The 71,410-nt window shown below is 44.1% G+C and overlaps 2 protein-coding genes and 1 long non-coding RNA gene across 11 annotated transcripts in view; 2 read left to right on the top strand and 1 right to left on the bottom strand.

The window, feature by feature from the left end:
• The window catches only part of Stk32c (serine/threonine kinase 32C), a 94,180-nt gene extending 80,547 nt beyond the window's left edge, over positions 1–13,633 (bottom strand). The window contains exon 1 of one of the 4 annotated variants that reach the window (XM_021253251.2): positions 13,181–13,633. In XM_021253251.2, coding sequence (XP_021108910.1) covers positions 13,181–13,445 — 265 coding nt within the window. In that variant the 5' untranslated portion in view covers positions 13,446–13,633. The other 3 variants (XM_004838712.3, XM_021253252.2, XM_087185597.1) reach the window with 3 other exon arrangements.
• Positions 13,634–13,702: 69 nt separating this feature from the next.
• Positions 13,703–19,742, top strand: LOC110347802 (uncharacterized). The gene is made up of 2 exons (XR_002392639.2): positions 13,703–15,341; positions 19,421–19,742. It is a non-coding gene; the product is annotated as an uncharacterized LOC110347802 (long non-coding RNA).
• Positions 19,743–37,465: 17,723 nt separating this feature from the next.
• On the top strand, positions 37,466–70,925 carry Lrrc27 (leucine rich repeat containing 27). 6 transcript variants are annotated; one of them, XM_087185607.1, is made up of 8 exons: positions 37,468–38,608; positions 39,900–40,157; positions 43,520–43,650; positions 47,525–47,583; positions 52,344–52,496; positions 58,367–58,463; positions 64,344–64,462; positions 69,918–70,925. In XM_087185607.1, the coding sequence occupies exons 2-6, from the start codon at positions 39,948–39,950 to the stop codon at positions 58,411–58,413; spliced, it is 600 nt and encodes a 199-aa protein (XP_087041733.1). In that variant the 5' UTR covers positions 37,468–38,608; positions 39,900–39,947; the 3' UTR covers positions 58,414–58,463; positions 64,344–64,462; positions 69,918–70,925. The 6 variants fall into 6 exon arrangements, with proteins under 6 accessions (XP_087041734.1, XP_087041733.1, XP_087041731.1 ...); XM_087185605.1 differs by lacking the exons at positions 64,344–64,462; positions 69,918–70,925 and adding exons at positions 55,895–56,059; positions 56,918–57,526 and having other exon boundaries at positions 37,473–38,608; positions 58,367–58,503; XM_087185608.1 differs by lacking the exon at positions 69,918–70,925 and having other exon boundaries at positions 37,466–38,608; positions 58,367–58,576.
• The last annotated feature ends 485 nt before the right edge of the window (positions 70,926–71,410 follow it).

Below are 71,410 nucleotides of genomic sequence, written 5' to 3'. Positions count from 1 at the left end.
CAGGGGAGACCCCTGAGGATGCACAGCCAGAGCAGGGAGAAACAGTGCTCAGAGCAAGTGAGGAGCCAAGGCAGACAGATGGGGTCTGCTCTTTTCGTTTGTTTTTGTTTCTGTTTTGAGACAGGATCTTGCTTTGTTGCCTACGCTGGCTTTGAACTTGCAATCCTCCTGCCTTAGTCTCCCAACTACTGTGATTACAGATGTGCACCACTGCATCCTGCTTGGAGGGAGAGCCAAAACATACTGAAGATTCTGGGCAGGGGACATGAGGTAAAGAGAGACCCCAAAGGCTTGCACCTGAGTACCTGGAAGGACGGTGAGGTAGGAGACCTCAGGTGACAGAGATGTGGGTGTAGTTCAGAATCTGATTCTGAATGTGCTGAATTTTAAATGTCTCACAAGACTCACAAGGAATGATGTCAAGTCAGAGGCTGGACAGAAAAGTCTGGAATGTGGGAGACAGGCCCCAGCTGGAAATGTAAATCGGGAGTCGTTGGCATATAGATGATATTTGAAGCCATGAGATCACTATTGCGTGAGTGTAGTGAGAAAAAGGAGCCAGGAAGTGGTCCAGCATGATGGAGTGGTAGAGTCAGGGAGACAAGGAAGGTCAGTCAAGGAGGCTGAGGAGGGCCCCCACAAGCCACACGACGAAAGGGCATGGGGGTGGGACTCAAGTATCAAAGGTTGCTATGGGTTGAGGAGGACTAAGAACTGAACGTGACTTAGTCATGTGGAAGGCACCTCCACAGGTCAGCTCAGGAGCAGTGTGGACAAGTCTGACTGGAGTTGTGTCATGAGAGAACTGGAGGGAGGAAAAGGAACAGTAGTGACAATAGTGCTCTTATTTTGCCAAGAAGTGGGGTGGGGCACTAAGAAACAGCACATGGAAAAAAGTAAATTTTTCTTATTTTGGTATGGGAGATCGAACTCAGGACCTTTTGCTTGTGAGGCAGGCAGCAGCACCACTGAGCTAAATCCCCAGCCCTGGGGTAAAGTAAATCTTAAGCTAGAGGAAATATAGTATGCTGCTTATTTGCTCAACAACTACACATGGAATGCCACCAGGATGCTAGGCATTATGCTCTACTCTGAGGTCACAGAAATGTGTGGTTTGCTCTCATTTACCTGCAGGAGCTTATGCTACAAGTTAACTATGATAACCTATCAGTTTGGCATACTACTCCGCTAAGTGCTCAGCCTCATAGTCCCAGGAAATTCTTTGCCAACATGAGACTATCCAGAGGGCTCTTTTCCCAACTCAACCCCTAGTGGCTGCAACTCCAGTACAACTGGGGCTCCACACCAACCACCCACCCAAAGTGAGTACCTTGGACAGCTAGTCTACACTGCCCAGAGGTTCTCACCAGAGCCCTCACATCACTTGCTTTGGGGGCCATGAGAACTGAGAATAGAGGGGCCAGAAGCTCTCCAGGAGGATGGGTGTGTCAGGGCAGGGAAGGGGAGGAGGAGGTACTTGTCTTGGGCCTGGGGACATTTCCTGGAGATCAAGATTCTGGGTGTGCCTCTGAGAGAGGCTGTAGTGATACATGTTACAGGCAGAGGTCACACAGACACAGTGTCTTAGTTGCTTTTCTCTTGTTGCTGAGACAAAATATCCGACACCCAAGGTTAAAAGGGGAAAGGTTCATTTAGCTCACAGTTTGTAGAGGTTACATAGTTGTCTGTAGTTGGCTGGCTCCAAGGCAGAGTGGCACATGCCAGAGGGGCAATAGTTCATGGCAGTAGAAGACAGCAAAAGCAACAAAGGAACCTTAACAGCTTGTTTCTGCTCCTTTTATCTTATCCAGACTACCAGGATTAGGAAGGTATCAAACCAATCAGTGTACTGGTTTAGTAATCACATCCCAGCATCACACACTCTAGATTCAGCCACCTCTGAAAAAGCCACCTATAACTGCATGAGGCTTTGGGATACATCTGGACCCAAACCATAACACACAAGAAACAGGCACAATAGCACTGTGTAAGCTGCTACTTAGTCAGGGGACACTAGCAAAACTGGAACTGGGGTCCCCAGGTCCAGGTCTGCATCATGCTCACCTCAGGACTTCACAAGATCTGCTGCAGCTATAGCAAAATTTCTGGGTATGGCTGGGCACTGTTGTTTTTTTACTATCCTTGCATTTTTTTAACTATCTTTGCAAATTTTAAAGTATAATGTACATGCAAAAACTGCACTAATCACAAGTGATCAGCTAAATACTTTTTATCAAGTGAGAAAATCAGGTGACAGAGCAATTTAAGCATCCAAGAGCCCCATGTGCCTCTTGCATCTTGTGATCCAGTCTTGACATCTAAAAGCAGTTTAGTCTCAGTCCCTGTGCTTTTTACACAAGTAGACTCTAATAGAGTCCTGTGTCTGGGTTCTTTCATTCAGCAACAGGTTTATCAACTTCATTGTGCTGCTTGTGTGCAGCAGTGGGTTGTTCATTTCAGTTAGAAAGAGTCCCACTGTGAATGCATAAGAATTCACGGATATATATAATGTCAGTGTGCATTTGGTTTGGCTCCAGTTTCTGGCTATCACACATAGCACTAGGTAGATATTTTTGTCTATGTCTGTGGGGGCAAAGGTGTACACATCTTCTTGGGTTTGTACCTAGAGATATACTTGCAGGATTATAGGTGTGAGTACCCCTACCAGAGCCACCAAAAGCACCGGTGGCTAAACACAATGGATCTGTTACTCAATGCAATGAGGAAAAACACACACTATGGGGAATGTGAGGTGTCTCAGGGAAAGGGTGCTCAAAAGGACAGATAATAGGTTTGGGGCTTATGGCAGAGGATCTTAATGAGGGCTTGGGAGACCATGGAACTGATACAGTAAGGAGGTGGGGGATAATCTTATGACTGGGCATCTTAATAATTCTTTGTGTATGTGTGGTACTGGGGATTAAACCCAGGGTCTTTGCACTGAGCTACATCCCCAGCTCTTTTTTATTTTTATGTTTTTGTTTTGAAATGAAGTTCTTGCTAAGTCACTAAGTTTCCCAGGAAGGGTTCAAACTTGTTATCCTCTTGCCACAGTCTCACACAGTGCTAGAGCCCACCATGGTGGGCAAGAACTCTTAAAGAAATGCAAGCAAAAAAACTCACCAAAAACTGGAAGCAAGGAGGCAAGGCTAAAACTGTGGTTGGCAAAGCAGCACCCATCACTCATGACAGCCAGGATGGAGGTTTCTGGTCACTTGGCTTAGGGCAATGTTCATTTTTTGTATATGTCAGGCGAGAATGTAAAGGGTCTTATTTTGTCTTTATCTACCTAGTCACAGAGTAGCCATGTCTGATGTGGGCGCTCTTTGAATTGTCTGTGGTCAACAGAATACCTACGTCCAGCCAGAGGTGGCAGGCCAGCTCCTGATGTCAGCAGTTGCTCCCTACTCCCTCATAGGAGATGCTGATGTGTAGTAGACAGACAGCTTTCCAAAGCAGTAGTATCAATCCACATTGCCCCAGTGTGCAGAGCAGGTGCACAAAAATTATGCTCAGCTGAATGAATGAGGTGCTGGGAAAAAGTAGAATCTTCCCCAGCAAGCGATGTGGTCAGTCAGCCTTGTACTTTAAAGATGATTGTCCCCAGAGGCAAGGTGCATACCCAGAGAGCTTCTAAAACCATGCTCCAAAAAAGGACACAAGGGATCCTTAGAGAAATGAATGATTCCAGGGTCAAATCAAAAAATACACAGGAGGGCTGGGGATTTAGCTCAGTGGTTCCACCACCTGCCTTGCAAACAAAAGGTCCCAAGTTTGGCCCCCAGCACCAAAAAAAACCCCATAGAATTAGCCTGGAGCATGTTGTAGTGCCAGAAAGAAAATGGTCAAAAACACACACACACAAAAATTGGTGGAGGCATGCTAAAAGAACCAGGAGCTCACTGAAGAATGGAACAGTGTGAAAAACAAATATAATACTGTATTATAACCCAAGGCATAAAACAATTATTCATGAATCCACAATGATATAGATGATTGAATAACAAATAAGTGAGAATAAATACATCTTCTATGCAAAAGAATTTCAAATACATATATCCCATCAAGGAAGTGACCATGCGATGCACATAGTGACATCCTTCCAGAGAGTTAAGCACAGAAAGGGGGAAAAGAATTACTTTACAGTAGAGAAACCTGGCAAACACAGTCACAATAGTTGGATGTCCCCAGAGTGACTAAAGGCTTGGTCCACAAGATAATGCTGTCAGGAGGCAATGGAACCTCTGACAGATGGGGACTGATAGGAGGTCCTTGGGTCACTGGAAGTGTGGTCTCTGCCTGTCTGACCTCCTATTTGTTAGCTCTTACACACACACACACACACACACACACCACACACACATCATGATGTGTTGCCAACTGACACAGACATGGAGGCCAAGATAATCCTAATGCCTTCCCTACACCTGATCTTAGACTCTGAACCCCAAACTGTGAGTGAAATAAGCCTCCTTTTCTTTATCAGTAGCCTATGTCAGGTATTTCATTGTAGTGACAACTCAGCCAAGGGATCAGGTCCATGTCACCAACAATGAGTCATGTGAACAGTGTGGACCTTTCATACGATGTGATTAAATGGCACTTTACCCCCCAAAACCTATAATCCAGTCTAATCATGAGGGGGAAAAAAATCAAACAAATCTTGACTGAGGGACATTCTACAAAACACCTGAGGAGAGCTCTTCAAGGTCACCAAAAACAAGGAAAGTCTGAGAAGCTGTCAATGTCAAGAGAGCCAAGGGAGACATGATACCGTCATGAGAGATCCTGGGTGGATTTGGGAGCGGAAAAAGGACATTAGAAGAAAACTAAGGCAATCTAAACAAAGCTCTGACTTTATTTAGTCCATAAAAATGCTTCAATCTTGCTTAATGATAAATGTATCACATTAATGTAAGATGTTCACATGATAGAAAACTGGGTATTGGGCACATAGGGAACGCTCTGTACCACCTTCACCGTATCTAAAATACTCTGAAATAAGTTTATGACAAGAGTTTTTAAAAAGTAATATATATTTTGTTTGTATTCAAGTACAGGTTGGATGGGAACATGAAAATCTAAAAATCGTTATATCAGTGCTGAAATTATGTAAGATACTGGATTTCTTAATATTTTTTTCTTGTAACTTTCATTATATAATAAAAGCTACAAAGGGAAAAAAAGATCATTCTGGCAAGTGTTGGACAGTTAAATAGGGGATCCATATAATTTATCATCCAAACCAGGACACTGTTAAGAGTGAAAGGGGACACTATTAATAATCATGCTGGGTTAGCACCATAAAACAGAATGTCCCAAGTGACCCTGGGTGTCCAATTGACACAGAGAAGTAGGTCTCAGAGGCCTGTACCCTCTGGGGTTTCCATCAGCTTCAGTGACTCTGGAAAGGAGTGTCAGGCCAGTGAGCCAAGCTGAGCAACAAGGGGAGCAGGACATGCAGTCAGAGACAGGACATGGACATGACTTTGTGGATGAGGCAAAGTACTTGCACCATGCCCAGCTTCTGAGTAGGCAATCTCCATCAATTAAGCCCCTTCTTTCCTGCACAACCTACCTGCTGTGGGCCCTTATAAAAAGGACATTAGGACCCAATGGCTGTGAATTCATTTGAGTTTGCATGCTTTACCCTCTAAGGAGCCACCCTAAAACAGTGTACCTTAGAGCTTTCCTTCTAGCAATCATTGCCCTCTTGTGCCAGGCGGCCACCCACCCCAACAATGCTCACTCACTTCTGGGCCTCGACCCCCATTGCTGGCAGCACCTTCACTGATATAAGAGCCTTCGAGGCCATGCCTGGTTAGTTCATCTAGGTTTTCCAACTGCCAAATGTAACTCACTGGCGGGATCCCACTCAAGGAGTGGGTTCCACTCTTCTTCAGCATATGATTCTTCACTTTGCCTTTCCTTTGCATTTTTTTCAATTCCATCCTTTTTTCCCTTTTCCCTCCTCCCTCAGTCAGGTATTAACTTTACAAATTATCTTTTCTATCTGTGGATTTCAGAAATGCAAGATGACCTTCATACTCAGAAGAAAAACATCGGGGACAAAATGAACAAGACTCTCTGAAACAGTCAGAGTTGGATCCTACAGCATTAGCACAGGAAACTCTGAATCCAAAGTTTCTGAGACTTTCCCAGAAATGTTCCTGTAATCAAGTGGAGTCAAAGCCATACAACAAAGCCCTAGGCCAAACAGCCAACACCAAGTAAACACCACCCTGGCTTCTTCCTTTACTTTCAAACTCGGAAAGATGATGACTTCCAACATAGATAGTCTTCCTTCCAAGATCTTCAACTTTCAATGCATGGAAGATGCTTTATGTTTCCTGGTGTTTTGGGAGCTCTGAAACAGCAACCTGGCTGTGCAGGTTGGTGCCGGGCTGACTTGAATAACTGCATTTTATCTGGAGTTCTGCAAGGTACCAGGTCAGAACTGCCAAGAGAAAAGCAGCAGCCACACTCCCTGAAGGTCACTGTGCTCAGACACACTGACCACACTTCCAGTCTGCCTCATGCCCCACACAGCTCTTCCTAACAGCCAGCCTTGCTGACCAAAAGCAGCCTCAACCCAGCCTGGATGTGGACCCTTTACTGTGTATGTCCCCCACCCCACCTCCAGATCTGAGCTGGATCTGAGACTTGCTCCGTCCAGCAGAATGCAGCAGAAGTGATACTTCTCATACCCACCTATGCCATGAGAAGGCCTGGCACCTCCCATGTGTGCATTCTTTGGGAGGCCTCCTATCCTACTGCAGAGACATGGGAAGAGAGAAACTCCAAGACTATGAGGACAATTGAGGGTTAAAGAATCTGGTCCCCAGATTCTTCAGCATTCCCTTCAGAAGGCTGAGTGTAAACCCCTACTAATCCTGAGTGTGACCTGGACTTGTGAGTTGCTTCTAATGGAACAAGGCAAAAGTGACGATGACTTCAGAGACAGTCATGACTAGAGGAGCTTAGAGCTGAAGCCTCCAGGCTCATGGGAAGATGAGCAGAAGCAGATCCCACAGTCACAATCAAACCATCAGATGACAGGAGTTCAACTGACACGACCCAAGCCTCAGGAGAGACCTGAGCAGATGCACCTGGCACTCATGGAAACTAGGAGTTGATATTTATCACTGTAAGCCACAAAGTTCTGAGGTCATTTGTTAAGCAGCACCAAGTAACTAATACACCAGCCAAGAGCAAGTTCTGAGACCCTGGGGACATGTCTCCTGGGAGGCTTCTGGCCTCCAGCTCTCTGAGACACCATATACATAAATGAGGAACCCATCTGAATGTTCTGGTCCCATAGATGTCACATGAGTCCCTTAACCATCCCTGCTGAGCCCTGTCCACATTCCCATACCACAAAACTATGAGAAATAATAAAAGTTGCTGTTAAGGAACTAACATTTGAAGTAGTTTATTATCAGAAAAAGATAACCCTAAAAATAGGCCCCTTGAGCACAAACAGCAACCAGTTTGAAAAACACAATGCCAGGACCCTGATTCCTATCAGCTTGTGAATGCCAGTTCTGAGCTCAGACATGGCAAATGACAAAGGAAAGGACCCAGGGCACCTGGCCACAGGGATTGGTAGAGATGCAGAAAAAAGAAGCCACCCAAGGCCACTGCAGGCCCCTCGCTATCCTCACAGCATTATGGGCAACAAAAGAAGCAATGCCACAAGCGCAGGGGCTCAAAAATGTCTGTGCTCCCCTTAATGAACACATTAAGAAAGTACAAACACAAAATCATTTACTGTCACAAGTTATGCCTTCTCCATTAGAGGCATGAAGAGACATGATGGGAATTCTGAAATTGTAGAAACCTTTTTAAAGTCAACTTTTTAAATCACTGTGAGAAATGTAATGTGCTTGGTACCTATTTTTAATAAATTGGGGGCGACACTGACTCCTACTTACACCATCTCCTTGGCTCCAGAACTTAAATAACATCAAGCTGGGGTATCACACGGCCAGAGCCTGGGAGGCAGGGTGTTAGAGACCATCCATGGATTCTTTGGGGGAACAAGGATAGGGTAGGGAGCAACCTGCTTCACAGCTGGATGGAGCCAGGCCAGAGCAACCTTCTGGGTCTAGTCTCTCCCCTGGCTACGCTGATGTCTGTAGCTCCCCTGATGGTTAAAATAATAGATTTTAAGTCAATGGGAAAATTACATTTTTATGAAACAGGCATGTTAATGTTTAAATAATAATAATGTATTACTTACAGCTTCTCCTATTTGTCCGAAATTTTGACCATTATAATCATTCAGCACCTGGGGGTTCCACCAGTCTTCTTGAGGGACAGTGTTTGCCCAGACCCTGGCCAGGAGGGAGACACCTTGGAGGAGCTCCAGGCATGAGGATGACATGCTCACACCCACCAGTGGTAAGAACGGAGGAAGCTGCACACCAGCATGAGATGGCCAAGGAGACCCAGGTCCACCACTTGCCAGCATATTAGTCAGTGAGAGAAACACTGGTTACCCAAATGTTACTGTCATCTAGTTTTACACAGAGAGGAGAAGAAGGGAGGGGCATAAAATCACACAGTTCACCAATTCTTTTAGGTGAGGAGGAAAAATCTAGATGGGAATGATAAATAGCACAAGTAGAAGGCTTGACTCTTTGCTAAGGTGAACCCCAAATTCAATTCTAAACTTCCTAATAAGGAAGGAAACAAGACCAGAGACACAGAGTACAGGTCTTTAGGATGAAAACTAGCAGATTTCAAGAGGCCTGGGATCCAGGCTCCCCTGTAGGGAGGCCTTGCCTGACACACCAGAACCCCCATCAACACCCATAGGTGTGTGGGCCAATGGGAAGATAAGCCCCTTCTGCAGCTGACCCTGGAACAAAGGGACACAGAAACCAAGTAGGTGGGGCTGCCCCACAACCATGTCTCAGATGGGAGTCTGAAGAAAGATGCCATAGTCCAATTTAGAGGCAAAGTTTCAGGCTGCTAGGTGCTGGTGCAGGACACAGAATACCAGCTATATTTTGATTACATGTGTAAAAAGATCTGCCTGAGAAAAGACTAAGAGCAGCAACACAGAAACAAAAACAGAGTGAAAGATATACCACTACTTACAATGCTGTGGTGCCAAACCAATAAATGGCAACTTAGTAGTTAAGTGCCAGGTTTCCTCTAACAATAGGTTTGCACCTCCCCTCCAGCCAGCACTGTGCAGAGTTGGAACATGCAGTCTGCTAGTGCTCTCTGCTCATGTGGGACCCAGGCCAAGGAAACACTGCCCCGTGGGCTTCCTGTCCTCACTCAAACATACATACATAAATATACTCACTAAGATTACTGTATATGGCATCTGTATGCTCACTGATACTCTGAACTCACTGTACACACTAGCTGTATACTCACTGTACACATGCGCTGAATATCCACTGTGCTTACTATACACACCTACTGTATACTCACTGTATACTCACTGTATACACCTGGTGAATATTCCCTGTATTCACCGTACATACTTACTATATACTCATTATATATACTTGCTGAATATTAACTATATACTCCCTGAGCTCACTGTAAACAGCTGCTGTACACTCATTGCATACTTCCTGAGCTCACTCCATTCTCTTCCTGCATCTCCATTCCCCTCTAAGTGATCCAGCCACATGCACCCAATACTTCAAAAGAATGCCTTTGACCCAGCTAGGACATTCCTGGAAATGCTTCCTAAGGTAACAATGCCAAGTGCACAAAGATGAATATGCAAAGATGTTCATAGCCTAATAGTTTATATTTTTAAAATGGAAACACTACAATAACCTCCAATAGGAAATTAACAGAGACTGTTACAGCTACACAGAGGGATGCCACCAAACTGTGATTCTCCACCCTGACTGTTCATCAAAATCACAAGGGAGCTTAAAGAGGAGCAGATGCTGAGCCCTACCCCTATACCAACCCCACCCCCCACAAATTCAATCACAATTTCTTGAGGGAGGGCTCAGACATTTTTAATAGTGCCCATTGAATTGATACACAGCTCAGGCTGAGAACTGCTGTTACAAATTTAGCCAACTATCTATTGCTATAGAGCTGTAATATGTTGATGACATATTGCTAAATAAAAAGACAAGTTATAACAAAACAGTACGTAGGATATGACCCTATTTCTGGAAAGAAGAAAGTGTGTCTCTATATGGTTGTATGTGTGACCACACTCCTAGATTCCTAAAAGGTGAGGAGAAGCACCAAACACTCACTATGGAGACCTCACGGTGCTCAAATTACAAATCTTCCCAAAACAAAGGGTTTTTTGGATTTTGTTTTCTTTAAAAGTGATGATTTAACAATCAGGAAGCCCCCATCGCACCTCAGTGCTCACCCCACCTAACAGCACTCTGGAGGCACCCAAGAGCCTCCGAGGACTTTCTGCCAGTGTTCTGGGGCAAAGTCAAGTTTTCTGGGTGATTAACCACTCGTACCAGTAAGCCAATGATGCTTGTGTGAGGTGACAATCCATCGCCTGGTGAGATGGGCAGTGCCCCACAGCATTACAGCTACAGAGCTTCTCTCAGTCTCATGGAGACACCAAGAAGCAAGAAATGAGAGGCTCATCCAAAACCAGCAAGAAATGAGGGGCTCACCCAAAACTGCTGCAGAGCAGCAGGAGAGATTCGGAGTGCTAATCAGTTCACATCCTAAAACAAATTTCTCATTAAAGTCAGAGAAGGGATAGAGCAGGAGAATGCAGGGTTGAGGGGAAAGAGAAAGGAACCCTAAGTGTTCTGTATGTGTACCAAATACCTACCAAAGAAGGAATACAGCTCTGGATTCCACACAGATTAACAAGAATGGAGAAAATTTAAGATCTTATATGTTATAACTATACTTTTTAGTTGAAATTTACCTGGTACTTTGTTAAATTGCCCTCCTATTTTCTTTTTCCTTTTCTCTGTATACCAAATTTGATATATTAATTAGGTGTTTTAATCTAAAAAATTCATCAGAAGGTTGCACATTACCATGGCAACTATGCAGTGCCAGTACATGCAAGTCACCAGCACGACACGGCTGCCTCTTTAAGCCCTTCTGCAGTGGGGCCAGGAAAGTAGTAGGGAATTGACTACTACACTAAAATGGGGAGAAAGGAGAAACAGTCTCTTCCTGAATGATGCTCCTTCCCCCTTTCCAAACTACATCTGTTCCACACAGATGAATCCTATGGCCTTTACATTTAGTGCACAGGACCTTATTTCAGCAAACATCACACTGTGACTCTCAAGCTATTTGTGCTTGCCAACAACGTGGAAAAATGGAATGAAGTGGTTGGTCACCTACCTATAGAACATCCTCAGCTGCCAGGCCCAGGGCAAGGCATGGCCTCCCAGGCTCATCAAGGCCCCATTAAATCCTGGCACTCTGTTCAGTCTGGGGATGTGGGTACCATGCCCAGTGATGAGCCAGTGACAGTCATGCATCATAGAGAGAGAGCACCTGTAAGCCAGTGTCAGTGAATCACCCCACAAAACCCCAGAATCGTTAGAACCCCTGCCATCCAAATAAAGGGGTGGAGATGTATAAAATATTTCTAAAATCAGATGATGAACACCATTAACAGACTCTGTGTTCTTTTTGTTTTTCAAATGGTCCTCAAATTCTGAGGCACAACATGCTGTGAACAACTAGAAAGTCCACCTTAAAATGCTGACAGGGGCAGCTCCTGTGCTCCATCCATTCTCTATTTCCACATTTGCTGCCTTGGAGACACACTGCTAAGACACGGAAGGGTGGTCAGCTCTTGGCTGACACTAGCAAGTGCTGAAATCGGATGTGTTCCTCAGACTTTTTCTCATTCTGCAGCCAGAAACTAGATGCAAATCTACTTTCTAATTAGCTGCTACTTCACTCTGGGCATTTTTTTTTTTACTTTAAATACTGATGTTAAAAACAAAAACATAATACAAAAAACATGAACCACAGTGAGTCCTGTTTTCTCGGAGTTCAGAACACAATGACAGGCCACCCCAGAACATACTGTGTCTGATAAAACAGGATCTGCAAGCACCTTTCCTGCTGACCATGGTAGGCAGAGGCCTGGCATCTCCTAGCCAGGCTCCCCACAGCTGTCTCTGTGAGGAGTGCCCCTGCACAGCCCCATCAACACTAGCCTCAGGTCTTATTATTGTAATTTCCTACCATGCTTAAATTATTTATTGGAAATAAATAGCTTGGGCTCTTAACAGAGCTGTGCTCTAAAACTATAAAAAAAAAAATCCATCATATCTCTGCAGGCTGCCTACAAATGAAAATGCATATTTCAACTATTTTAAGAAAATGTCAAAAAGCATGAAATGTGTCATCATTGTACCATATAAAACTATCTGCATGACATCTGTAAAAAAGAGCTATATGTTTGCATGTGAATGTATCATAGTACCCCAAAGCCACCCACTGCATGGCCAAATCCCTGAAGCTGCTAAGTTAAAGGTTCCTAGTGTCCAAAAGAGGACCAAGAAGTGTGCCTGCACTGCCAGCTGCCTGTCCTCCTCAACTTTGCACCAGCGCCCACCTTGCCAGCCACTCAAGATACACGTGCCATCCAGGTGGGCAGCTCTACCTGCAGAAGGACTTCATAGTTCCCCAAAGGGCAGGTTTTGCACAAAGGCCAGGCCTTGGCTACACAGAACAAAATAGTGCAAAGGCTGGGCATGTCGGCTGTACTGCAGTCACTGGAGAGACGGAGAGCTCTGAGGGGACAGGGCACCACACACCACCTGTGGGGTAAGCATCTCACTTCACAAACTCACACACCACAGGTGAGCGCTCCTGGAATTGCAAGTAAGGGCAGAACCTCCTAACTACCCATAAAGGAAAATGAAAATACAAGGTGCTCTGGACAGTGGGTGGCGTTGCGCCTAAGCTCTGGAGCCGCCAAGACCACGGATCTTCCCCCTGCGGGGTTGGCCAAAGCCTGCTTCGCCTGGGGCGCCGTCACTGGAAAGGCAGGACGCACCTAGGGATCTTGGCTGCGGTCCGCGAGTTTTCTCGGAACCGAGATGCCCCAAGACACAGTCCCATCCGGGTAGCCGCTGATGTCCCGACAAAAAGAAACGCTACCTCTACGGCCGCCCTTCGAGACCGTGTGGAGTCCCCACGCTGTCCCCAGGAGTCCCCGCTGGGCTGCCCCACTCACCGTCCTCTTTGTCGTCAAATACCGGCTTCCGCGTCGTGGCCGCCGATATGGAGGACATGGACATCCTCTTCTTCCACTTGCTCCACGGAAACAGGGGGCGCGGCTGCGCGCGGGCATCGCCTGCATCCCGGACCCGGGGCTGGCCGGCGACTGGTGGCGGCAGGGCCGGGGACGCGTCGGGGCCGGAGGAGCGAGCGCGGCCGGCGGGCGGCGAGGCCGGGGGCGCCGCGGCGCTGCTGCCCCTGCGCTCGGCGCCACTCCTCATCGCCGGGCCTGGGTGCGCGCGGCGACCGGAGCCCAGAGCATGGCCGGCCCGCGGGACCGGGTAGGGGCGGGAGCGCGAGGGACTAGCCGCGATCGCTGTGCGCCCACCTTTAGATCTGGCTCGCCGGGCTGCCGAACCCACCCGGCGGACTGAGAGCCAGGGGCGAGGCGGGCGGGCGGGAGGGGTAAGGAAGGAGTCAGGGTGGAGCCAGTACAGGGCGGGGTCAGGACAGGACGGGGGGGGGGGGTCAGGACAGGACGGGGCGGAGCGGGGAGGGGCGGGGCTCGCCGAGCGGTGCTGGTGCCGGGATTGCGGGAGATTAGGGGGTCTGGACCGCGCTGGCGTGAGGGTAGTGGGGCCGACTAGGCTGTAAAGACAAGAGCGAGTGAGGACTGACGACGATCTCCCTCCTTCACCGCCCTTCCTGGAGGCTCCGAAAGGCCGAGGTCCTGAAGACAGGGACGGATCTACCAAGAACTGCGGCGGAGACCTGGCTCACCCGGCCGGAGTGTAGTGACCCGCGGTGACTCGGGGGTTCCCTTGGGCCTTGCCACTCACACTGGCTTCGTGGAAAAGAGCCTCGCGCTGACTTCTGCTGGCCGATTCTCAAACTTTGGCCTGCGGCTCTGCACTTGGCGAGTCCAGGCTCGGGGTCTGGGATGAGGACAGCGGGAAGCAGCCGCGCGGACACGTTCTCGGTCCTGGGTTACGACGCCCAGCCACTCGCAGCAACTCCTCTGGAACCTGTCGGGTGGCAGCCAGGCGGCGCCAGAGCGCTGCACCCCAGCGGGTGGGGGCGGGGCGGGGCGGAGCCTGGCGCCGGAGCTCGGCCCCTCGCGAACACACAGGGACGGGCGCGCCCGGGCTCGTGGCAGCACTGAGCTTTGTGTCCTCGCTTTCGCGTACTCGGCACGGTCGTTAGTCCTCTTCCAACGTAGTACTCCGGGGAACCCGCCCCCCAGGCCTGACCTGGAACCACAATCCCAGATCGTCCAGGGTGCCCTGGTCTTGCTGAGATCCTACAAGGGCGTTATCACTAACAGCTGGATTCTGTGAGTCCTTTGCGTTGTACCTGGAAGGCCTAAGGGGCGGTTTGACTTCCAAGTACTTCCGACCCTTCACAAGGTCAACAAGCGACCAAGGGCCTAAAGCGCTCAGCATTTGAGACGAAGCTCTTGGAGTAGTGGCTGGCTTCCTATGCCTAATATTTTCTCACTGAAGAATCATTTTTTTAGTTATCTTTTGGAAGCCTCTGCTTCCTGAGGTTCTGTCCTGTGGCCAGGCCGCAAGGCCAGCCATTCCAACTCCCATGATCTCCCAGAGGGGACTTGCTGCTGCTTCCAGCAAGAAGAGCAGGTCCACTGCTACCACCTTCGAAATTCCACTCCCTCATGTGCTTGACCAATGAAAAGTGACCTGTGTCCTTTCTGGGCCAACATTTTAGGAGCTAGAATCCACCTGGCCATATATACCCCCTTGGCTAAGGGGGAGTCCACCTCTTAGGGAAGTCAATGAACGCAGCCACCTGCCAACACTCTTGGACACAGATCGCAGCAGCAGAACCTAGGTTGGCCTGACTGACCATGCACCACAAGCCTACTTGTCCGACCTGCACATGGAGATAGGTTCCTGGCCTTTCCTACTGAGCTCTTAACAACTGTCCTTCCCACTCTCCAGGATTTGAAGGGGCCAGATGCAACACTGCACTAAGGAGGTGCTCTGAGTATCCCACGCAGAGCCAGTGGAGGAATGTTTCGGGAGCGGGGAGGGGGGTGAAGCAGGCAAAACACCTCTTTCCTAGCACATAAGAAGCCCCAGAGGCTTCCTCTAGAACAGCAGCAGCCTCTGACTACTTTACCACTCAGACCTCTGAAAATGGCTGAAAAGGAATAAAAGGTACAAATACCCCCCTCCCCCACCATGGCACACAGACAAAGACACGGGGTGGGGGGTGTTAACAGACCAAAGAAACTGGCTGGAAATGTTACATACAGTGAAAGTTGGAGAGGCTAAGCACTTGCAGTTAAGAGGAACCATGGCGGGTACCAGAGGAGAGCTTATATGCCTGAATACAGAGCAACAGAATCCCAATGCTCCCCACCACCGCCCTGACCTGGGGCATTTGGGCATTTGGGCATTTGGGGTTGGATAGCCCCAGACAGGCTCCTGGCTCAGGAACACCAGGTGCAGCAGAAGACAGAATGAGGGGGCTGGAGGGATTCATGGGAACACCTGCATGCTGAGCTAGGAGACCCTCCATCCCCATCCCTGCCAAAGCCTCAAACCCAAGTCAGATGCCTGCCCACAGGTCAGGAAACAGAATCTTCTATAGGTAAATTGAGCATCTCTCGAAGGAATACTGGGTCCTAAGATTTGTGGCTCCTCTTCAGGATCCAGGAGGAAAGGATCAGCTGATAGAGGACCCCCGCATCTGGCCTGTTGGCTCAGGGCATAAATCTCTGCCTGGGTGCCCCCATACCAGGCTGAGTGAGGGGTACAGTGCATGGACACAAGACAGGAGCTGCTTCACCCAAGAGTATTCCATGCCCAGCATCCTACAGTGGAGATCTTGAAGCTCTAGGGGCCTGGGAGGGACTAAACTGGAGCTAGGACTAACCATGAATGGAAAAGGGGCAGCAAGGCCAACAGAGGGCTCTTGTGCTCCTCAGCATCTCGGAGGTCCTTAGTCTTGACAACATAAACTCTTAAGTTCGAAATCTCATCTGAATATTTTCAGCCCTAAAGTCCCAAAGCTCATGATCAAATCAGGTACCGTTGTCTCCCCTTATCTGCAGTTCTACTTTCTATGGTTTGAATTACCCTCAGTAAACTGCTGTCTGAAAATATTAAATAGAAAATCCTACAACATATGAATTACTTAATTCATATGTTTGAAATTGCACATCATTCTGAGCAGTGTGAAATCTCTCACTGTCTCACTCTAACTTGCCTAAGACTACCCGAACTCCTTTGTCTAATGTTTCCATGCTAAATATGCTCCCCACCCTTTAGTCACCTACTAGCTGTCTCGGTTATTGGATTAACTATTGGGAATCACAATGTTTCTGTTTCTTATTTTACTTAATAATGGCCTCAAAGTGCAAGAGTAGTGATGTTGGCAATTTGGATATGTCAAAAAGAAGCTGTAAAGTGCTTCCTTTAATTCAAAAGGTGAAAGTTTTCAATAAGAAAAAAAATTGTATGCTAAGATTGTTAAGATCTATGTTTATGAACAAATCTATCTGTAAAATTGAGAAAGAAAAAAAAATCTGTGTTAGTTTTGCTGTTTCGCTTCGAACTGCAAAGCTTACCACCACTATGTGTGATAAATGCTTAGGTAAGAAGGAAGAGGCATTAAATGTATGCATGTATGTATGTATGCATGCATGCATGTATGTAGAGGTAGGTACTGTCCTCAATTTCAGGTATCCACTGGGGGTGTCTTGTGAAATAGCCCTCAAATAAGGGATGACCGTATGGGTGAGGTTCTGAGTATGATTCATTCTGAGACAAAATCCCTCATCTGTAGACTTGGAAACTAGAACAAGTTATCTGTTTCCAAGCTACAAGGGTGGTACATGCACAGGATAGATGTTTCCATCTCAAAGGGAGAAATAAGGAATAGAGAAGCTGCCCGTCCCAGGTGAGTTTGAATGCAGCAGGGAAAATTCTAGTGGGTTTCAAGCCTGACAAGACACTTCTGTGCTCCATGCCCAACCCTCTGGGCCCATGGGCCCATGGAGCCCCTAGTGGTCTAGACTTTCCTCAAAGCTATTCTCCCTTTTTCTTGTGTGTTGTTTTTTTTTTTTTTTTTTGGTACCAGGGATCGAACTCGGGACCTTGTGCTTGCCAGGCAGGCGCTGGAACCACTGAGCTAAATCCCCAGCCAATTCTCCCTTTTTCTTGAAGGGTAGTACACATGTGGAACAGAATAGCTCCAGCCAATTTCTTACTTAAAGAATCTTGGAATCTGACAGTCCTCCTCACTTTGTCCTGCATCTGTTCCTTTCAGTCCAAACCAGTCCCCTCCGTGCAGATACAACTTTCTCAAAAACTGTCAATCTCCTATGCAAGTGAGGAGGGTCCTCCTCAGATCTTCCTGTACATACCATCCCTACTTCAGGCTCATGCTGAAGCAAATGAGTGGATTCATAACTCAGCCTAATCTCTTCAGCAAAAGATTGTCCAGGCACACCCTCACCCTCTATTAAGGACATGTTTCTCCAAAATGGATTTCCTAATTTTACCATCTTTAGTAGCCCATGAGCCTCCCAAATAATTAAGTGCTCGTTTGTTTTGCTAAACAAATATTCCTTACTTTTATCTCTTTCCTCTCACATTTTATGATAAGCAGCGAGAAGACACCAGTCTGCAACTTTAGCAGAAATGTTAGCAACTTTTGCTAAGAAATGTTCTCAGCTAAATACCCAACTCCCTCACTCACAGGTTCTGCCTTCCACTCAACAGTAGAACATAATTCAGTCTAATTTTCTGCCACTTTGTAACAGGCAACTTTTCTTCCAGTTTCTAATAATGCATTCCTCATTTCCACCTGTATCCTCACCAGAAGCATGTTTACTCATATTTCTCCTAGCCGTCTTTTCCAGGCCTTTCAACTGTTTGTATGAGGCTCACATGGATTATCAAGGATCATGTCCTTCTCTTAAAGTCCACTGGTTGTAGATGTTAACCATTCCTACAATACCTAGATTTGTATTTGACTAAGCAACTCCTAGACAAGTTGACTAAAACAAACCACTACCTATTAAAGGAACAATGTGCATGGGGAAGGAGGATTAGCTTGTGAGTCAGGTGGAGTCATTTGGGAAAACACAGGGAAGGTCAAGAACTTTAAGACCCCAATTTCCTTTGCCATAAAAGCACCCTTATCTTCTGAGAGAATCAGCCACCCTCTGCATCAAGCTTTACCTTCAACAAGCCTCATCTCTACAGGCCATAAGAGTGTCAGGTGGTCAGATGTCAAGAAAGCATGGATGCGTAAGAACAACCTGCTCTGGGATGATACAGCCTTTATTCAAAAAAGATACCACTGGGGCCGGGGATTTAGCTCAGTGATTCCACCGCTGGCCTCCCAAGCCCAAGGACCGGAGTTCGATACCCGGTACCATAAAAAAAAAAAAATAGCATGTCATATCCAAGGGCAGGTGTAGAAGTAGATTCTGGTTGCATTGATCCAGGAAGAAGGACAAGTCCATTGCCAGGGGCACACAAACCAGAGTTTAGTATGTTGCTTCAGGCATTGGAAGGGGCATTAGTCATCAGCCAGGCTGCTTAAGGGAAGTCTGCACTCACTGAGAGGCAGCAGTTTGTGAGGTAGAAAAGTCAGAAACTCCCAGCCCACTGCAAGATTGGCTTCTCAATGAGTAGTCCCATTGTTCCCTAAGAAGTTGTTAGAAAAGCAAAATCTCAGACTGATTCCTAGATCTGAGGAGTCAGAATATGCATTTTGAAAGATTGTCAGGTGATTATTTGCATATTAAGTTTGGAAAGCATGCCAAAAGGAGGCCAAGGTTCAAGGAGACAGGAACAGAGGAATGAACCATTCCTTATCATCCTGGGATGCTCTCCAGCATTCTCTGTAGACTAGAAATGATCATGGGGTACTGCAGTGGACAATGGGAGTAGTGATTCCCAAGGGGAAGGGGAAGATGGAAGCTCCTAATTGACAGCAACAAGCTACCACCATAAGACTAGAACGGAGACCTAATTAGATGTCTGACTCAGTGCCGGAGATTTAGCTCAGTGGTTCCACGGCCTACCTCACAAATGCAAGGACCCGAGTTCGATCCCAGGTACAAAAAAAAACAAAAAAACATGTTTGACTCACAGGGATCTGTGGCAAAACCTGATTGACTAGAGGGTCCCTAGAAATGGGCCTGACAGTAGGTCTGCTGGTGGAAAACTAACTTGCGGCACTGTAGGAACATCCACAGCCAATCCTATCTCATTCTCAGGTTGAAGCAGCTCACTGCTCAAGATCTCTCTGCTGTACAGGCAATAGGTCCTTCTGAGGAAGACCCTGCAATGCAGCCACAGTGAACACCATGAAAACCTCTGCCAGAGGGACCTGCAGCCATTTGCCAGGTGACCTGGACTAGGGTTTCAGATACAGGCTCCCAGAGAACCAACATGCCACTGTGGGCCTCAGAGTCAGGACTTTTGGAGGTCAGGTGAGAGTTCAAGTCCAACTCACTTTGGATGTGGTGGGATCACACACCCTCCTTTGGCTTCCCTCCCCCCATCTCAGAATAAATATGCTTAGTAACTGGTAAATTCCCACATGTGGAGAGGAAAGTGATGGATGGAGGGTGGAAATGGAGGTCCCTATAACTTCAGCCTCCCTTGCCCTAGATGGTTAGCAGCCCCCTAAGCACTGCCCTCTGCCTTTAAAAAATCTCTCTTTGAAATTCCCGCTGTAAATGTACCATCCATTTCCTGATGCTGATATTCCACCCACCGCCCACTTTGTGGAGGGCCCAAGGTGCCAGCAGCACTGAGCTGAAGCCCAGGGCATCAGAATCTGCAGAACTCCAGGAGACATGGTATAGAGTCCTGTATCCTTGGGGTATAGATAACAGTGTCAGGCCTGTCTTAAGAATGGTATGAGAAACCAACCCAAGGGGGAGTCCTTAAGAGAATTCCAGTGAGTCAACTTGTGGTGTGGGCTCCAACTCCATTCTGCTTTGGCACATGAACTTAAACCTGTCAGTGAAAGAACCATTCATGCTGGTGTACTCTGGGTGAAGCAGCCCTGTGGCAGTCAGGAGCTCCCTGACCAACTGCTGAAGCCCAGCCCAGCCTGGAAGTTTGAGTATCACACTGACCAATAGTTACTCCTCAATGGAAGAAATGTTAACATCTTGACTATTAGCCCCGGAGAGAAGAGAGATTCTTTAATGGGCTAACAAGGACAATGCCACACAGGGCCCAAAGAAATTTAGTAAGCATCTAGTACATGCTAGGCATGGTGCTAGGCATGGTGCTAGGCATTGATGATACACTGAATAATTTGCTGGTATATTTGAGCTACTCAGGGAGATGAACATTCAGCAAAAATGGCCCACCTAATGGGAGTGATCAGAGGGGGACCTCCATGGGTTATGGGAAACGAGAAATGTTAGGGAAGCCACCCTAAAGCTGGGACATCAAAGCCGGCATATGTCAGATGGGCAAAAGGTGGCCAGAGGAAAATCGGGGACTTGCTTCAGGTGGAACATGATGAAGTACAAACATGATGCTTTCAAAGAACTGGAAGGAAGGCCTAAGTGGTTGAGCTGGAGAGACTGAGGAAGTAGCAAACTATGAGGTTAAGTAGATGTTGGGGCCAGGAATATGAGGACAGCCTATATATCTCCATGCAAGGATCTGTCTCTGACTTGCTGAAAGGTTGCTGATGTGGGGGCCATTAACAAAGGCAGTGAACTTTACTTCTCCTTCCTCTTTCCCATAAGAGTTGCAAGGTAGAGTCTGTTCTTCCTGCCCACCTGGAGACATTCTATGCAGCCACATTTCTCCAGGTGGTAAGACATCCTATGTGAACCTGCCAAGTAGCAGATTGTGTCTCCATGTGGTTGGCCATGACTTCATGGCCAGCATAGCAGGGTCATGCCTTACATTGCTTGCTTGCTCTCTCTCTCCCCCACCCCTTTCCCTCACTTTGCTTACTTGGGATTACACATCCCACACAAAGTTCTTTATCTTTAATAAAAGCTAAGTTTTCCAGGGAATCAGTGCCCAACTAGTTGTAGTTTTGTGTACACCATGTTCCTGGAACAGGATATTCTCCTGGAAGTCTTTCCATCTTCTGAGGCTTCAATGGGCCTCTGAAAGATTTTATGGGCTTTAGTTCATTCCCTCTCCTGGAATATATAAGTGAAAGTTGAAAAGGGAAAACAGGAATTTCTTTGGAAAGAATTTTAGAACACTTGATGTTTCTCCATCAGATCATGCGGCTCTTTCTCCTTAATTCAGGTTAAGTGACAAAACTTTTTTAAGAAAACCACTCAGAGAGGTTGAGCTATATCTCTGGAGTTTGTGGCATAGGTAAGATATTTTCAGTCCCAAAGCTGAAAAGTCTTTAAGGTGACATTTCTGCTTCCAGTTAAAATGCAGAAGAATGTGAAAGAATTTTGCTTCTATTACAACAATGGCATTAACCAAATCAAACTAAAACCATACTTCTCCATGGGTCATCAAAAAACGATAGATGCATTGAAAAAAAACCTAATAAACTGAATTATGGAAGAGTATGAGGAGCCCTTCCTGGGTTGGCAGAGCCAAATCTTCTGCTCCTGATAGGGAAAAGTTTTAGATAACTTAATAGATTGAATATTAAAGTAGTTGTAGAAGCAAAATAAGTCATGTGTTCTTTTAAGATTTGCTTTTCCCGTAACTCCTTGTTTAAGGTGACGGTTATCTGACTCTTTAACCAGTAACTTCATTAACCTAACAAAGTTGCAATGCCAGGGTGAATTTACAATGTATATGTACCTATCTTGTGTCTGTGACTCTTAAACAGGAACTGGAATTGGATTTACACATCAAAGACCACTAGGGATGAGATAATAGCTAAAAAAGATATAAAAAGGGAAATGCTGAACAAAGAGGGTGCGGATGCTCGTGAGAATAAATTTTATTTTATCCGAATTCTTTGTCTCTGTGTATTTCTTTCCAAGATTTCTGGAACATTCCCCTGGGCAAAGGTGCAGGAGAAACAGATCTGCCTAGGTCAGGGGCTACAGGAACTGGGACATGCAGTCTGTGATGAAAGTGTGGGCAGCCTGGGAAAAGTAGGTCTGTCTAAAAGGGACCTAAATTCAAAAACATGGAAGTGGAGAAGATAGCAATAAGAGAGATTTGTACAGTCTTTGTCATTCAGAGCTTAGATTCTGAAACCTATGAATCAAAAGGTGAGCCAAAAGCTAAATGAAACTGTGACTCAAGTTCCTTCCAGCTCAAATGCTGACCTCATGGGTTCCAAGTTGGGTGAACTCAATCTATTGAAGCTCAGTAAGCCCTAGAACAGCTGACCCTAGGATACATCTAAATGGCCAGCCCCCCAACCCCCACCAACAGCACAGAGAAATCCTTCTTCAAAAAAATAAGAACAAAAACAACTAAACATATATTATGTCTCACCCCGGTGCCCTTTTACAAACCATGTCCAGAATCACAAAAATTATGAAGCACATGGTAAAGCAGAAAAATATGAAAAAGAAAGTCACTAGAAGCAGAATTCCAGATGGTCCAGATACTATGATTAGAGAAGGACTGTAATAATTACAACTATGTCAGAGGATTTATAAAAAAAGATGGACATAATGAGTGAAGAGATAAGTAATTTCAGGTGAGAAATGGAGAGTCTAAAACCAAATCAAAATGGAAGTCAGCTCTGCAGTGAAAAATATGATATCTGAAAAAATGACATACTTTATTATAAGTATGTCACTTTGTCCAATATTATATTGGGCAATGTGGAAAAAAGAATCAATGAATTTGCAGACAGATAAACAGAAGTGATCAACTATGTATATAGAAAAGTTGAGATAATATGGGTTCTTGAAAAGTGTAAAATATGGCAGCTGATTTCTTATGAGAAGAAATAGAAGCTAGGAGACAATGGAACAACATAGGAAAATGTTAAGTATTGGCATATGTAATGATGGAACAACACATTAACCATACAGTAACTGCAAAAACACTGTAACTCGGCACCAAAGGAGAATACCCTTCAAAAAGAAAGTTTGTAAAGACATTTTGAAGTAAACAAAACTTAGAGATCTCTATTTGTCACCAACACCTTAAGAAATGTTAAAGAAAGTTCTTCAAGATAATAGAAATGCTGAGCATGATAATGGACACCTGTAATCCCACTAGTTGGGAGGCTGAGGCAGGAAGATCATGGCAAGTTTGAGGCCAACCTGGACTACAAGCAAAAGCCTGATTAAAAAAAAAAAAGATAGGGCCAGGGATTTAGCTCAGTGGTTCCACTGCTTGCCTCACAAGCACAAGGACCCGAGTTTAATCCCTGGTAGCAAAACAAAAAGATAAATAGAAATGATACTATTTGGAAGTGTGTGTCTACATAAAAAAATGGCAAATAAATATATCTTTAAAAGACAAGTGATTGTTCAAAACAAAAATAACACTGATTACTGAGTTTATGGCATATGTAGAAATAAAATATATGACAACAGCACAAATAAAAGAGGGCAAAGAAATTACACTGCCAAATGGTGTAATATTAATTCAAGTTTAACTGTGATATGTTACGGATGTATATCCAAAGCAATCACTTTAAAAAGTAGTATAGCTAACAAAGCAAATTGAAAAGATAAAAATCTAACACTAAAAATGTTTAATTAATCCTGAAAAATAACAAGAGAAGATGAGAAAAAATAAACAGATGGGACAAATGGAAAATAAATAGCAGTGTGGTAGAGTTAAACTCAAATATATCAATAGTTATAGTAAATGTAAATGGATTAAGCACTTCAAATAAAAGGTGAAGACCATCAGATTGGATTCAATGTGAGACTTTAATATGTACTATTTTTAAAGGGTACTTCTTAAATATAAAAATAATTTATAGCTTAATATTAAAAGTAAATTAATAAAAAAGAAATTTAAAACATAAAAAAATGGAAAAAAGATATATAATTCAAGTACTAATCTTTGCAAAGTTTATGTAGCTACATCTACAAGAAAGTAGATTTCAAGACAAAGAATATTATCACAAATAAAGAGGACCATTTTATAATAGTGAAAAGAGCAATTCTTCAATAATGTTTGGCAGCCAAGTGTGATGGTGCACTCCTGTAATCCCAGCAGTTGGGTGGCTAAGGCAGGATGAATTTGAGGCCAGCCTGGGCTACATAGTGAATTCAAGGACAGCCTGAACTATATAGTGAGACCCTGTTTCAAAGAAAAAAAAAAAGAATATATGACAATCACAAATACATACATACCCAATAAGAAAATCTGAAACACAGCTAAATTTGATAGCCCAAGAGAAAAAATATACAAATCCACAATTATAATAAGAGATTCTAATATTCATATCTCAAGAATTGAGAGGACCACACATACAAAGTTATTAATTTATAGAGGTTTGGAAACTACTATTAACCAACTTGACCTAGCTGACATCTATAGAATACTGTAACTGTATAACATATTGTTTTCAATTTTACAAGGAATATTCACCAAGATAAGTCATATCCTGGACCCAAAAGCAACAGCAGTAAATATCAAAGGATTAAAATCATATATAATATGTTGTCTGAAATTAAATTGTACACCAACAACAAAAGATAACCCACCTTTTGAAAATTAAGCAACAAGCTTCTAAATGATTTATTGATCAATAATACATCACAAAGGAAATTAGGATAGATTTTTAATTGAATGCTTATAAAAACTAACATAACAAAATGTGTGGGATGCAGCTAGTTTTAAAGGGTTATGTGAGAAAAATAAGAGTTTAAAATCAACGATTAAATTCTGTCTTAAGATTTAAAAGGAAAACACCATTCCACAATGTATACATAGCTCACAACACCTTGTTTTACACCAAAATATATAGAATCTTGTCAGTTTAAAATAAAGAAAATTATGGGCCAGGGGTTTAACTCAGTGGTTCTACCACCTGCCTCGCAAGCGAAAGGTGCTGAGTTCAATCCCTGGTACTAAAACAAACAAACAAACAAAAACTAGAGTGCACTAAAAATATGATTTAAAATTGTAAAACCCTAGTATTTCAGAATAAGAAAAAAGAGAAAGAAAATGCCAATATCAGGGCCAGAGATTTAGTGGCACCTCACCTGCCTTGAAAGTACAAGGTCCTGAGTTTGATCCTCCGTACAAAAAAAAAAAAAGCCAATATCAAAATTAAGAAAGGGATAGCACTACAGAGCCTAAAGATATTTGAAAATATAAAGGAATATTGTGAAAGTTTTAGGACAATAAATTCACAAGTCAGATAAGATGGACAAATTCTTTGAAAAATACAATTCATCAGAATTGACACAATAGGAATTATGAATAGATATCTGAAAAAGAAGTTGAACTGTAACTTAAAACTTCCTCAATGGAAAAAAAAAAAGAAGAAATAAGATTACAGAAATTAAAAAAAAACAAAACACTTCCTTAATGAAAACTGAAAATCCTGAGACAACTGAATATTCAGATGAAAACAGTAAATTAGACCTTTTCATAAACAATATTCAAAATGATGCAGAAACCTAAATGTAAGAACCAACATGATAAAACTTCTAGAAGAATGCAAGGGATAAATCTCCATGATTTGGTGTTAGGCAAAAAATTATTAGATATGACACCAAAAACATGAGGCATTAAAAAGACCCTCATAAATTGATCTTTATTAAAATTAGAAACTTTAGGGCTGGGGATTTAGCTCAGTGGTTTCGCCACCTGCTGCACAAGCACGAGGACCCGAGTTTGATCCCTGCTACCACAAAAAAAAATTAGAAACTTTGATACTAAAAAGATGTCATTAAGAAAACAAAAAGAGCCAGGCATGTTCGCACATGCCTGTAATGTCAATGTTACAGGATAGGTAACTCCAACCTGTTAGATGCGCCAAATTTGTGTCTCACAATGCTGAAGAATGAATTCAAAGATGAAGGAGGTGAAGAATAGGAAAGTTTCATTAAGAGAAAGTGCCCGCCTAGCAGGAGATGTTATGAAAGTGGGTTGCCCTGCAGCTCTTTGTATAGTTTTTTTTATACAGTAAAACTGATATAGGGGAAACAAATGTAACTCCCAACCTGCTAGATGTCAGATACACTGAGTTCATGTTCCTCAAAGTCAATGAATTCTAAGGAACAACGGAAGTTAAGAGTAGGAAAAATGTATTGAGAGAGATAGCTCCTGAGAGACAGGAGGGGAACTGAAAGTGGGTTGCCAATGAGCTCAGTTCTCAAAGGAAGTTTTATAGAACAAAATCACGAGGTGGGTACAATATGGGTCAAAACTATGATCAGCCAATAAGATCCCAAGTATAGCCACTTAAGTAATATTGATCTAATGGGAAAGCAGGTCACGTAGCAAGTGTACATGGAAAGAATAAGGACTTTTTTTTTTGGTATCAGGACCTTGTGCTTTTGAGGTGGGCAGTGGCACCACTGAGCTAAATCCCTGGCCCAGGACTTTTTAAAGAAGGGGTAGATTAGGGGGTCCTGGTCACCCACCTGGGTGACTAATGTCTATCTGGACTTTATTGGAACAGGTGATATCAATTATAGTATAATCTTCAATTTACTGCTTATCCCTGGGGGAGGCAGGTAGGCATGGTCATTTCATCTTTATCTTGAGGCCTGGCCTTCGACAGATGTGCCTCCAGCCACAGTTGTAATGTGTTCTCATCTTCTGCACTGACTCCCTTGAGGGCCTGGCCCTGTCTGACTGCCTATAATATTTCTACCTAACTTAACTGTCTATAATAAAATCACATTACAGATTACCTCTAGTCTTGTTGAAAACATATAAATGATTGAAACATACATTAAAAATGTGATCAATATCATTAATCATTAGGCCAGTACAAACTTAAAACCATAATGAGACACCTCCTTATACTCATTAGAATGACTATAACAAGAAGGACAGATGAGTTAGATGTGGCAGATCTTAAATTCACATTTTTGTCCACAGAAATGTAAGATTGCACAACCACTCTGGAAAGAACTTCATTTCTTAAAAATATAAGCATAAACTTACCATATAATTCAGTCATTCCATAATGATTTCTTAAAAATATAAGCATTCCACTCCTGGGAATATAAACCCTATGGCAACTCAAACATGTACATGCACGTTCATAGTAGTATTATTTCATAATTAAATTGCATATAATCCAAATGTCTGTCCAATAATGGCTGGAAAAACAACTAGTATATCTATATCACAGAATGCAATTCAGCAATAAAGAGCCATGAAATACTGATACCTGCTACAATATGGAAAGACCTCAAAATTGTTACACAAAACAAAAAAGCTATATTAAAAGACAGTATATTGTAGGATTTCATTTGTGTGAAAGGCACAATAGGAATAATAGTCTTGTGAACCCTAGCCAAAGTACAACCATTCTATTTAGCTGTTTGGCAGGCACCTCCCAAGTGCTAAGGGTATGTTTCTGACTGGAGTTTAACAGAGCTTGCTGAGACCTGCGGAGCCCCCAATATGGATGAGATGGGAACCAAGCTCACAAACTGTCCCAAGGACTCTTGTCTTTTCCTTCTGGGTTGTTTTGTTTTGTTTTGTTTTTTGTTTACCTTAGAGCCCTACAAAATAAGTAGCTTAGCCTTAAGGTGACTTTGGTAGCACTACAGCCTATAAGCCATCCACCACTCTGCAAATAACCCCTAATAAACTCATTTACTCACCAACCTGGACTTCTTTGGACTGTCAGCACCCTCTCAATTTGGAGGCAGATTACTTTTGTCTCCCCAGAAAATTCACTGAACATGTACAGAAGAAGCAAATGTATAGAGACAGACATAAGATCAAAGCCTACCTGGGCTGGTATGGGAAGGGAAATGACTGCAGACAGTCTGTAGGGTGCTAGGGCTTTTGGAGATGCTCTGAGTCTGCAGTGTGCTGACCACACTACTCTACAAATGTGCTAAGAATCACAAAATTGAATCTTTAGGTTGTGACCAAGGATGCTTTCCCCCTTCTGTTTGTCATCTTTACATCTTTATCAAGGTATAATTTACATACTATAAAAACTGGCCATTGTACCTAAAGGCTAATTTTGTAAGAGATTACAGTCTAGAGGGTAAGTGAAATAGCTCTGCTCACAGGAAGAAGTCACACATTTGCCCTGCCTTGTTGGAGACTGCCTAGAGGGAGCTGGCCCTGGGTCATCTTGGACATTTTCCTGAGGGCTATATAGGGACAAAGTGGCACAATATCAGTTGGCTATAACAAATCACTCAAACTTTAACAGCAAGCATTACTCCTCACACTACATCTATAAGTGGCTATTGTTTGGCTGATCTCAGCTGGTCTTGGTCAGGCCTGGATTCACTTTAGGTCTGTTCTATGGATCTCATTCTTCTGGGACCAGCAGGCCACCATGTGCTTCCCATGCTATTACAAAGTGCAAGGAGTCATGCTGAAGGACATCAGGAACTCACTCTGCTGACACTGCCCTACTCAACATCCCACTGACCAATCAGGACTCACCCTGATGGCATCTGTTTATATCTTATTGGCCAAACAAGTCATATAGCCAAGCTAAAGTTACACAAGGGCGAGGTACATTCCACCCACCATCAGCAGGTGGAAGGATGTGAAGACACTGTACCATTATTTTGCAAGATGGTAAAAAGTTGCATCAATATAGATTTCAGCAGAGGTTGTAGACAATTAGATGTTTGAGGACTAAGAAATCATATACAGCATATAGAAACACAGTCCACCCTGAGACTGCCATGGGAAGGTCTCTGAGGAACCCACGCAAGCCTTCTTCTTCCAAAGGCAGTGCTAGCCTTGGAGACCAGCCACCACCTGGTTACCTGTGTACCACCCCTGCCACCTCTATTCCCCTCCCCTATGCCCTACACCTGAAGGGAGCCAAAGGAAGGGAGAGAAGAAGAGCTTATCCACAGCCCCTCTGGGCTTCCAGCCTGAAGCACAGCTAAGCTGGAAGGACTAAGGATGACACTGAAGCATACAGATCTGGGGCTCTCTAACACACTGGGACATTTCATCAATGAAGTGAAAATGCTCTTGAGAGTGAACATATGCAAGGAACTTGCAATTATCTGAGGGGTCTGGAAAGTTCCAGGAACTGCCCAAGCCTCAATCTAAGGAGTAGCGGAGATGAGTCTGGGCCAGTCACACAGTGGAGCACACACTGGGTTTGGGGACAAGCACATAGTAGCTGTGGACACAGTAGTGAAGGCAAGGAAATGGGGATAGGGCCCATCCACAGGAAGGCAAGGTCAGGGTACACTGAGGGATAAGATAAGTCATCTGAGGGGAGCATTTTGTGGGATCAAGAGGAACTGTAATGCAAAACAAGGAATAGCATAGGCCTGACACCAGAAATGAAAAGGCCAAGGAGTACTGGCAGCTGCAAAAACACAAAGTAGGAAGGAGGTTCCAATGCCACAGGCACCCACGCACACAAGGAGCAAGTCAGTGACAGCTGATTGTCACTGCACATGAAACCTCAGGCCATTCACTCTTGGAGCTTGTGTCTCTGCCATTCAGCAGGACTGGAGGGAACAATGGAAGACAGAAGTATGACAGGGCACATGTATAGCTGTGAGCCAAGTCAGGCACCTGAGGTGGCCCAGCAGTTGGATCAAAGGTGAATGGAGAGCCCGAACCATAATCTACCTATAAAATGGGTAGAATTTTACAGTGGAATTCATCCATTCTTATATTCTATATTGGCTGAATTTCTAGATCTTTTTCTTTTCCTTTTACATATTTTTAAAGTAGCCTGAGTTGAGACTTCAGATGTTTCAGTGACCAATGACTGGGGCAAAGTGTAGCCCTGTGACTTAATGGCTTTATGACATTGGAAGTCCCTTAACTTCTCTGAGCTTGATTTTCTGCATCAGTAATAATCTAAGGCCCAGCATTAGGTAAGCACCCCAAATGGCAGAAAAACAAGGTCTAAAGTGTATTATTAGCCAACTGGCATAATACTTACCTACCACTTACCCATTACCCTTTTAAAAATATTTCCTTTAAAAATTTTCTTCTGACTTGATTTAGGTTTACCTAGATAATTTAATCTCTGCTAATAACAAGAATAGAACATGTTTGTAGCAGGTGCCTCCTCTGACCAGGCTTTTTACATATGTCCTCATTTATTAATTTATTCCTTGACTTATTGCTGCTATCCTTATTTCAGTTTTGTTAGTTACCAATTGGGAAGTTTGGGTTCCAAGGGTCTGGTACAAGGCTATGTGGCCACGAGGTATCAAACTTCGGCTCAGAACATGGCTCACCAAAGCACCCAAGTATGTGTTGCTGGAGTATGTGTCCTGGATAGCAAAGCCCAGTCCTCTCTAGGATCCCCTGAAACATATCTGCGTGCAATATCATACAAGCTCTTCAGCAATGAAGAATCATGGCATCATCACCACCCATCCAAAAGCAAATCCTGATTTAAACTCATCTGCCCACATGTTTTCTTTAGGTGTCTGCTGCATCAGAGATCTTTCCGTTTGATAATGGTACCTTTTCCTGGGAGAACACCCGGTCGGTGTGGGGCTATGCAAACTATGATTTTTTTCCAAACCTGAGCTGCTGCCTCTGCCAGGCAGCCTCAAGGAGCCAGGTGAATCTCCATCCCCACTCAGTGGCTGTGACACAGCAGAAACCACAAAACTATTTTCTGCAGGCATTGTCCTCTCAGGAGCACCAACTACTACTTTAAATTAAAAAGCAAAATCTGCCTCAGTGGCTTGTCAGAGGTGAAGTCACGGACCAGAGAGGTTTGAGAACAGAATCCTTCCTCCTCCCCCCTGCATCCACTCCCACCCTTGCTTCTGAGGCAGTTCTATACAAATACTCCCAGAGTCTTCAGAAAAAGGGGTCAAGCTGATTTTCTGCATCCTCTAGACTTGGTAGTCTCCAATCCTCTTTTCAAAATAGGCTTACTGACTTCATAGCTGTCTTATTTATTTTTAAAGATATGAAACTAAGGCAAGTTTTGCAGCACAATATCAGTTTTTGAGGGGGGTAATCAAAGAAGTACTATCTAGTTGGGTAAAGCCACTTGCTTTTGCTGGGGATTCCTCAGCAGAAGCTTATGTGAGGAAGTTTAGTCTATCCAGCTGGGAAATTTGCCATCCTAGCCTTCCCCAGACAGGCAGCATCATCCTGTCTCCAAGACTGAAGTTAGGCCCCATAAGAATTACTCAATTGCATGTGCCAAATGTACCCAGCCCAGCATTCAACAACAGGTGCGGCAGCCCAATCAAGGGCAGTGAGACTCAGCTCAGGGACTGCTCAGGACAGAGGCACATATCAGGAATGGAAACAAAGGCCTTAGTAATAGTGTTGTGCATGTTCAAACCTGGCCTTGGGTGCCCATGGATGACCACTTGGTGGTGTCATTGTCACTAGTTCTCTTAATTTTATGAGCCTCACTGGTTCTATAACTCCAGATGATAGGGAAAAGTTTTAGATAACTTACTAGATTGAATATTAAGGTAGTTGTAGAAGCAAAATAAGTAATGTGTTCCTTTAAGGTTTGCTTTTCCTGTAACTCTCGGTGAGAGTAATCTGAATCTTTAACCAGTAACTTCATTAACCTAACAAAGTTGCAATAGCTGGGTGAATTTACAATGTAGATGGCCTATCTTGTGTCTGTGACTTGTAAATAGAAACTGGAATTGTATTAACACATCAAAGACCACTAGGGATGAGATAATGGCTAAAAAGGATATAAAAAGGGAAAGGCTGAAAAGGGAGTGCAAGGATACTAACCAGACTGGTTTCTGGAGGTCCCACCCACTCATGAGTAGAAATTTTATTATTTTATCTGAATTCTGTGTCTCCATGTATTTCTTTCCAAGATTTCTGGAACACAGAAAGGATCCCATACACAAATTGTTTCTTTATTTTAAATTCTTGATTTGGGGAAGACCCTGTGTCCAGAGGAAGTAGGCTGCCTGGACACTGGGCACAGCCTCCAGGGCACAGAGCTTGGTTAAATCCCTGAGTGCCTCCTCTGCTTACCAGTGGGCACTGCAGCTCACCTGTGACTAAACTGCCCCAGTTTCGTTCATGTAAAATCAGGGTAACAATCCTGTCTTCGTAGCATCAGTGAGACAATTACATGATGTTTGTTGGCCTATCAGGCACTGGTGCTACACCTGTATCATTCACTCAGTGCTCACAGTCATCTTACAAAAACTTTATCATCAGTGTGAGTGATAATGAATTGAAATGAGTTCACCACTTTGGCTTATTTGAAAAATGCAAAGATTCATCACACTCCTCTCTGAAGCACCAAAGATATATGCCCCACTCTTCCAGAGTATCGCAGACCAAAGCTCCTTTGATCTTTGCACTTCATTCCAAGTGTTCCTAACATGACCCATTCCTGTGCTATGCTCTCAGCTGATGAGAAACACAGGCCATCTTTTCTTTATAGTCCTGACTCTTTTCAAGGAAGGGAGACATGTATTTCAGGCTGTTTGATGATGGTCATAACAAGCACAGCAGAGCTGCTCAGGGACATTATGAAAATCTTCTAAAAAATAATTTTAGGTGATGTTGAAATCTGTGAAACCTACCTAGAGATGTTCATTGCTCTTATGTTCAATTTTCTATAAAGTAGATTTCAAGCTTTTTTAACTAGCTGCTTTTCTTTTGATGTAGAATATTAATTATTGGGAAAATACCAAATACAACTTACAGAAGTTTCCTAACAAGGTATAAAATAGGAAAAACTAAAACAGTAAAACTTTTATTTTCCTTTATTGAAAGTTTCTCTGAGCAAGGTGGAAACGTAATTTCAACCTTAGAAGTCTTCACATGATCTTCTCCATCCATGGCTACAATAGATAATGTTTTAAAGATAAAATTTAAAAACCAGTGAGTGTGGTGGTACATGTCTGTAACCTCAGGTACTCAGAAGGTTGAGGCAGGAGGATCACAAATTTGAGGGCACTCTGGGCACCTCATTGAGACTGTCTTGAAAGATACTGCAAAAACAAATACACAAACAAAAAACCAGCCCAGAGACCAAAAGTGAGCCAGAAACATAAAACAGAATGGAAGAGCCAGGCATGTGGTGAATTTGTGAGGAGGCACTGAGGCAGGAGGTTCTCCACAAGTTCAAGGCCAGCCTGGGCTAAATAGTGAGTTCAAGGCCAATCTGAACTATATAGAAAGACACTGTCTCAAAAAAACAAAACAAAAAACCAAACTCAGGATGGAAGACCAAGACTTTGGGTCTATAGGACACCATACAGAAATTTGCAAAAGTGGCTAGGAATGCTGTTCCTGAAGAGTGAGGGGATAAAGTGCCCCAAGAGGAGCCAGCAACAAGAGCCGAAACCATTACTTAAAACTGGAGCTGGGAAAAGCCTCCCACCTCTAGGAAAGAAGCTTAGAAAAAAAAAAGTACAACTTCTGCAATAATGTGAGGATCAAGCAGAGGAAGGTCCTTACTCAGCCCCTGGCTGGCACCATGACTGGGAGCAAGAACCTTGAGCATTCACTGTGAACATGCAAGGCACCTGCAGGACCATGGTACAAGACAGGGTGAGCCCAGGAAGAAGACAACACAGTTCAGTCTTCGGGTAAGCCTGGGGGCCTCTATTCCAGAACACCTAATGCTGGGAAAATAAATAACAGTGTTACTGATCAGCAGATGAATCCAGCCCAGATGCTATGAGAATGGAGCAGTCTGGAAATTAAAACAACTAGGTAGTATTTAAAACAATTATGTTTAGGATTCTTGTTGTGAATAAAAAGAAAATATCCATGAAAATTAAAGAGATAATAAAAACTGGGTGAAATAAAATAAGAACAAATAGATATAAAAAATAAAGAACTGCAAAGTGAGGTCATAAAAAAAACAACAGCAGCAGTAGCTCAGTGGTAGAGTACTTGTCTAGATGTTGGAGGCCTATGGTTTAATTGCAAGTGCTGCAAAGCAAGCATACAAACAAACAAAAAACACGAATACATGAAACTCTGATTGGACCAAAGTGAAGACAGATTTAGTGAACTGGAAGATAGTCCATCCAGAACACAGAACACAGACATATAAACCTTAGGAAGAGCTGTTCTGAGACATGGAAAACAGACTGAATGAGCTCTACCAATATGAGAATCAAGGAGAGTGTGCAGGGATGCTACATGATGGAAGAGAGGTTGGGAAGGGCCTAGAATCAAGGACATAGGTCTTAGAAGGCACACATCAAGTGGCAGGTAGCATAACTGTATATCAATCAGCATTCAGAAACACTGTAGTGAAATTTAAGAACAAGGACACAGAAAAGACAGATTTCCTTCACTCAAATGACAGTTAGATTGGCAGCAACCTTCTCAGTAGCAGCCAGTGAGTAATGTCTTACAAACTGTAAAAAAAAAAAAAAAAAAAAAGTTGTCAACAAGGAACTCTGCACCAGCTAAACAATCATTCAAGAATTTGCTCAAAATAAAGACTAAGTACATTCATACATTTTAGAGAGACATGTCCAAAAACACTTGCCAAAAGAACTACCAAAGGAAACATTTTAGATGGATAAAAAGTGAACACTGGAAGATGGCAAAATATGTTCATACATATAATTAACTATTGACTACAGAAATTAATTTAATGTTTTCAAAAAGTGAAACAAAAACTTGAGGAAATGGGCTCAAATGGTTAGAAAAGGTTGCTTTGTTAGAAATGGGGAGATGGGGCTGGGGATTTAGCTCAGCGGTTTTGCCGCCTGCTGCGCAAGCTCAAGGACATGAGTTCGATCCCTGGTATCAAAAAAAAAAAGAAAAAAGAAAAAAAGAAAAAGAAATGGAGAGTTGTGCTAACATCTTCTACTTTGCACAGAGCTGCTATCTACCCTGTCCCCTTGCTTTGGCCTGGATGCTCACCTCAGCTCTGTCTTCCCTGAGCCTGGTTACAGCACCAGCACTGCTGTTCTCTGGAGTGACTCCATACCATACCTTCTCTATATTGTGTGAATGTGCCCAATTGGACAATGTCCCAGCTACAAACCTACAATGACTTTTAAAATATGGGAATCTTACCGCTTCTTGGCCTTTTGGCTAAGATCAAGTGTAAAGTAAGAGAAAGGAAGGAGCCAGAAGAATTATTCCCAGGCCTTGAGATCTAATCAAGATCTTCCAACATTTATCTGGGTATACTTCAGTGACTCCATTGGGCCTATTGTTGAGGATCAGCCATGATATGCAGATTGGTGGGTGCCAGGCCACAGGTCCTATAGTCTGGAGGCTGGAGCCACAAAGCCTGGTGGTGACTTGCCTCAGGAAGAGAGAAGTATGCAAAAGGTTACAGACTTCCTGGGTGTCTGGCAAAGCCTTAATCACAGGGCTCCTGAGGCGAGATAGTATCTGCTGAGGGCAATACAAAATGTGGGTATCCAAGTATTGGGAAGGGCCTTAACTTGCTCCCTTTGAGATGCTAAACTTGTTCCCTATTTTACTACCCTAATCTTACTGCAGTCACTGTTCCTGGAAAAACACATTATCCCCTACCTTGTGCTTCTTGCTGAATAAGTGGGTCCACCGCACAGCTCTTTGAGCCTGTCCACTAGAGGCAGATTCCTCTCAGTCTCCCCTTGTACCTTGAATACTGTGTCTCTTTTATTCCCTGTCGTCTTCCCTAAAGGTATCTGAGGGGTCTAATCTGCTCCCTGGAAGCCTATTTTCTGCCTTCTGACAAGGGATTTCTATAGCAATCACAATGTTTTTGTTGCAGATCACCCAGAAGCTGCTCTTCTATTTTCATGTGCATTCCAAATATCCTGCAAGTGTCTTTTGGCTGCTTTGTCAACCTATAACCAAACAAAAAAGTATTAGAGGAAATATAGCTGGTAACACCTAGACAGTGCAGACGGGACACAGGAAAGAAGTGTTGTTTAGTTGATCAGAGGCCATCCAGCCACATGTACATTAGACTTGCTCAGTGAGTCTCTATGTGTCTTCTGAGTTTTCTAGACTTCATCTCTTGCTCATTTGGGGGTATTTTCTTCTGACCTACTTTTCATTCCATCAATTCCCCCTTCAATTCTAAGTAATTTGCTAGTAAGCCAATCTGGTTATTTTTTGTTGTTTTTCAGTTCTAGACTTCCACTTTGATCCTTTTTTTTTTAGTTCCAGTATAATTCTTGCTTTATCCACTATTATTATTGTCTGCCTTAAATGTGTTCAATAAAATTATTTTAAGGTGCATGCTTGTTGACTTCCTTATCTGGAGCTCTGATGGGCCAGTGCTTGGTTTCTGTGGTGTCTTTCTTTTTGTTCCCTTAGTACTGGGGATTGAACCCAGGGCTTTCACCCGGGGCTACATCTCCAGCTCTTTTTTGAGACAGGAACTCACTAAGTCACTAAGTTGTCCACACTGGGCTTGAACTTGGGATCATCCTGCCTCAGTCTCCCAGAGTGCTGGTTTTACAGGTATGCACCACCAGGGCCAGCCTGTGGTTGAACCATGTATTCCTTGATGTTGCCCTTTGTATGACAGATCATACATTAGGAAACTGTGAGGCTCATTTAAGATCTCAGGCAATATATCCATCCTCTTCCATAAGCAGTGAGATAACACTGATAGGTCTCCCACTACCTCAGCAGCTGTTACGTATAGTAGCTGCCCTCTTCCTATGGTGCCTTGGCCCCTCCCCTGTGTGACATTATGCCAAGATGATTGCTCCCACCAAAGAATAAACCCTTCTTCCCAGCATGCCCCTGCTCCTTCCTAGAAAGTAACCTAATACTCGCTCACCTCCTACCACCTAGTGACATCACGGGCTCCTCCATTCCCTAGTCACTACCTCACTCAACCCCGCCTCAGCCCCTACAAACCCCACCCCAGTCTCTATAAAAGACTCTCCCTGCCCCGGCCATATTGCTTTTGTCTCTCCTTTGTTCAGGGGCAGCCCAACAGATCTATTCTCCTCATAAAGGCTTGTTGTGGCCTGGTCTGGTCTTGGTTTTCGGCCCTTTTACCTGACACCATCTCAATCCAATCAGGATCGGGTAAGATCTGCAGCTGAGCTTTAGTCTTCACAAGGTCTAGTCTTATTCCAGTTCACCCTTTACCTAGAGTCCAGCATTTTGGGTCTCCACCCCACCCCTGGGGTTTTCCAGTTCCTTCCTAGCCTTGGCAGTCTAGGAATAAAAACTTACCCTGTGGTTATTGGTCTTTTGAGAGCTTTCCTCAGTAGCTTAGCCTTCCAATGCTACTTCTAGATGGGCAGATGCTCATGGGGAAAACAAGACACCATAACCAATTCTGAATTTCTGGAATTCCTTTGCTCTTGACCCCATTATTGACTCTCTTGTTAGCTACAGTATCTTAGGATTCTTTCTTTTCTATTTTTTTGTTTGTTTTGCAGTGATGGAGTTCAAACCCAGGACTTCTCACATGGTGGTTAAGTGCTCTACCATGGAGCTGCTTACCAAGGCCAGTGCTTTTGCTTTTAGTGTATTTAGCCTTTCCAGTTTCAGTGGAAGAGTGGGTTTGAAAGGGCTTGCTTACCTTACAGAGAAAAAACAGGGTGATCTTACCCTTCAGTGGCTGATGTGGCTAATACATTTGGTTGTCTGCTCAGTAACCAGCCACTCCTTTTCCTTGTTTTTAACAGGACTCCTTTTCTTTCAGGTATTGTGTGGCTTCGGGATGTGTTACCTCGTTGCACGATGGTCCCAAGATCCCTTACTTGCTCTCCCAGCTAACTGGAGGTAGAAGCTTCCTACTGAGATATGAAAGCACAAGTGGCAGCCCTGGTCAGTGCCGGTTCTAGGCTGCAGGAGCAGATATCTGCTGATCTCTCCGTGGCCTGCGGGACAAGGGCATCGCGTTCTGCCTGCGCAGGCGCTGTGGGAGTGGCGGGCCTAAGGGAGTCACGACTGGCAGGACTGAGATCAGTGACAGGCACACCGGCCCGAAAGGGCCTGCAGAAAGGACGCTGCCTCATCAAAAGGGCTCAGGGGCATCGCGTTAGCAGGACGGCTGCCCTCTGGCCCCAGGAAGACGAGCCACCTGCGGAGAGCAGCCACACACACCACGGGGAGGATCGGTGGGACGGAATGGGGACAAATTGTCTGACGCCGCGAGCCTCCTGCTGTGGACAATGCTGCCGCGCCCGTCTGCGTCGTCTTCGCGAAAGGCGGCCCAGTCCTTAAGCTCTCACCACTTCCTACCCTTTCCTGTCCTGCCTGCCTAGCCTCCCACCCTTTCCTTGGCGCTCTGTCGCCTCTATCACCTCAGAGCTACAGAACCGGCCGCATGCGCATGTGCACCACAGCACTGCGTCCTCCGCGGCGTGGCCCCAGCGGGCCTCCGTAAGGCGCCATCTCCATGGCTACCGTGGGGGTCGAGAGGCCTCCATGGTTGGGTGGTGTGTATTCTTTGCGGCCAGGCTCCAGGCGTGCCAGCAGGCGGGGGGCCCCAGGTGCGGCAGGCGCGGGCCCAGGCCAGGGGATGCGGCGGGGTCCTTGGGCTGTGGGGTGGGTACAGGACCGGGGTCGCCCGGCTGTAGGATGGGGCAGAGTGCACCGGTTGTATGGGCACGGAGTCTTCCCGGTGGGCGGCAGGGGAATGCGGCGCCTCAGCTCCTGTCTGCCGGCAAAGAACACTTCTCAGGCTGGGAACCTGAGCCTAAGCTTCGGGCTTCATTCAGCTGGGCCAGATGGGAAAATCAAGTCAGGGCGTGCCAGGAGCCTATAGTGATCAGGGTGCATGGGGGCCTCCTGTTTCACTCTTACCTGCGGAGGGATTTGTAGCACACCTCTTCTAGTTCCGAGAAAACCGCCCACCATGCAAAGTCCCAGAGCTCCCGCCGCCTGGGACAGTCGCCTTTTTGTCTGACCTGGGCATCTCCTGCAGACCTGGGCATCTCCTGCAGACCTGGGCATCTCATTACCTGTGCACCTACGGGGAGGCTGCCTGACTAACTGGACCTCCACCTTCCTACCAGGAGAGAAATGTACGCACGTACCAGTCATTGGAGTGTCCAGTGGACGAATCCATGTAAAAGCTGTAGCACTCCATTGCTGCACAAAGTGAAACTGCAATTGGAAATGTGCCTCAGCAGTTGAGGTTTTGATTAAAAGTTAAAATCTTGGAATTTTATGATAGGAGGAAAATTTGTGTTGTGTGCGTTATTTGTGCTTTTTTTTTCCTTTTTCATTATTTGGTTTTTAGACGGGGTCTCACTAAGTTGCCCAGGCTGACCTCAAACTTACTCCTCCTGCCTCACCCCACCCCCACCCCCAGTAACTGAGATTACAGGCATGTCCCACTATTCCTAACTAGGAGCAAAGAATTTTAATCCGAATGTGTATTCTTGTATTTTACAAATTCATGGGTCAAGGGCCAGGGATTTAGCTCAGTGGTTCCAGCGGCTGGCTTGCAAGCTCAAGGTCCTGAGTTCGATCCCCAGTACCAAAAAACCAAAAAAAAAAAAAAAAACCCAAAACAAATTCATGTGTCAAGTTTATGATACTGTTTATTTTAAACGATAGGGTGTTTTTTTTTGGTACCGGGGATCAAACTTGGGATCTTGTGCTTGCAAGACAGGCGCCGGAACCAGTGAGCTAAATCTGCAGCCCCACGGTAGGTTTTTTTTTTAAAGAGCAAGTTAAATCACTTCCGATCTGCCACAGCTGTTCTGTTTGGTCTGTGTGGTTGTGTGTGATTTGCCATTGCCATTGCTCCTACGTGTCCCTTTGCTGTGTTTCCAGATGACTACAGATTAAGGAGGATGAGCTGTAGCCACTGGAGGGCGACAGATGGAGGGAAGCTGGGACTACCGAGCTCCTACAGGGGTTGCTGATAATCCCAAGGAGAATGCTAGTCAAGCCTGGAGCTTGCCAGCCTCCCGCTCCGGAGATGTTCACAAGGATAGTAGAGGGATCATCTTTTCATCTTCGTCAATTTTAGACTTGAGTCAAAGTGGTCTGCGCCTTCTGGAAAAGGTCTTTAGAATCCCCAACCTTCAAGTAAGTGGTCTTTTTCTTGGGGGATGTTAGGACACAGATGCTGCATTGACAGAAGTGGAAAATTCACCACTGAACTTTTATTTGTAGGCTTCTTTCTTTTTAGAAGAGATTCCAGAATGAGACAGAGGAAGTTTAATTTGAGTTTCATATGCTGATCACAACAAAGAGATATTGAGATAAGGACACCAACTGACAGCAATAGTACATCTAAGGAGGGAGCCCGTTCTGCACCTCTCATGTGATCTCTCTTCATGGGAAAGTCTTGGAACCAAAAACAAAAGCAAAAATCCTGCAGTAGAGACAACTGCCCAAACACCCTTAGTCTCTTATTTAAAACATAAAACTCTTTAAAAGCCCAAGCAATATTAAAACAGTTAAAAACTGTTTCTGTCACTGTTCTGTATTTTGTTAATGCTCCACACCCAATTTCCTTTGTGCAAGGCACCTTCTGCAAGGAAAAACCTATCAAATACTGTCTTGTTCTTGTGCTTTTGGAGAAAGGTTCCCTTAGAGTACTGTGTTGATAGTAGACTGAACAGAGTGCTTCCCCACCAATGCCCCTGATTCCTCAGAATCACAGAATTTTCTTAAACCTCATTGGACTTCATCTGGAATCTGGAAATGATAATAGTCTCAGGAGTTACCATAAAATGAAATAACATATGAGGACAGTGTCTGGAACGGTTGTGACACTGATTGACATTTCTCAGTACTTTTACAAAAGCTGCCTTCTTGGATTTTAAGTGGCTGCTTACACTACTAAAGTCTATTATTGCTTGGTTACATTTGCCCTGTTTTTGCTGTCAGAGCCAGCGCTGGTCTTGCTATTTCATTAACACTGACCTCTAAGAGTACATTACTGGACTCATGAGGACTCCTATTATGCACGTATCACTTGTAATGAAATGAATGTTCTCAACTCTGACTGAGGAGCTCAGCCAAGCTGTGATGTTCATGTTGCCTTTATGCCTACAAGCTTAATACAGAACTTCATAACTATTTATATCTTTTGGAAGACACATGTCACTATGAGTTTTGTTACCATGACAACAAATCAGTAAGTGAGGTAACCACCAGAGTTGTAGATTGTCAGGGGTTGTGAATACTGGCATCAATCCCTGAAGTCATTGGTAGCTCTTACAAAAATGCTTATACTCAGGGGAGGCAGAGAGAACCCTCCACCTTCACACTCCCAGGGCCTATGAGGAAGGGCAGAGAACAGAGCACACTGTTCATCCCACCAGTTTCAGATGCAGAGGCTTGCTTCTCCCAGGGTGCTGAGGAAGGAAAGAGATTTTTCTTGTCTCTCTGAGATTCCTTTTACCAGCATTCAGGACCTGTAGTTTCAAGCTGAGCACTAGAATTAGCTGCAGGAGAAGAAAAGAGCAGACCTCAGAGGCTTAACATCTCCACTCCAGCAAAGGCCCAAGAAGGGTCACGTATGTGCATGTATGTGCATGGAAATATGTGTCCTTGTGTACCTGGAGGTATGCACATATATGTGGATGGAGATGTGCATTCTCATGTACCTGGAGGTAAGTACTGGGCACCTATAAGGCCAGCCTGCTTTCCAGAGACTATGCTAGCTTCCAGCAGACAGACTGGCAATTTCTTATTAGATGTATTATTCTCAATGAACATATAAACAGTGTAATTTTTAAAATCACTGTTTCTCAGAAGCCTGTAAATTATTTGGATTTGAAAGATTGGAGGTAGAATTGGGTGTTGTGAAACTTTGATGGGAAAAGAGCTGCCTGGTGGCTCTTTGAGTAAACAATAGCATAATAATAGCATAATGGCTGATAGGTGCTCATTTGCTGCTACCCTGCAAGGTAAATCCCATTACCCCCAGTCTTCAGGTGAGGATGCTGGAGCACAGAGAGGTTCAGAAACTTGCACAACTCACACATCTTGTAGGTTTCAAAACCTAGATTAGAACCCAGGAAGTCTGGCTTCAAGGTCAGTGCTCAAGTATCTCTTTGTGTCTTCTCAGTAAGTATAGGCATAGATTTTAATAAGTAAATATGTATGTATATTAATATGTACAGCATGTAACAACAGTATCAATGAAGGTATGTAGAAAATTACCTATTATCTAGCCCTGCTATGACTATAAAATTATATATACTGTATAACCCTTTTATCCAGAAATATTAAATAGAAAATTCTAGAAATAAATAATTCATGTTTTAATGACTTACAGTGTATTGTTATAATTGTTCTATATTATTATTGATAATTAATCTTTTAGTTCTTAATTTCTTATTGTCCCTCATTTAGAAGTTAAACCTTATCATAGGTATGTACATATAGGAAAAAGAAACATAGTGTATATTCAGTACTATCCATGGCTTTAAGCATCTACTGGGCCCCTTTGAATATATCCTCTGTGGATAAATGGGAACAACTGTATATATATTCTATTTTCAGTGTATATGCAATTTATCTTCTACCTTCTCTTATTTATGATGATGACTTAAAAATTCCACTAAGTTGATGTATCAAACTGTTCCTGAAATGATGGTTCTTGAGATGATTTTGTGTGGCTGTGTGTCATAAATAATGCCACAGCAAATATCTTAGTGCCTCTGTCATTTCGTTTCCTCTTGATTATTTACCTAGGGTGAATCCCTCAAACCAGACAATGGCTCTTGCTGTTAGCTCACTCAGCAGAAAGTTGGAGCTGCTGAGAGGTGTGACACTGAATGTGGGGCCCAGGAAGAAGATAAATTATTTTTAAAATCATTGGGATTAAGAATGGTGTCAAAGGGGCCGAAGATTTAGCTCAGTGGTTTCGCCGCCTGCTGCGCAAGCGCAAGGACTGGAGTTTGATCCCCGGTACTAAAAAACAAAACAAAACAAAACAAACAAAAACAAAAGAATGGTGTCAAAGGAGGGCCGGGGATTTAGCTTAGTCATGTCGTGCCGGTCTTGTAAGCGCAAGGTCCAGAGTTCAATCCCCAGTACCAACAAAAAAAAAAGAGAGAGAAAGAATGGTGTCGGAGGATATTTGATAGAGGAACTGATATGCTTGGGAGAGCACATGAACCATTTAGGAGGTCACTCTCAGCTCTGAAAATGGCTCTCTTGCTTATTCCAACTGTTTAAATTCTTTAAGAGTAAAGTGTTATTTTTAAATTGAGATGTGTGGTTGCAGTTGTTAGTAGTTCCTTTGGAAGTGCTTTTTTTTTTTTTTTTCTTTCTGGTACTGGGGATCAAACTCAGGACCTTGTGCTTTCAAAGCAGGCACAGTGCCACTGAGCTGAATCTCCAGCCCTGGAAGTGCTTTTTGCATGTATCACATTTTAACATTCAGTTGGTTGACAGAACATTCTCTGATTCTCTCTTCTTTGCTGTGGAAGGAATTACATCTTCAGAGAAATGCCCTCTGCATGATTCCTAAAGATTTCTTTCAGTTACTGCCAAACCTAACTTGGCTCGACCTACGGTATAATAAAATTAAGGCGCTTCCTTCTGGGATTGGATCTCACAAGTAAGTTGTATGTTTATATTCCAGATTTTTTTTAAAAAAATGATCTTTTAAAAATGTATAAGTGCCTGTTCTTTTGCAGCCTTGCTTCTACTCCTTAATGAGTTTTTACTTTAAAATAGAAGCATTGCATAGTTTTTTAGGGCCAGCTCAGAAGTACCAAATACACCTAGCCATGACTATAACTGAAGCTATTTGGTAGCATGCAGAATGCCAGGAGCTGGATGCAGTTCCTTTGGACAGTCTATGCTAGTTTTGTAATAGCTGATTCTACCTCTGACTATCCCTGTGTGAAGCTGCCTGCAAGTAAAAAACACCTCTGATGAATTAAATCAAAGTACTTTGTTCCTGTGGGCACCATGTAATCTGCACTAGTTCCCCCCAAATAATGGGAAATTCTTCTTGTTTTGAAAAACTGGAGACCCCCAAGCAAGCAATGCTTGTTGTCCTGCTATATATATTCCTGCCTCTCTGAATCCAAGGATTTCTTCACACTCCCAGTTACAGGGCACAATCCTGCCCCATCTTTTAAAGTCACAGCTTTACCTAGGTCCGTAGTCAGCAGCTAAGGAATCACGTTCCTTCCCTGAGCCTTTTTTTTGGTTCTAGGTATCAAACTCGGGTCCTTGCGCTTGCAAGGCAGGCAGTGGAACCACTGAGCTAAATCCCCGGGTCTTGTGTCAGTGTTTCTTTACTCTTGGAAACTGTTGTGTCATTGCCTCTTGGCAAATACTTCAGATCCTCCTCCAATGGCAGTACATCTGTACAGAGGGAAGAACACATTCAAAGGCTCTGGGGTAGGCATGTGCTTGACAAGTGCTGGAGAAAACAAGGAGGCCAGTGTAATTCAGCAGACCTGGGGACATGGTAAGAGACAAAGGTAAAAAGAGTCACCAGAGCTTAGAGCCCATGTTCTCAACTTTGATATTTATTTTGAAAGAACTGGGTAGTCATAGGAGGCCTTGAGTGGAGGGGATGGAATTGGACTTGGCCTAAGATCACCCTGTGAGGAAAGGAGCCTGTGGGATGAGAGTGGATACTGAAAGACAGGCTGGGTGGCCACTGTAGCCATCCATGCATGAGGTGATAGCTTGGCCAAGGTAGAGCTTCACGTGGACTAGAGAGCTGGCAGGGTCCAGGCTGGATTTGGGGTGAGAGAGGAACAGAGGTATACAAGGGTGACCCCAGTTCCTCTGTGAGTAATTTGTCCCCAGTGATTGTGTCATGTAGGCCACTGTGTAGCACCAGATTAAGGCTTGTTGAAAGCCCTTAACTAGCCCTGAATTACAGTGAGTTGTCTGCCCCATGAGTCATCTTCCCCATAGTCTCTGGTTCTGCAAGGAAGCAGCTTACTCTGACAATAAGCTAGTGTCGAGGCAGGTGGAGATACAACTAGGAACCTTCCTGGAACTCTGGGCACCTTGGGGTCTAAAGGGTGGTCACAAATAGACCTGGCCCAGAGAACAGTGCTTCAGGTACCCTGTCACCAGTTGTGTGTGGGGCAAGAGCTGAGTGGGATCTCCAGGCTATTCCCCCTGTTCCTCACATGTGCCCAGGAGTCCTCACGAATCTCTGAACTTGCAGTTCCAGGGCTAGGGAAGGCTTTCTGCCTCACAAATTATCATCTTCTGTGTTTGGGATAACTGCATGCTTTGTGTCCACAAATTATTTTAACCTCAGCACTCAGTTCTGGAGAGTAATTGCTTCTCAAGAGTAAAACTAAACTAAAGCCTATTCCCGTAAGTACCACTTCTTTTAAAATAAATGCATAGTTCTCAAATTTCGGAAGTCTTCGATTTTGCCAGTCAAAACCAGCTTCTTTGTGTTGTTTAAGATATAATTTGGCCTATGATTTATAAACCGTTATATTAAAATCGAATCAGCTTGCTGAAGAGCTGAAACATATTAATTAGAAATTTTAAGTAATTATGGGCTTATTAAAAAAGCCTTAAACTTCTCAAAAAACATAATTAAAACAATGATTATTAGTGTTTTCCCCTTCTTGGTGTTTTAGACATGTGAGCTTACTAGCAGAGAGGGAAGACTTAAAAAATTAGATCAGTTGCTTCCTAAGGCAAACAAGTCCAATTCAATCATATAAATGTATATGTTCAATTGAAAATCAGTAAAATGAAATAATCGATGAGTAAGCTTTAAATTACTGATAGACTATAAGGGACTAACAATGAATTCATTAAAGTGTGAACACTAATATTTTAGTATACTATTATATAAGACATCCCTTATATACTTTTAATTTAATATTTTGTAAACATCCTCCTACCCACACCCCAAAAACCACAACCCAAGTGGCCTAGAGTTTTCTTGGCTTTGGCACTGGACAAGCCGAGGGTGTGTTGCTGCCATCTTCTGGCATCCTGTCTGGAGGGCCCCTGTTTGTTGGCCTTATAGAAACTTGCTGGCTGTTCCTCTACGAGCAGAATTAAAAGGGAGCTAAATAAAAACAATGAGCAGAGATAGCAACACTGAGATGATTCATTTTTGTGCACATTAAGAAAAGGTTTCTTCATAAAATTTGTTCCTTAAAAACATTAGTAAGGAAAACTCAAGAAAGTATGTCATACTCTGGTTTTGCTTCAGATCATATGTCTTTTGCCTTTTACCAAGTATGTAAAAAAAAAATTGTCTAATCCTTATCTGATTTTCCTGTAGTATTGCAATAAAAAAACCACTAGACTTAATTTAAGTAAAATGCTAGTCTCAGTTTTGTATGTGTGAAATTGTGTATTTCAAACCTTTGAGACCCTGGTTAGCTATGATGTGGTTTGAAGTTTCACTCTCCAAGGCAGAATGAGACGTCAGACAACACCGTCCTCTAACGTGCTCATTTATTTCTGAAACGTGAATGTGCCCAGCTGTGTCTGTCAAATGTGACTGTCCTCCTGTGAGAGGTTTTTTGAGGAGGAAAAATTGCAGATGTAGGGCCTGGATTGACTTACTTCCAGCCACATTACAGCTCCCCCATGGTACCTGGGCCTGCTGGTGCCATCCAGCCTTCCACAAATCAGGACCACATGTGGTTCCTATGACGCCATGACAAAAATGCCAGTGGGGGCTTTTCTCTAAGGGTGGCGTGCTGTTGTAGCAGTGGGGGCTTCTCTTCTGTGCCGGGCGCTTGTACCCAGACTGCCTGCATGTTCCTGTTCTCCGCTGCAGTGGCAGTGGCACAAGCAGCAAGTCAGCCCTGGTGGCTAAAAGGTGTAGTGGTTTCCAGCAGCTATTCTTCACAGTCTCTCAGCGAAGCCTTGCTGTAGCAGAAGAGACTGGCCAGGTGTCAGGGGTCTTGCCCTCTGCCAGGGATGCCCAAGAAAAGGGACCCTCAGAGGTCCCACTGTGCAAATAATTCATCTCTGAGCTTGTGCGATATCCTTTGCAGCAAAATCTCCCAAACATCTCTGGAAATACTGGTATGCATTGAGGTGGCAGTCTTAACCTAAAGATATAAAAGCCCAGAGCAGGAGTTCTCAATGGTGGTTCAGCAGGAGTTGCTTTTGTCCCCAGGAAACCATTGGCATTGTCTGGAGACATTAGTGCTTGTCACAGCTGGGGTGTGGGTGGGTAGCACCACTGGTATCTGGTGAGGAAAGGCCAAAGATACTGCTGAATACCCAAGGTGCATGGGACAAACCCCAACAGCTAAGAATTACCTGGTTTCAAATGTCAGTAGTGCCAAGGCTGAGAGAGCTTCACCTGGCTCTGTATGTTAGCTAATGGGATATACGTATTGTGAACTTATGTGGTACACCCCTATTGCACTTGTCCCCTGAGAGAGAAAAAAAATGAAGAGATTTGATGATATATTTTATGGATGGTTATTTTACTGCTCTTTAAGTTATTTTTTTGTTTTGTTTTAAAGGCATTTGAAAACTTTGCTTTTAGAAAGAAATCCTATCAAAATGTTACCTATGGAGCTGGGTAAGTGTTAAAACAATAAAATAAAAGGTGATTTTAAAATGCTGTCTTTGGAGTCACTGGACCTTGTAATGGAAATAACAGATGTGACATGGGAGAGTAGGCTAAATGATAATTAAAATGCTTTCTATCTCCATTCTAGGATTCTCTTAGGAACTTTTAACACTGTATGATGTGCATATCTGCAGGTAAGATATATAAGCATTGAGGAGCCATGAGAACAAAGTGCCGTGTACACAGAGCACAGCCTAAAGAGTCTTGATGTCACTGTGTCTTTGGGCTATGTACGTGCCCATGATGTCACTTTGCTTTCCTAAATGGGACTTGCACCACTTCTGTGTCCCTAAACATTGCTTTCATTTCAACTTTGTGTCATACCATCTATATTCTTAGTGCTTTGCTTTCTTGGCTCACCACTATGCTTTTGAGGTTTTCCTACATGGACATATAACTATAGTTCATTTGTTTCTGTGCATTATCCCTACTATAAATAAAAAGGAAGATAATTTTCTACATTATGCATCTGTTTTATCTCAGATTTCTGCTATCATTTTTGTGTTTTAAGTTTGATTTATTATTTTTTCTAGTTTGTTGAGTTGGAAACTTGGGTTTTGATTTTAAATCTTTCTTTTCTACTATATGTATTTGCAACTATAATTTTGCTCTAAACACTGCCTTACATGTTTTGACTTACAATGTTTTCTTCATTCAGCTCAAAATCTTTTTCTGGTACACATTGACACGTGGGCTGCTTAGCAGTGTGCTGCTTAATTTACAATTAGAGATTTTCCAGTTATCGTTATTTTACTGACATCTAATTTAAGATTTTGTTTAAAATTCAGAGATTGTCAGACTGGATGAAAACCAACTATATACTTCCTACTCACAATGTATTAAAAATCCAGATAGCTTGAATCCTGATAGGTTGAAAGTAAAAGAATGGAAATACATACCATGCAGGCAATAAACATAAGAGGGTTTGAGTGCTACTGTAATACATATCAGATGCTCAATAAGTAGATGCCAAATTCCTCAGTGTCATTAGCCTTTGGAGAAATACATATTAAAACCACAATGTGGTTTTTACCAGAATACCACAAATGAAAAGATGACTTTGTATTGATTGGATATTTGTTTAGATTGCATTTTATTTTTTAGTTATAACTTTCAACACTCTTTTAATTGTTTAATAGTTGTAATAGGAATTACAAAATGCACTCTTAGCATAAGCATTGTACCATAACATATAAAATGTAACTGTATAAAAACACTTACTTCAGGGCCGGGGATTTAGCTCAGTGATTTGGCCGCCTGCCTCGCAAGTGCAAGGACCCAAGTTCGATCCTCGGTACCAAAAAAAACCAAAACAAAACACTTACTTCACTCCTTCTTTATGCAGTAGTTTTCCTATGCATTATGTCTGTATGTTTTAGACCCACAGTACAATGTTATTTTTTTAACTTAAGCAGTCATGTATATTTTAAAGAAATTAAGAGAAAAAACAATTTTTAAGATTTATAGTTTTTGTTTGTTTTGAGACGGAGTTTTGCTATTCATTCCAGGTTTGCCTTAAACTCACTATATATAGCCCAGGCTGGCCTGGAACTTGTGACAGTTCTCCTGCCTCAGCCTCCCAAGTGCTGGAATTACAGGTGTGCACCATCATGCCTGGCTAATATTTATAGTATTTTAAAATTAGCTGCTTTAAAATTCTTATCTGCTAACCTGCATTATCTCATGGTTGGTCTTCATAGTGAACCCTTTGTCTCAAATTTCTCTCAGAAAGGAGTCACAATTTCCTGTTTGTTCATATGTCTAGTCATTTTAGACCATATACTGCACATTGTAATAGACACTTTGTAGAGATTCTGGGGTGTGCTTGCACATGTGCACACGCGTGTGTGTATGTGTGTGTGTGTGTTTATGAGACAGGGTCTCACTGTGTAGCCCAGGCAGGCTTACCTTAAACTGGTCTCTAACTCATGATCCTTCTGTATCAGCATCTCAAGGGCTGAGATCACTAGTATGTATCATTATGCCCAGCAGGGTTTATTTTCACATTTTCTTTTGTTTTATTAAAAAATAAAACAAAATTTTACAACAAAATAATGAGAATAAAAATAGTTACTCGGAGTACAAAACATAGCCAAAAAGGATTCCCTCTTACAAAGAAGAAACAGATAATAGCACAAAACTTTCTTTTCAATGAACTAAGAAACTTGTAGTATAAATGGAACAATTAGCTTATATATTAAAATATTTTTGAAACAATGGATAGGTAATTTGGGGAATGATTTGAACTTCTCCGTACTTCCTATTTATCTGTCTTCTATTTTGCCCTTTATTTGTGTATGTGTGTATATGTGTGTGTGGGGGGGGGTATGTTTTGTTACATTCTTTTTTAAAAGTTACTTAAATTCACAGGATTGAGACTCAAAACTATCTCTTTTGCAGTGGGCAGTAAGTAAATCTCTCTTCAGTCCTTTTAGTCTTGGCTGGATGCTTGGAGTCTGCCCATGCTAGTGAAGTTCAAAACTCAATGGAGAATTTTGTGTAGACTTTATATGTATAGCATTAGAGTTCTTCCACATCTGTTTTCTTTCTGGAATTTATGCCTTCACTTAGCTCTGAGCTCTCTCTAGCCCTTCAAGTCGTTAAGACTGTACAAATTTCTGTCCACATCATAGGTGCCAGTAATGGCTCTCTCTGAGCCTTCCCACAGGCAGAAATCCCTCCTGTATTAAACTCATCCACTATCATTCTGGTCTTGAATCATCCCTCCACTAGGTTCAGTATGGTTTTTGTTGCCCTGCTACCTATATGTAGTTAGTTTTTACTTTTTGCCCAGTGTCTAGTTATCTCTAGAAGATTCAATCTGATTAGATTGATTTGCCTTTTCTGGAGGAAGAACTCCTCATTGCACTGTTTTATATTTTTATTTCAGTGATTAGCCTAAAGATTTTATTGCACATCCTTAACTTACTACAGTCTAGCTGAAATGTACTTCCCAAACAGGAAGCCTTACAAAGGTTTAACTGTATTACTTCTTTACTGCATTCTTGGCATTGTTTTCATGTATTTTACTTTTATATGTAATATAGATCCAAGGAGCACTTTAAAACCATCAGTACTTGTTCTTATTTCCTTCCTTGTTCATGCTTTTTGCTGTTTGCACTTCTCCCAAAGTTTCTGCTTCTGTCTGGGCTACACTCTGGTCTCAAGCTTCTCTCCAGAAGTATTGCTGTTGAGTCTGCTGGTGACTAATTATTCTAGTTAGTTTTTTTCTAAAGTCATCTTTATTATTTCTTTAATTTTGAAAGATATTTTGGCTGAGTATAGAATTTCTAGATTTTAGGGGTTTTCCACTACTTTAAAACAATGTATTTATTTTATCTTCTTGCTTTTATTTTCACTGAAAACTCAGTCTTTCTATTTTTCTTTTGAAAGTTTAACATGTCTTCTCTCTGGCTGCGGTCAAAGTTTCTCTTCATGTTTTACTTTTAATACATTGACTCTGATGTTCCTTCATCTGGTTTTCTTTGTGTTGACCTTGTTTGGAATTCACTGAGCATTTTGAATCTATTTACTAATGTCTTTAATCAGATTTATAAATTTCCAGGTCATTATTTATTTCTTTCTCTTTTCTCTTTCCTCCCAGGGCTCCAGTTAGATGCATGTAAGTTGTGATACTGCCCATGTCTTGTATACTCTTTTTTTTCTTTCTTTTTTCTCTCTGTATTCCAGTTCATATTATTTTCTGTTGGATTCCTTTGAGTCCACTAACTCTGTCTTCTGCTGGTTCAACTGGCCTTTCAATTCATCCTTTTGGGCCTGGGGATGTAGCTCAGTGGTGCCACACCTGCCCAGCAAGCACAAAGTCCTGAGTTCGATCCTCGGTACCAAAACAAAAAAAGTCAGGTAAACCCATCCTTTCAACTCTGTGGTTTTCAACTGGCCTTGAGATTGGGGATGAGGGGTGGGATGGAGTTATTTACTATCATTTTAAGAAGTTGCTGTAGGTCCATTCAGAATTCCTGTTTGTACCTGTGTCAATACTGGACTGCCTCCATTCCCACCTGTACTGTTGAATGATCATTGTGCTGGGTATGGAGAGATTGATCAGTGGGAATTTCTTTCTCTCAGCACTTTGAATGGCCTACTTCACCTTCTTTTGGCCAAGTTGTTCCTGATTGGAAGGCAGGTGTTAATCTTACTGTTGTAGCTTCCTTGAGTGGCATGAGTTGCTTTCCCTCACTGTTTATGCAGTTATGCATTTTTCTCTTTCAGCATTTTGCCAGTGTGAATCTTTTTGGCTTATTATCCATGGAATCATTAAGCTTCATAGATATGTAAATTAATGTTTATCATCTGATTTGGTACATTTTGACCCTGATTTGCTCATATTTTCCTGCTCCTTCCTCTTTTGTTTCTCATTATATAGTATATCCTGGGTAACTTGATGTCTCTGAGGTTCTGTTTAATATTTTTTCTCTCTAATTTTTGGATTGAATGATTTTTTTTTTTTTTTTTGGTACTGGGGATAGAACTCGGGTCCTTGTGCCTGCACAGCAGGCGGTGAAACAACTGAGGTAAATCCCCGGGCCCCCACTGCAGAGTTTTTAAAAAGAAAACCTCAAATGTCCAACTTTATCCCAAATACTGACTAGAATGGTTTTTAAATGTGAGAACAGTTGCCCACTTCCTCCTGGTATCTTTTCCATAGAATAGAATGCAGGCACTGAGGCTTCTCTCCTCTGTTGCAGGGAATGTGGCCACACTAAGGGCACTGGACTTAAGACATTGCCCCCTGGAATTCCCTCCTCAGCTTATTGTGCAGAAAGGAGTCCTAGCCATCCTGACCTTCCTGTGGATCTGTGCAGCAGAGCATGGCTTCTCTAAGGATGCAGCTTCTCAAGGTTTGTAGGGTTGTAGGGTGATGTATATGACAAGCAACATGAAAACTGAAGTTAGAGCTTTTAAAATCAGGGCAGGACCGGGCTGGGGATGTAGCTCAGTGTTTCCACTGCCTGTCTCGCAAGCGCAAGGAACTGAGTTCGATCCCTGGTAACTCCCCACCCCCCAAAAAAAATCAGAGCAGGACCTTCTTTTGCTGATATCCTAAAGATCTGGATCTCTTACTTGTCTTCTGCTGAGCTCATATAGCAAATGCAAATCTCCACACACATCCAGTCACATCCAGCCCTGTCTTGGTTCAGTGTTTACGGATTTATACCCTCAGTGTCCATTACAGAGCTTGTCTAGAGTGGGGCTGGTAAAAGTTCATTGGGAGAAATCAAATGAACCAGTCATTGCCTCTAAACCACCAGCAAGCAGCTACTTCAAGAGGTCTTGTGCTCTGTTAGACAACTTAAAAAATAAGCACAATGAAATGTCTCCTATTCCTTTCTAGGTGCAAGAAATTAGCATTAATGGGTTTATAAGCATGTTTGTCTAGTTACACTTCTTGGTGGGTACTCACTAAACTATTCCATTTTGTCTGCTCATTGACCAGCTACATATTTTCCAGTGTTGAATGGGCCATATAGTTACACTCAGAAAAAGTAAAGTAAAATAAAAGTAAAGAATCATAATGAATATTCACCAAAAAAGTAAATGTTCTGAAGTATTAACTTGACAATACCTAAAATTTTACTATTTTAAGTCATAGGTTTTATACTTAAGAACATACCTACATTTGAATGTACATTTGCCTGCATCCCTAATTAGCCAAGAGAGTTACATATATAACATAAATAAAATGTGTAAATAATTAGATCTGTGTCAGCATGTGACCTTACACTGTGACCCAGATGGCTATACTTGGAGATAGTCTTAAGTGATCAAGAAACAATAGCTGACCCTGTACTTTATTCAGTTTTTTTGCTTTGTTTTATTTTTGATATCATTGTTTTACAGTACTGGGGATTAAACCTACAGCCTTCACATTGAGCTACAAATAAGCCTTTTTTTTTTTTTTTTTTGGTACCAGAGATCGAACTTGGGACCTTGTGCTTGTGAGGCAGGTGCCCGAACCACTGAGCTAAATCCTCAGTGCCCCCTCCTTTTTTTTTGAGACAAGGTCTTACTATGTACTTCAGGCTGGCCTTGAACTCACTGTGTAGCCCAGGCTTCCCTTGAACTCAGTGATCCTCTTGCCTCAGTGTCCCAAGTGCTAGGATTACAGGTATGCACCACCATGCCCGCCTGACCTTTATTTTTATCTTGAGACAGGGTGTCACTGAGTTACTAAATTTCCCAGGCTAAACTTGTGATGCTCCTGTCTCAGCCTCCCAGAGTCTAGTATTCATTTTTTATAGATGTACTTTTTTTTGGTACCAGGAATCGAACTTGGGACCTTGCACTTGTGAGGCAGGTGGCCACTGAGCTAAATCCCCAGCCCCATAGGTGTACTTTTAAGTGCTCCCAAGAGGTTTCCATTATATACTGTTCTAAAACTGCCCAGGGTTGTACACCGTGGATTTGTTGATGGAAAGATATCCACAGACATCTAGATCTCAGGTTAGAAGGCTCCAACCGCGGCTGCAATAACTCCCCTCAAGGTTTTGAGTCAAGTGGAACATTCCAGAGAACAGAATGTATAACTTTAAACAAAAGAGGATACTTTCTTAGTATGCCTCTCATACTTTGTAAATTGAAGCTGTTGACTTTAGTTTTTTTGTTTGTATTTGTTTGTTTTTCAGTCCTTAAGATTAGCTTTCTAGGAATGCCTCAAGAACCTTCTCCTGTCAGGTTTGGGGTACATGCCTATAATCCTAGCACTGAGGCAGGAAGATCATGAGTTCAAGGCCAGCTGGGGCTACACAGCAAGACTGCCTTAAACATCCCCTCTCTAAATAAAAGAAGACACTTGTCCAGTGACTTCCTCTAGCTTGGGGCATGTGAAAGAGGTAGTCTAGTGACACTATGGTCTGTGGGCCCTGTGGGGAAGTAGTCCAGGTTGATGGGCTCTGAGGAGATCAGAGCCATGGAATGGCACAGCCTGGTGGGAGGAAGGAAAAAGGAGCATTGTGTGTTCCTGATCATAGAAGCTGAATGGAAAATGCTCTGTCCCCAGGTGATCAGGTATGTTCTTATCAGTCTTTGTTCTTGATCCATTACAGAAGGCCCTGGGATGCATCGTTTAAAAATGTTGTTCATATTCCTAAAGTGTCCTCACACAGTCCAGCTTCCTGTACACAGCAATCAGTAGGCTGTGCAAAGACAGGGGCAGGGCGACCAGGCAACAGCTGGGGGCCTTGAGGCAGTGTGCAGGAGGACGTTCCCAACAGCTCTCAGTGGAGAGTTAACAGTGGTCTCTGGTTCCCCACAGCTAGCCCCAGGGCAGCGGGAACAAATGCATTGTCTACCTGTGGTTTAAAACCTTATGGGGGGGGGGCTGTTGGGAACCCGTTCACAGGTGCTACAGGCAGTATGAAGGGGAAGGTGTGGATCTGCACAGAAGGTGGCTGGTGATTATGGCACTGATCTTTCAGCTGCCTTGTAGGTTTAATCATTTCAAAAATAAAAAAACCTTGAAGCATTACTGACAGATTACAACCTTGGAAGTCCTGGCAGCATACACTGCAGGTTTCTAACTGCAGTGTGGCCTCAGAGGCTTTGGAGCTGTTGGAATATTCTTAGTGAGCGTAGGCACACACTGAGTGAACAGGAATATTCTAACCTGCTATTTAGAAACCTCTTTCCTTCCTTCCTTCACTTACTGTTATGAATAATAATAATGATTTATCCAAGTAAATCATGGTAAGCTTATTAATAGTACTTTACAATTTTATCAGTACATCAGATTTAAATACCAGATCCCAGCCTTTGGAGATTTATTTGGGTGGCTCAGGAGGTTGAGGCAGCTAGGCTGAGCCTGCCCATTCATTCAGGCCCACTTGCTAATTCTGTAAGCTGCTTCCTAGGAATGATTTAAGAACATCTTTTCCTAAGAAGTAGCTGGCGTTCAGTGGTGGTCATTTATTGTAATCTGTCTTCATAGTATTTCCTAGAATCAACACAGATTGATAGTATGGCTTTCTGTGGAGTGACCATACTCTGTAATCTTTACCATCTTTCTGAAGTGCAGTTGATCTATAGCCATGCCTTTTAAGTTTTTAGGTGTTTATTTTTTTTTAATTTTTTTTTTTTTGGTACCGGGATCGAACTCGGGTCCATTGCTTGCACAGCTGGCAGCGAGACCACTGAGCTAAATCCCCGGCCCTTAGGTGTTTATTTTGTAACAGAGCAGCTCATGTGGATGTGAATAGCTACAGTTTTGTTTCATAGTTAAATAAATGCATTGTAATTTTAGAAGGAAGAGGCCCTCCTTCACGAACATCTTACCTGATCTCTCATCGCCTTACCAAACAATGATTCCAACAAAAAGACTTGAAGAACGTCGAGTGGCAGCCCTCAAAGAGCTCCGCGAGAAACAGGCTCTGATGGAGCAGCGGAGGAGGCATGTCCGTAGAGTAGGGTGAGGTCTCTCCACAGCCAGCTCTCCACTGGTGATGGTGTGGGACTGAGGGCTGGAGCCACATTTGGATCACCAGGCCTCAGGCGAGGTCTTTGGTTCACTTCTCCCTGGTCCTGGGTCAGGATCTGTTTCCCTCACCTGGAAACTGGCTACGCTGTACTCCCCTATGTGACTAAAGCACGTGAGCTCTTGCTCCGCACCCTCCAAGGCTGCCTCCTGGCTAGGCCGGCGTGGGTCATCATAGTCATCCTTTGTGCAGTTCTCTGCCCTGCCTTCTCGCCATACTTGCCTGCCTTCTTGTGTTTTCCCTAGTTTCTTGGTCTTCCTCAGTCATTCCTCTTCATTGGACACTGCTTGACCTCCTGTCCTTTTCTGAGGAGTGCTATTTAGAAATGACATAGTCATCAGTGAGTTCACTCTTGTGTTGCTGACCACACTAATACACCCACTGCCCTTGGCTTCGTGTAGGGCAACTTGCTGTCAGGAGGCTCCCTAGGCCCAAGCTCAGCATCTGCTCTGCTCTACCCTCCCACTCTTCTCATCACCCAGTTGCACTCTGCTCCAGGCCCTAGGAGGTCACTGACATGGACCACATCCATGGTGCCTCTGTGCCCCTCACCTCACGGTGGGGTTCAGCCAGTGAGAGGCTCCTCAGGCAGTGGGGGCAATGGGGAGAATGAGGGTAGATTCTTATTTCCCCAGCTCCTTTGTGAGCTTCCTGGAACTGGCTACAGCCCACACGCTGCCAACTCCAGCTTCTCTCCTGGCTTCCAGCAGTCATTCCTTCCATGGTGTGCTAGAGGGCCTGGGGGTTCCTGGCTGTGTACCACCCTATGGTTCTTTTTCTCTGCCTTTTAGAGCCCAGCTGTGAATAAGCACTCCTGACACTGTCCATGGGAAGGTGCGTCTGTTTATTTGGGACCCAGTGGGTATAGACTGCTCACAAGGCAGCATTTGTGGTAGTGTATCAGCCAGCACTGGCACCCACACACACACTTGTAGTTGGTTGTCTTCCTTCAGTAATAGGTCACATAGTTTTGTTGAGAAAAATAGTTTGAATACAAAGAGCACATAAAACCTCTTCACCCTGCCTCGAGCTCTGAGAGACCTTGCTTTGTGCTCCTTGCTGAATAGCCATAGGAACTCTGCAGTGTGGTTCAAGACTCCAGGCATAACCCTCCCCCTTCATGTCACCTAATTAAGGATGTTATCCCCTTTCCTTCTGAGGGGCAAGCATACCCTTCCTGTCCTGTGTAACCGAGAGGTGACAGACACTACGTGGAGTCCCTTGTCCAGGAGCTGCATAGAGGATAGAGGGAGTTTCAACATGCTGGAGCTGGGGTCTGGGACCCATCCAGACATGTGGAAAACATGGCCTCACCTGAGAGGAACTGCCAAGAAACACTCAGACCTGTGCCTTGAGGTTGGAGCCCTGGAAGGTTGGGGACAGTTCTGATGGCACAGGAGGTGAGGCATGGGAGGCAGAGCCCAGAAGGGCTGAGCTACTGTGCCCACAAGGAGAGAGCTTGGGAGGTGATGGGTGGGCAGAAGGCCAGGATGCACATGGGAGAATGTCCAGATGTCTGCTGAGGAGGAGTGATGAGAAGAGGCTGGATCTCAGGGCAGGAGGGAAGGAAGCCAAGCACATGAACTGAGAGCAGGAGTTAGTTTAGACAGGCAGGTGGGCCCTGGGGCTGCAGCGGTGGCTTTAGGGTGTACTAGGCCGGGCCCCATTCCCAAACTTATGGACAGCTTAGAAATTCTTCCCTCCTGTGTAGCCACAGCCTTCCTGTGGGCCTTGTAAGGAGCTCTCTGCCACAGGTCAAGACCACGTAAAGGAGCCTGGCACTACCTGAGGTATCAGGAATTCTGCCTGGGGAGTTGGGAAGGACTGGAGATGCTCAGTTTTTAAAGCAGAAGGCAAATATCTAGCAAGAAGTCAACTTGTGAGTTTCAAACCTTCCTTAGTCAAGCACCTGAAGGCTTTTGATGTGGGTGCTTACAGTGCCCAGCTGATTCCCTTCCCAGAGAGGGTCCAGCACCTTTACCCTGGGCTTCAGGCACTAGGGCCTGGGGATGCTTGGCTGCTTGGCACACACAGACACACAGTGGGCCTTGGGTCGGAATCTGCTGTTCCTAACTCTGCCAAAAATGTGTGGGAAAATTCATGCATGCCCTCTGGGGATGAGCAGGCAGGAGGAAAAATGCTGTTTGCACGAAGCTGAAAATGACAGGTATAAATCCTTGTAACTTTGCTTGAAGGTGCTCGAAGCTTATGACATTAATTTAAAAATGTATTTTCTACAGAGACAAACGAGCCCTGCAGGAATGCAGAGAGCAGGCCCAGATGCTGAAGAAGAAAAAGGAGGAACTCTGTAAACTCCTGCCTTCACCTAGAGGCATGGTATGTGTGGCCTGCAGACAGGGCAGAGCTGGTCCTGCTGGCCACAGGGCTTGCACACACAATCTGGAGGAGCCCTGTAGGAAACATGGATGCTGCACATGGCCCTTGCACAGGTTGGGACTGAGACTGAGTCTTAAGTCATATGCTCACAGCCCCAGCTGATGAGGCTGGGTGGGGTTGAAGCTGGGCCTGGCCTTGGAGGTTGCCCTCTTTGCTCACTGACTTGTAGGCTTATTCTGACAAAGTAGGTACTCGAAGAGAAATGAGGGCAGATGAATTGAGGGGAAAACATTTAAAAAATAAAAATACCACTAGGTTTTGGGGTGCCTGCAGGCATTATCCTGAGCCCCTCACTCTTTTCAGCCTTGGGAGGCCAGTCACCTCAGAAGCCAAGACTGGTGGCTTTGGAGACCTTGTCCCTGACTCTGGGATTGTTAGCTCTCAGGTTACCCTGGGTATAGCAGAGGTCTTGTTCAAATGGGGTGCAGGTATTGGGCAGGCACTTGGAAGCTGGGCACTCCTCCAGGACATGCCTGGCATTCTCTGTACCATGAGCACAGTCAGGCAGGTATGTTTAACATGGTCGCAGATGTTTCTTCAGTCCTTTCTTTTAAGAATGTTCCCTGTGTGTGCCTGAGAAGACCAGGGGTTGCCTCTCTGGCTCCTTAGCTGGGAGTTGGTCCCCAAGGCTTTCCCCAGGTTGCCCTGAGCCCTAGCCTTCACTCCTCCCTGGAGCTGGTAGTGACTGTGCTCCTGTGGGGAGGTCAGCTTGCACAGTTTGAGAGTCAATTTTTAAAATCATATCAAACTAATTTTAAGACTTACAAAATAGTTGCAAAATTAGTGCAGAAAGTTTCATATACCCTTCATTCAGCTTCCCCTGATGCTAACATCTTCATGACCACAGAGTGCCTAGCACAGACATTCACACTAGTGCAGTATGAAGGCCCAAACAAAGACTGTATCTCGCCAGCTCTCCACCAATGCCCTTTTGTGACTGGGTCCCCCATGGCATATAGTTCTCATATCAGCTCAGTGTCCTCCAGGCAAGAGTGGTTTTTCTGTCTTCCCATATCTTTCATGACTTTAACACCTTTGAGTAGCACTGATCCATTATTTTGTGGAATGTATCTTAATTTGGATTTGTCTGACATTTGGATTCGGGGCAAGAATACCTCGGCAGTGACATCACATCTTTCTCTGTGCAGCATAACACAGCTTCACGTGTGCTTGACCTTGATGCCTGCTCAAGGTGGCATCAGTGTTTCTCCCCTACAGTCTCACTGACCCCCAAACCCCATTAGTAACTGATCAGGCCTCAGGGAGAGACCTGGAGGCTTACACATACTGATCTCTGCATCTAGCAGATCATGTCTGCGTCAAGTGGGTCTCCTGGTGATATCCCATCAGGGGTCTTTGTCACTGAGTTCTTTTATCTAATATTCCTCAAATTGCTTTTGCCCATCCAACCAAAACAATGGTTTATTAATTTAGGTGGAAAAAAAGCAGTGGAATCATTTACCTTAATAGAATGACCCAGTAGAATGACAAAATATATAAATGGGTTTTTCAGGTTTTGGAACAGTTAGGGTCTCTGGGCTTGGCCTGGTAGTATGGGTCACTTGCCTGTGGCCAGCAGATATTATAGTGGCTCTGTCACCCCTGAGGCTCAGGCTGTCAACACTCAGTGGTGGTGAACTTACGGCTCACAGGCTCACATGCCACAGCGGGCTGTTTGTATTCTTGAAAGCTCTGAAAGGTTTGCTGTCGCCGCTGTAGGTGAAGGAATGGCTGTATCCTGCAGCCCAAAATGACTTGGGTTCCTCCCTTCTAAACAGAGCTGTTAATTCATGACACAGGTGCTTCTTGCTAAAGAGACCATTCTTAGAAGTAAAATTAGAATGACTTGTTCCACATCCTTGACCCTGAAACATGTCTTCTTGTAAGCTTTTGCTCCTTTATTTGTTGGAACAATGTCAAGACTATAGCAGCTCTCAAAAAACACCTGGTGAAACCCATCCCCCTCACTCAGTTCATTTATAGGCTTCCTCTATCCTTGACCAGTGTGCATGTTGTTCTCTACATTTTGCATAATATTACAGACATAATTTCATGTTCTTCATTTATTTAATACTGTATATTATATCATGCCAAATTTTCACTTTTGCTATCATCTTTTTTTATAATTTCTCCAGTGTTCCCTATATGTGTAAAAGTTTAAAGTATGTATTATATCACTTTAGGAATAAAAATACCTGCACAGAATAAAAATGCATTAGATATCCTTAAGAATAGTTTCAGAGCTTGATTATAACAAAACAAAGGCAATAATTTAAATGTTCATAGATGGAAATGGCTTATTGTTTAAGCTAAACAATTGGTTATCTAAGTGGCTGTCCAAAAGTTTAAGATAGGTCTAACATCTACCTAATTGAAGAAGTTAAAACAACACAAATTTCAGAACATGCACAGAAACTCATATTTGTCTGGAAGAATATACTGCAGATTGCTGACCTTGGGAGGGTAGTGTAGGGGGAGGAGTGAAGGTGTAATTAACAGTTTTAGGGTGTACTTCTAAATCCACGAGTCTATATGTATTAATCTTGCAGCTTCTTTAAAATGAAGAAAAATGAGTTGTCTAGAAACTCATCTACCTTTAGATGGACCAACTTGAATAGCAGAGGACTGGGCTCATGCCCTGCCTGTGGGACCTGCTGCAGCAGTAGGGGTAACTGGTGAAACAGCGGTGCCAATCAGAGGCCAGTGGTGCAGTGTGCTGGAAGGTGGCAGAGAAAATGGGTGTTAGTTCCTAATATTCCTGTGGTTCCTGAATGGAGACCACAGAGTGGGAACCACCCCCCTCCCAGGTCTGTTCCCACCCAGACACTGACAAAATATTTTTTATGACCCTAAATACTATAATCAAAGCCCAGAGATAGGTACAATATTTGTGACAAGATGTGGATATTTATCTAATATATAAAGAATGGCTACCAATTGATATTAAAAATCCAAAGGGTCCAGTAGAAAAATTAGTAAAGGGTAGCACAGTTCACAAGAGAAAATCCAAAGGGCTACAAGCAATTATACATAAATAAGACCCAGGATTTGCGGATTGGTGAAGGGAACCAGTTAGCTGCCGAGGATGTATCCATGCTGCAGGATAAGGGGACGTTCCCAGCCTGTGCCAGCCCCTGTAGTTTGGTAGGAGGACATGAGAGGGCGCCAGGACCCTGTGCATGGCCCAGTGGTTGTTTGGTGGAGCTCTGTATACTGGTGGCAGGGCACTGTGGGCTGGCCCTATGCAGTAGCGAGGGATGCTGGCTTTGCAACCTGGTCCTGGGGTGTGCCCAGGTGCCCCGCATATCCCGCAGCTGATCCGTAATGTACAGGTCACTGCTGAAATAGCTGCAGAGAAAAGACCTCTACTGCTAGGCATCAGTATCTGATCCATTGCCCTCTTCTAAAAAAAAGCATACATTTCCATGTTTCATATTGCAGCTTTATCAGTGACTTTTGGTTTGCTTTCTGGGACTTCAGTGCAATTACGTGTTTGATACTCCCCATGTAAAACTTGGTGTGGAACCCTTCATAGCTGCTTACGGCTCCATGCCTCATTTTACCACATTTATGTCCTTCCATTGATTCCTTGTGTTCTTATGAGAGAATTAGGTATTTGGATAAATCTTTTTCCGTATTTTATAGTAATAGTAAAATATGTCTTGGTGAGCTTCTTTCTAAATACTTGGTTTTAATATTTAAAAAAAATTTTTTTTTTAAATTTTAAATGTCTAATTTTAAGGGCGGAAAAAACCCTACTTTTTTTGGTACTGAGGATCAAACTTGGGACCTTGCACTTACGAGGCAGGCGGCAGAACCACTGAGCTAAATCCCTGCCCCTCCAAAAAAAAAAAACCTATTTAGGTTTAGCATTATGCATTTCTTCCTGCTGGAATAATCTTTGGGAAGATCTTGATCTCTGAAAGTATGTCAATGAACAGACTTGATTCTGCGGTGTCTGCAGCCCTGTGATCATCCAGTAGGTTGGGTGGGTGGGGGATAACAGGAAAAGGGTGTAGTGGTTCCAGTCTCCACCCCAACCTCCCCTTCTTGGTTGTTAGGGTTTTCTAACTGCCGGAGATGACCCGGATTAAAATGACAATGCAGGCCGTCAAGGCCTCAGGCCTGGTAATTCACTTGCTGGGGAGAACAAGCTGTGTTGGGTAAGGCCTAAATCAGACTTTCAAAACCCTAGGCTGGAGCAGCCCCTGGCAGGAGATCCTCCTGCCTGAATCCTCCCACCTGCCACATACTCTAATTTAGTCATCCTTTGAGTCTGACAATTTCCTCAACACTCAGATATGTATGCATACCCAAGCATACAAACATATACACACTCACATGGACACAGACCAAAAGCTCCCTGAGGTCAGGGTCAGTCTGACTCTCAGGTTTGTCCACTGCAGCAGCAGCATTGGGAATGTTAACTTTGGTGAGTCAACACCTTATTGTCTGTGTTGAACCTCAGGAGAGTAAGAGGCCCCAAGTCTTTCCAGGCTCTGGTACTGATTCTATAGACACAGGTTGGAGTTCCCTGTGTGGAAGTACCTTCTGATGACCCCTGCAGGAAGCTGGCTGTTGCTGCAGCAGAGGGGTGGGAGGCAACCAGGCAGTACAGGTTCCAAAAGAGCAGAGAGCACAGGTCATCATGTGTTTGTGACAGGGAAAACAGTGAGACAGATGGCTGAAGGAGGTGATGTAGAGCAGGACTGGAGATTCCTCAGTGCAGGTGACGGCCAGAGGAGTTTCAGTAAATATCCTGGAGCCAGTATACCTTCTGACAGGAGTAGGGAGGGTCCTGAGGCAGCAGCTGTCAAGAGATGGGAGTCAGGGTCTAACCAGCCTCCTAGGTGAAGAACATGCAGGGAGGAGGAAAAGAGCCAGGGTGTTGGGCAGGAAGTTGGGCGTTTCTGCAGTGACCAGAGACGAGGTGAGAACATCCAAATAGGACCTCCAAAGGATGCTCCTAGGTGATCAGAAATCTGAGTGGTGTGTGTACAGGCTGTCAGGACTAGGGAGAATTCCTACCACAGTGGTGATGTCTAAATATCTCCCCCGTAATGCTGTACCTTAGAAGTGGTAAAGAATCTGTTTTGATGTATCAGAGTGGTCTATTACTCCTTACAGAGAGTTTGTTGGTCTCTGTTCCTGCCTAGGCCACCCCTACCTGTTCATGTTTCCCTCTCACCATGTTTAGTTCCCCTATCGCCACCCTCACCATCAGCCATGCCCAGTAAAATCGGAAATCAGCCTGAGCTGCTGTGGCAGCCTAATGGAAAGGCCAGGTAATGTCCTAAAGAGACAGTTCAAACCGCAGCAAAACTGCCTCTGCCTTGTTTGGCCCCACCCCTGGGGTTCAGCTTCTCACCAGCAGGTATGCCTCTGGAAGTTGCTGCTGCACTGGGCAGTGCAGTGGCCTTTATTGGAGGAAACAACACTGACCTCCTTTTAAGTTTTCAAGTATTTATACTGATTCTTTATGCCCTGGATCCCAGGCCAGTGAGTTGTAAATGCAGATTTTCTAAGTAAGCTTGTTCTTTGTTCTTTTCCCCTCACTTTAAATTAGCACTTACGTATTAGCTTGAAACTTAAAAATAATTAAGTAATTTTAAAATAGGGTCACATCTGTAGGACATACTTGGGACCTATTTTCAATAATGTATTCTCTGTTGTGTGACAGTTTCAGGGGCTGTCACAGGATCTGTCCAGCCACTGATTGACCTCTTCGGGGGAAGAAAAAGTTGATGCACCAGGCCGATGTGCTTATGTGAAAAGCAGCATTTTCTTGGATTCCTGAAAACATCTTTTGCATTTTCCTAGGTGGCATCAAAGATTCCATTTGCTACACATCTGATAGATCATGGGAAGATTCCAGTGAGTCTACATGGCAAAATGAAACACACCAAAGAGAGCTCATCAGAGGCCCATGAAGAAATAAGGTTGGTGACTAAGACTGCAGTTCAGTCCTTCCACGGCTCTGTCCTGCTCACTGGCAGATGCTTTTGTTCATCCCACAAGCACATGCTGAGTGCCCCGAATGTCCAGGTTTGCAGAGGGATGTTGGGGTGAAGGATGATTCTGAAAGACATTGTCCCTCCCCACAGGACCTACCTTCTGTAGGCAGCCGCTGCTAGATGCTACCAGGACTAGAAGGTTACACAGGCTGTCTGCAGAGTTGCTGCTGCCTGGCCCCATCTTGTCCCAGTCTTCCCATGCCCAGAAGTCTAATCTTATGCTCAGCTCCAGATTTTTTTTTTTATTTAAAAAAATTTTTTTTACCGGCAGTTGAACTCAGAACCTTGCGCTTGCCAGGTAGGCACAGTGCCACTGAGCTAAATCCCTGCCCCAGCCCCAGATCTTTTAGACCTGATCCTGTGATGAGGTGCTGGGCAATGCTTCTAGGGCCCCAATCACAGGAGAAACTGGATAGAAGAGAGACCAGTGGGAACTATGAGGCCAGGTGTTCACTGAGGTGGAGGAGACAGTGACCATGGCAGATCAGGAGGTCCCAGTGAAGGTCAGCTTGTGGGCACTGAAATGATCTAAGATTTGAGTCCCTGGCCAGGTGATGGCCAGGCTATAGGGCTGTTGTCCTGAGAGGCCAGGTCAGGAACTCTGGAGAGTAGGGAGAGATGTCAGGGAAGTATGGTGCCAGCCAGAGAGGGAGAGGAGGAGAGTGGGAGCCCTGCCCTTGGCCTTTAGGACCCTGTAGGGTTGCAGAGCAGGAGCTGAGGAGGGCCCATGGGGCAGGAGGCCAACATTCAGCAATAGACTCTCAGTCTCTTTCTGCCGTCCTAAATTGTTGTATTTACAATCAACACCAGCCCCAAAGCCCAGAACCCCAGTATTAACAGAAATATGTTTAAAATCATAGTGTAATACAATTTTGGTTGCTGATTGAAGATTTAGTAAAGCTGTGTTTTTCTTATGAAAACAAAAACATGCTGTCTTCATATGCCACAATGACCAGTGTCATTAACATGGATTATCTCACGTCCGGTTGAGGATTTTAAAATACTAAGTGTGGTCCTACAGCTATAACTTGTCCAGGATGGGGCCATAATTTGTTTTTCTTGCTGCTGAGTGGCTCTGATTTGAATTCCATTGTCTGATGATAAATAGCTACCAGCAGTGATTGAAGCCCCCCACCATGTGACAGTTATGCATTTACTACCAGTGGTTCAAGCTGACAGAACATCGAAAATCATCCAAGGAAGGAAAGGGAGAGCAGTAGGGCCTGGGGCTTAGCATCAGGAGGAGAAGGGTGCAGGAGCCCAGGGGAGCTGTGGTGTAGCCCTGGGGACTACATGTGGTCTGGAGGAAAAAGGAAAACTGTGTCCTCAGAATAGAATCTGCTAGGACTAGATGCCTCATGTCCAAGCACATTGGACTGTCCTGTATTCTCAGTCCTTCCTGAGTGGCAGCAGATCTGGAGGAAAAGATAAAGTGGCACATACAACAAGTGCGTGCACGCAGGAGCTTCTGAGGCATACCAGAGCTGCAGGAGATGAAGACAGCCACCCAGGACTTGGACATTGTGTGTATTTGTCAGCTCTGTTAAAGAACTTGTTTCATTAAGCCAGATGTGTGGATCATACCAGCATTCAGAGGTCAAGGCAGGTAGATCATGAGTTCAAAGCCAGCCTGACTACGTAATTCATAGTTCAAGCCTAGCCTGGACTGCCTAACAAGATCTTGTCTCAAGAAAAAGGAAAAATAATTTGATTCATTAAAATGAAAGTACCTTTGCCTCTGTGGAGTGCGCGCTAACATTGGGGAAGTGTTTGCTGTGTCCTGGCGGTGGGACATTTCAGAATTACCATTGGTCTGAAGACAAGAAAATGTCCCAGCTGCATTGCCAGCCTTCAGATATGCTGGAACCCAACAGTACCCACATCAGGGCATCTCATGGCAGCAGCTGCCTGGGGACAGGGATAGGGACCATTCCCCTTCACAATGTCAGAGGTCCTTGCTTGAAGCTTTGTACCCAGGAGAACAGGCTCAGGTCTAGGCCTCAAGGGTTACAGCAGCTTCCTGCACAGTGGCAGTGTGTCTAGTGACTCTGTAATAGGAAGGCCAAAGTTCATGGAGATCCAAATGCTGCTGCCCTGGAGGCTTCCTAGACGGAGTTGTCCCCAAATTGCTGCCCACCTACCTGCTGATGATGGGTGGTTAACACCTGTCTAGCACTTACCTGGTGCTGAGATGTCCTGACCTATGACAGCAACTCAGTGAGATGGGAGGGCCCTTTTCTGCCCTGTCTGGGACATGGCCAGCCCAACTAGCTGGTCCCAGGAAACAACTGCCCTCCTGACAGTAACCTCCTAAATGCCTGTGTCCCCACCCACTCACCCACATGGAACATTCATTGGCCTGTTCTTCCAGGTCACCAGGGCCCTAGCCTGGAGGGATCTTCCACATCAGTGTGCCCTATGCCATGCAGCCACTTTGAGGTCCTGTTCCTGGGTCAGGCTGCTTCTGGGCCCATATCCAGGCTGCCCCAGGGTAAGCAGCATGAACATGGAATAGGAACTCTCCCCTGTCCCCATCTGTGGGCTCTATCTCTGCTGTCTTTAAACCAACAAAAGAAAATGTTGATGAGGATGCAGAGCAACAGCAATCCATAGCAGAACCTAAGCCTCCAATACGGGATGCTATCCTCCCAGAAAAATCCATCCAACTGGTTTTCAGCTGCTGTCATCTGGGCCTTTGGTGTAGTAGTTGACCCTGTATCCTAACCCAACCAAGGCCAGCATGGTTTGCAGGAAGAAAGCCACCTGAAAGTACAGTGTTAAGGTCAGCAGAGAAAAATGGCAACAAGATACAAGATGGTTCATTCCACAGCACCCAAACATAGGGATATAAAACTAGGAAGAGGGCCAGGGATTTAGCATAGCGGTATAGCGCCTGCCTGGCAAGCACAAAGTCCTGAGTTCGATCTCTGTGCCAAAAAAAAAAAAAAGAACTAGAAAGAGGGATTGAAAGCTGCAAGTCATGGGGAAAAAATAAGAACCAAGAAAGATTTGTAAAGGTGCAAATTTCCAATGATGCATGTCATTATATTGTATACCTAAAATGTACCAATAAAGAAAGCTGCAAGTCTGTAGCAGGTCAAATTAGATCTCCAGGATCTAATTGTCCATTGGCTCCACTGGCCTACCCAGTGGGGTTTTCCCCTCCCTAGAGAAATAGAGTGACCAAGTGCCAAAGGCATAGTAACAGTGTTGTAACATAGTAACATGTTGCCTTCCTGAGCCCTGCGAAAGGGACACGTACACACCAGTGTGTTCAGAATGCACTAGGGGCTGGCACAGGCTCTTCAGCCTTCTCAGCTGGCCAAGGCAAAAGCCACATGGGTATCCCCCAGAAAATATCCCTGTCCTGAATGACCAGGAGTGACCCACCTGCCAGTATCCACAGTATCTATTCATGGTATCAGGGTCTCATCTTGAGCAAATGTGGAGCTAGAGACCATTGGCCTATGGGGAGAGTCCCATTGTGAAGGAGGGGCCTCACCAAACCGGCTGGAAAAGTGAACTTCAGATATTGAAGACAAAATTAAAAATCACAAGCTAGCATTAAAATACTCTGGGTGATAATAGAAAATATTGCTACCGGGCCAGGGATTAGCTCAGTGGTTTCACCGCCTGCCTCACAAGCTCAAGGACCCAAGTTTGATCCCTGGTACCAAAAAAAAAAAAAAAAAAGAAAGAAAGAAAATATTGCTACCGTGAAATATAGCAAGCTAATAGGAGAACCACACTCTGACACCTAAGAATTCTTGGAGGTAAATTAAAAAGATGATAATTTTTAAAAATTTATCTGGGTGCAGTGGTGTACCCCTGTAATCACAGGACTTGAAAGGTTGAGGGAGGAGAATCACAGGGCTAGTCTGAGCTACATAGTGAGACCTTGTCTCAAAACAGCAACACCAACAAAAAATTTTTTTAAATTTAAATCAATAAGTGAAGAGGATTGATCCAAGAGGTTCACCATCCACCAATAGGTATTCAAGAGAGATTCTAGATAAATGGAATGGGAGGGAGAAATTAATGGAAAAAAAAAAAGTTTTCCACAAACAGATGTGGTACCAGATTGAAAAGCCCACCATGCCTCAGCATCATAACTAAGACAAGTAACATCTCTGAGATCAGATCTCCACGGTCAGGGATCAGTACAAAAGCAATGCATTTCCAGATATACAAACACTCAAAAGTGTTACTTTCCACACAGCCTTTTTCTGGGAAATGCATTCTGTCATGTCAGGAGTTGGGGTAAGTGGTGCAGGAAAATGGAGCCCCAGGCTGCCTGCTAGCAGGGCTGGAGGCCACCGAACTGAGGTCACTCCCAGAGAGACAAAATCTGATCAGGAGGAAAGAAAGAAGCATTGTGGGATTTTATAGTTTGGGAGACTGAATGACAGGCACGTTGCAAACAATAAAATTTCTAAAAGGAGGCAATGATTACTTCCACACACACACAAAAGAAGCCCACACACGGGAGTTTTTACATAAAGCAAAATAATCAATGCATTCTTACTGGATAAGTAGCAAATAATGTTCCCCTAATCTTAGTGATAGAAACCTGAATGGCAGTGGAACCCCTGATTGTGCCATAACTGCATTAGGGAGAGGTGGTTGTAGGAGGCTCAGCAATGCTGGGCTGGAGGTAGAGGTCCAGCTGTGTCCCTGGGCAGACAAAAGGGAGGAAGGTGGGAAGGCTGTGGGGCTCCTCTCCTGGGGTGGGAAGGTGGGAACCTACAGATGCAGGTACCCAATTCAGAAGTGGGAAGAGCCTGCTACTTGGCTGCTGGTGACTTGGTTCTTGTGTGGTAGCAGTGTTTCCTCCTTCATTTTATCTTGTTCTGGCCAGTAGAAGGTCTAGGAACGTGGAATGTGAAACAGAAAGCATGCACCTGAGCCTAGGCACGGTACTTTCCTTTCCCTGGTGGGTACACACTGGTCCTTGGTTCCCGTGTCCATGGCTCCATCGGCTCCCAAGGCAGTTGCAGGTCTCAGGTGGGATCACGAATGTGGCATATTCACCTGAGGGTGGTACCAGTTTCAGCGGTTTTCTCTGTTCACCCATACATCCAGATTGCCATCTGCACAGGACACCTGTGCGGTGCCTGTTGAGGACACTGAGATGAGTGGCCCAAACAGTTGATGTCCTCATGTGAAGGGACAGCAGGAGACCAGGCTGGAGCAGGCTGCACAGGCCTCATCTCAGAGGGGGCTGCACCATGACTCAGGCTCCTGGATGCCCTGGGGTTGGGGACTGGTTCTGCTCACCCTCAGGTACCCCTGCTGTGCAGGAGATTCATCTGAACCTGGAGGGGACAGCACGGAAAGTCCTGCCTTTCTCACTTTCCTTCCCCTCCTTTTCTCTCCAAAGGCCAAGAAACTGCAGGATGAAGTAATGAAACTAAAACTGGAATTGAACAAAGAGTATCCATTTGCAACTCTCACCGGAAACCTTTCACTTCACCCACCAACATCATGACCTCAGAATATATTTTTCAACACAAAATATTAGGAAGATGTTTGTAGTACCAAGCTTCTTCAAGCATGAGGAACCAACCCATCTCTTGTTTGGTGGTTGGGACTAGTGTTAGGGTAGTCAGTGTTTTTATGATTTATTTCACAGGCAGCCCCTTGTTTTTAAATAAATCTATGTTCCTTTTCTGAGGCTGTGAAAGGTTTAAGCAGCATTAAAAGAATGAGAATATTATAGACAAACTATATTGTTTTCATTTCTGTTACCATCTTTTTCTGCCAGTCCAGCTGACAGGGTCATTTGAAAGTCAGCATCAATCCTCCCTCTCTCTTACTCCACGCAACCCTAGTCACAAATATAGTCATAGTTTTCATTAACCTATTTGTTTTAGTGTAGGAATCTAGTTTGCTTGATTTCCTGCCACAGCAGGAGTCCTGCAGGTTGTCCAGAAGGAAGGAATGACAGCCACAGGGGTTTGGGTAAGTGCCCTTAAGTGTTCTCTGCCCAGCAAAGGTGTTTGCTCTTGGACTCGACCTTCAGCTGCACAGTGAAATCCAGCCCGGGACACACCTCTGCCTGGAGGGCCCCAGACCATCCCCTGGCTGAGCAGGCCTGTATTTGACCTCCCTTCTGCCCAGGCTGCTCAGGTGCTGTGCGACTTAGGCTCTTGCACTGAATGTTAAAGATGGGCTTCGTCCTGAACACATCTTTAACAGATGTAGGACTCTCAGACTTTGTTTCCTTCTGTGTCAGTTTTAGGAAATAAGTTTTTCAAGGAATTTTTCCATTTCATCCAAGTTGTCAAATATGTATTAGCATAAAGTTCTTCATAAAATTCTCCATTATCAGTCTTGCAAAGGATTTATCAATTTTTTAGTCTTTGTAAAAATACAAATTTTGGGTTGAGTTTATTGTGTATGTTTCCTATTTCATTGATTTCTCTCTTTACATTTCCTTCTATTTTCTTAGAGTTTATTTAGTGCTTAGATAGAAATTTATCATTTTAAATCCCTCTGTGTGGCAAGTAAACTCCCAGTTCAAGAAGCTAGAAAATACATCAGTCCCAAAATTTATCAGCTAGAACAACAAATATTTATTTCTCAGCCAGTGTTTGAGAGTCACAAATTGGGAGCAGCTTAGCTGAGGCTTCTGCTCAGGGCCTCTTGTGAGTTGAAGTCAAGCTGCCAACCAAGGCTGTACTCACTGAAGGCCCAGCTGGGTGGAGGTTCTGGCACCAAGTCACTTAAGGGAGTATTGATTAGATACCAATCTTTTGAAATGTGATTCCAGCCTTTTGAGATGTGTGAGAACTTGCTTTATGGCTTACCTACCATGTGAGGTATTTGGTAAATGTTCTGTGTGCATTTGAGAAGAATGTATTTTGTCCTGTT

The sequence above is a fragment of the Heterocephalus glaber genome, unplaced genomic scaffold (assembly GCF_053883595.1).
Source record: "Heterocephalus glaber isolate CG9 unplaced genomic scaffold, H.glaber_assembly_v1.0 deba00001497, whole genome shotgun sequence".
Taxonomy (NCBI): domain Eukaryota; kingdom Metazoa; phylum Chordata; class Mammalia; order Rodentia; family Bathyergidae; genus Heterocephalus; species Heterocephalus glaber.
This window is presented reverse-complemented; position numbering and strand designations above follow the sequence as displayed.

Excerpts from the sequence above, each read along its gene's own strand:
- Lrrc27 (XM_087185606.1), top strand. The coding sequence starts at position 39,948 with ATGGAGGGAAGCTGGGACTACCGAGCTCCTACAGGGGTTGCTGATAAT. Across the intron at positions 43,651-47,524 it reads TCTGGGATTGGATCTCACAA|GCATTTGAAAACTTTGCTTT; the intron begins GTAAGTTGTATG and ends TTTGTTTTAAAG. Across the intron at positions 47,584-52,343 it reads AATGTTACCTATGGAGCTGG|GGAATGTGGCCACACTAAGG; the intron begins GTAAGTGTTAAA and ends CCTCTGTTGCAG.